Raw genomic sequence first — 72,089 nt, forward strand, 5'->3', positions numbered from 1 at the left:
AAATCCACCCTTTCCATCCCCCCTTTTATTTTCGAGTAGCCGCGTGACCCTGCCTCGGGTCCGGAGACCCCTCGAGCCACTGCGGATCCGGATCCGAGCAGCCCGTCGGCTGTCACGGGGGCGGCACACCCTCGAAAAACTTGGCGTCATGAACAGGATGCGAGCAGGACCCACTAACCTGGGTGACGTGCGCCTTGAAAAGTGAAGTCCGGGAGTCCAAAACCTTTTTCCCGCGACGTCCGCCATTTTTCTGCTGTTTTTGCGCCAAAAACGCCATCTTCCTCGGAAAGCGCGTGAAGCCGAAGCCCCGTCCTTCGTCCTCAGCCTGAAACAGGAACCGGAAGTTCACAGAGGGCCAAAGCACGCGAGAGAGTGCTGGGAGAAAACCAAGGGGGCACGTGAAGATGTCGGTGTAACGGGGGCAGGGGGCGCCTCAGGGGGTGTAGTCGCGGTCTCTCGCCCAGGGGGCGGCAGGCTGACCCCCGGCCCGGCCGTCACTGTTAAAACGGAGGTGTTGTTTGTGGGGCAGAGTGTAGGTGGCAGGGACGCTTCCATGTGGGCAATTTGCTTCTCGGTAACACCTTTTTCTCTCGGCTCACAGGCCTCTTCACCACTCCCAGTAAAGAGCCACAGACAGGAAGTTGATGAACTAAGAAACATTTTATTGATCACAACTTCCGCTCTTCTTTACACCCTTCAGCATCAAGTCACTTCGGATTACAGCTTACACTTCTTACTGACGGTTTCCTCTTTCCCCGGTAACTTTCCCTAGCCTGCAGGGGACATGCGTTAACCCCCTAGTAGCTGCACACTGAACCCGGATTTACTATAGGGCAGATCTAGCACAGACTACCGGCTCCGGATAAGTTCTCACCTCTCCACTTCTTTGCGGGGGAACTACTTCACTTGTTTTCTACGGGCATTTCCATTTACCTTCACGTCTTTGTCAGGGCACTACCCTTCGCCTGCAGGGGCCACTTGTTATCCCCCTGATAGCTGCACTGCACTGTAGTACACACCACCGGCTTTGGGACTAGTCTTGACTCTTCCACTTCTTCTGCCACTGCAGCACCACTTCCACACTCTGCCCCGTCACCTCAGACTTTCTCCAGTCACATCTCACTGCACACTGGACTCTGCATTCAGAACCCTTCCTTCCCCACCTAGGCTGCCCTGCCCCTTCATTCCCTGCCACTGTTACCAGGGGAACCACTGCTCTACACTGGCACCTAGTGGGGAAACAGTTTATGACAGGTAACATTTTACCATTAACATTTACAATTTGCCACCATACTACTGTGGCGTCTTCAGGGGGGGGAAAACAGCTCCTTCACTACCAGGGGTCCGACTACCCCTTACATTGGCTCCAGACAACGGGAGTGTGGCGACGCTGCTTCCACCCGACCTGGGTAATGCCGGTGTGGCGGACACCGCTCCGGTCGCAAGAGCGGCGGCGCCGGCACCTGACGCCGTTGTGCCCATAATGCCCATAACTCTACCCTATGTGCCGGGCGCTGCCGGGCTTCCTCAATATGACGGCCGGCCAGATACGCTGCAGGGATTCAGGAGAAAGATTTGCAATGTGCTAGACATGTATGCCCTGAATGGACGGCAGCGGGCGTCGGTGGTGCTCGGGCAGCTGACCGGCGCGGCTGAACTAGAGGTAGAGATGTGGACTGAGGCGGATCATACCTCGGTAGTCGCCATTTTCCAGAGACCAGGAGCTGCATTTGAGACCCGCACTGAAGCAGAGTTACGGATGAGGTTTTACAGCTGTAAGCAACGTCCCAAAGACTGCATTAGGGACTACGCTTTAAAGCTACAGGCAGCGCTGCGGACCCTGAGACTGACCAATGATATCGGAGAACCGGAAGGAAATAGAATGCTAATTGAGCAATTCTTGCAGGGCCTTGAGTCAGTGGAGGACCGCAAGCAGCCACGACTGTGGGCCCTAGAGCACCCTGCTTTAGACTTTGCTACTTTGAAAGAACAGACGATTAAGGCCCTGCAGCCCCCAGAGACTCCTGACTCCCCACTCCCAGCTCGGCAGGCAGATGCATCCCCGTTACAAGTGAGGACCCCTGCATTAACCCTACCTGAACAAGCCCTTTCAACAACGTCCGGGGCCGGAACCAGCAAGTTGTCTACCCAAGTACAGCAGCTGACTAGAGATGTCGCCCGGATCCTGGAAGCCATGCAGCTAAAGTCCAAGGCCACTTCGTCAAATGAGATCCAATTGGCTGACTGGCCAGAGGACGTACCCTGGATGCGGAAGCGGACCTCAGCATATAAAGGACGGAGCGGTGACCGGTATAGCCCACCTGTCTGTTACAAGTGCAGCAAGACCAGCCACTACACAAAAAGCTGTCCTTTAAACGGGCAACCCCTGGGGCCAAGGGCCAATCCCCAGGAATAAATTGCCAAGGCCCAGCAGACTGGAGAGAGCGGTATGTAGGTAGACGGCCCATTGTTTCTATCACCCTGGATGGGATCCCAACCTCTGCAATCCTCGACACCGGCTCCCAGGTAACAACTATTCCCTATGTACTATATAAGAAGTTCTGGCTGGATGACGACTTGACCCCACCAGACGACGGCCTGACTATGCTGTCACCGGGCTACCTGTGACTCAAATTGGGTTCAAGGAGGTGACCATTAAAGTAGGCCGTGTAGAGCTGTCCCGGCAAGGCCTTATTGTAGTCCAAAATGATCCTAGTGATCGGAACCCGAAGATCATTCTAGGAACAAATGTGATAGAGAATTGCATGAGTGAGGTGTTGTTTTTGCTTCAACAGCTATCTGAAACTGCAGGAGCAGGGCGTCAGAGAGTCCTGCAACGTGAGATCCAAGCACTCCTGCAGCGGCAACAGGTAAATCTCTCTGGAGGTGAGATAGGTGGTGTACGGGAAATGGATGTAGCTCCTCTAGTGGTACCCCCAAGGAGTGAAATGTTGATTTGGTGCAGGGCAGCTGTAGGCTTCCGGGGACAGGATTACCAGGCAGTGGTGGAGCCCCTGCCCTCAGAGCACTGGCCTACCGTGTTTATGGCCAGAGGGGTAGTCTATGTCCAGAAGGGGAGGGTGCCCATACGAGTACTCAACTGTGGGGAGGAGGAAGTGATACTACCCAGGTATGCCACCATAGCCAAGCTGTTTACAGTACATTCAAACGACATCCATGCAACCAGCTCTCCAGACATACCCTGTCAGACCCACAGGGCTAATTCTCAGGAACCAGAAGAGAAGTGGTGTCAGGAATTACATGTCGGCACTGATTCTACACCAGCACATCACAAACAAGGGGTCTACAGGGTTGTCAGGGAGTACGAGCAGGTTTTTAGCAAACACCCATTGGACTTTGGGCGGATTAAAGGGGTACAACATCATATACCCACAGGCAGTCATCCATTCATTAAGGAAAGGTATAGGCCCATACCTCCTGCCCACTACCAATGTGCTAAAGACATGCTCAGAAGTATGAAGGAAGCAGGAGTAATCCGGGATAGCTGCAGTCCCTGGGCCGCCCCATTGGTCCTTGTAAGAAAGAAAGATGGGACCATGCGGATGTGTGTGGATTACCGCCAGATTAACAAAATCACCCATAAGGATGTGTACCCTCTACCCCGAATCGAAGAATCATTAGCCGCCTTAAAATCTGCTACTTATTTTTCCACTCTTGATCTTACCAGCGGGTACTGGCATGTGGCAGTCGCCGAAGAGGACCGGGAGAAGACTGCGTTTGTGACCCCGATGGGCCTGTGTGAGTTTAACAGCACTCCATTCGGGCTGTGCAACGCGTCTGGGACGTTCCAGAGGTTGATGGTGTGCTGTTTGGGCCACTGTAACTTCGAGACTGTCTTGCTGTATCTGGACGACGTCATCGTCTACTCCAAGACATACGAGGCCCACCTGGAACATCTGGTGGAGGTATTTGATGCCTTGTCTAAATACGGGATGAAGCTCAAGCCGTCCAAGTGCCATCTACTCAAACCGAAGGTACAGTACCTGGGGCACGTGGTGAGTGCTGAAAGTGTGGTACCCGACCCCGAGAAAATCACAGCCATCCAGGGCTGGCTGCGGCCTACCACCGTCAGAGAAGTGCAGCATTTCCTGGGCCTTATAGGGTATTACCGAAGATTCATCAAGGGGTATACCCAGATGTCAACCCCCTTGCAAGACCTCCTGGTGGGCCATACCACACATGGAAAGCCCTCAGGGCCCCCATTCCAATGGGGTCCGGAACAAGAAAAATCTTTTGAACGGATGAAGTCTGTCCTGACTGGGGATGAAATCCTGGCCTACCCTGATTATGGCCTCCCGTTCATGCTGTACACAGATACCAGTAATGTGGGACTGGGAGCCGTCCTGTCCCAGGTACAGAAGGGTAAGGAAAAAGTAATCGTCTATGCCAGCCAAAAATTGAGGCCTACTGAGAGGAACCCGGAGACTTATAGCTCCTTCAAGTTGGAGTTCCTGGCGCTCATCTGGGCTGTGACAGAGAGGTTCAAGCACTACCTTGCAGCTACTACCGTGTTTTTACAAAAATAAGACACTGTCTTATATTTTTTTTTGCCCCCCCAAAAAAGCACTAGGGCTTATTTTTGGAGGAGGTCTTATTCTTAGAGAAACACGGTTGGGGGTAAGATTACCCCCCCCAAAAAAACCAGACCCCCCCCCCCACTTCCCAGGAGACTCATACTCACCAGACCAGGACTTTTGCGTGGCTCCCAGGTCCTCCCTGTGATCTCCGGTCGGTGCTGCACGCCGTCCTACCCTGCTTCTAGCTGACATACTGACACACACAGCAGATCACACACACACAGCAGATCACACACACACAGCAGATCACACACACACAGCAGATCACACACACACAGCAGATCACACACACAGCAGATCACACACACAGCAGATCACACACACACACAGCAGATCGCAGGCATGCACAGCCGATCACACACACACAGCAGATCGCAGGCACACACAGCCGTACGCAGACTTACACAGCCGAACGCAGACTTACACAGCCGAACGCAGACTTACACAGCCGAACGCAGACTTACACAGCCGAACGCAGACTTACGCACAGCCGAACGCAAACTTGCGCACAGCCGAACGCAGACTTGCGCTTAGCCGAACGCAGACTTGCGCACAGCCGAACGCAGACGATCACTTGGACCGGGGGATGTTGTTACTCACAGTTCGCTTTGCAAGAAAATTCACACAGTCAGGAATTAACCAGAAATTGCCGGAGTCCGCAGCCTTCAGTATGGAGGGTGTTTAAGTCCCACACACGGTGCAGCAGCCCCTGTTCTTTCCCTGCAGCCAGGTGCCTCTTTCTCCACTCTTTCTCTTTCTTTCCTCCTCAGCCGGGAACGGGGAGTCCACTCCCCTGCAGTGATCCGGGATCTCTTTCGATACCGGCGGGCCACTACCCTTCCCCGGGGATTAGGTAAGGGAGATTGTCCGTGACGCCACCCGTGGTGTGCGGTGAGGTAACGGAGCACAGCGTAACTGCATGAATTACGCACACGTGCGCACATAGCCTTACACTGGGGGGGGGGGGTGTCTGTCCTGCTGCACTGGTGTGGGATCAGGTTACCAAGGAGGAGAATGACCTGCTCTTTGCTGGATTTCTGCAGGCTCTGTGACACCCTGGTTTTGCCAGGGCGTCACAACAGCTAATTTTTTTTTCTATAGGTTTTGCTGGGGAATGTCTGCCGAAAGGTTACAACCATTTTCTCAAGAAATTTGTGCAGCAAAAATGCACAAAAAACGCAGGTAAAAATGCAATGTGCGCACAGGGCCTTACAATAAAGATGAATAGGAACACTCAAACGTTTTTGAAGTAGACCTACTGCAAAAGACTCCTCAAAATATTCTTTTAACCCATAGAGTAAATCATCATCAAATTAACATTTTTATCCGTCCCATTGCCAAAGTTGTATAAAATCCAGCTCTTTGCAAGACCGTCTGCCTTACAAACATTTTTGACAGAATAAATAGCTCAATGAGATCAGCGTGGCCATGTAATCGGATGTCACCGGTGTATCAAGTCAGTTCATCATTATGAAGTGGAGGCCACGTAATGTTACAGAGCGGAGAAAAGTCACCAACAATCTGTTGACTCCACAACTGTAGAGTCCAAATCTCCTCTGGTATTAACATCAGCACAAACACTACGAGCCAGGAGATTCATGGCTTGGGTTTTATACTGCTGAGTAGCTGCTTGCAAGTACTAAAGAGGTTATCCACTACTTTTACATTGATGGTATCCTTAGGATAGGTCATCAATGTCTGATTGGCCAGGGTCCGACATCTTGCACCCCCTGCCGGTCAGCTGTTCTCGGTCTGGGCAGCCAGAAATGCTCAGTTCCAGAGCTGCTCCATCTTCTGATAGTGGCCAAGGCTGGGTACTGCACATCCACCTCCTATTCAGATCAATAGGAGACACATGTGCAGTACCCAGCCGCGTCCGCTATCAGAAGACGGAGCAGTTACAGATCTGAGCATTTCTGGCTGCTTGCTGTCGCCACCGTGACCTAGAACAGCTGATCAGCGGGGGTGCCGGGTGTTGGACTCCAGCCGATCAAACACTGATAACCTATCCTAAGGATACCATCAATGGAAAAGTAGTGGACAACCTCTTTAAATGAACAAGCACAATGCTAAGAGTCAGATGGAGTGGTGTGAAGCTTCCACCTTTGAATTTTTGAGCATAGGAAACTTGACAAATCTCATTTCTCTATTTTACAGTCTGATGGACGATTGTTAGTTTGACACCAGGCCCAATGTTGCTGCAGCTTGTCCGGACTTGTCTCCCATCAAGCACATAGGGACCATCATTGGCTGGCAATTGCAAAGGCAGCTGCCAGCAGAGGATCTTGGAGACTTGCCCAAGTGTATTCAGCTTGGCAGAACATTATTATTATTATTTATTATTATAGCGCCATTTATTCCATGGCGCTTTACAAGTGAAAGAGGATATACGTACAACAATCATTACCAGTACAAAACAGACTGGTATAGGAGGAAAGAGGACCCTGCCCGCGAGGGCTCACAGTCTACAGGGAATGGGTGATGGTACAATGGGTGAGGACAGAGCTGGTTGCGCAGTGGTCTACTGGACTGAGGGCTATTGTAGGTTGTAGGCTTGTTGGAAGAGGTGGGTCCTCAATAGACTCATTGAGAGTAGGCCACTTGTGTAAGTGCGGTATTCCTTATACTCAATATTGAATAAATTGAGATTTTTTGAAAAATTAGTTTCCATTTTTTCATCATGAGCAAATCATTAACATCTCTATCCATCCTGTTCTTTCTATTCATCAACTATTCTTTTTTGGACAAATGAAGGAGTGAAGGAACGGCATCTTCCAAGGAGCGATGGAGTTGCAATTTCAATGTTGAGGAGTGTATTTCATATGTAAATATTGTGCCAGTATCTGACCATCGACTATTAGATTCTCGTATATTTCTATTAGTAGTGAACATAACATGAAGCAATGCAAAATGACAGCACGAAATACCACTCAAAAATACTATAATAAAACAATGATCTGATCAAACAGTTACCAAACTGGGCAAAAAAAGCCTGAAGATCAGCACAGAATTTCACTGTAAAGTATAACCCTTTCCATACCAGACATTTGTGCAGAGTAAAGGTACAAGTGACCTTTAGTTGATACCTCCTCAGTTCCACTGTTAAAGGTCAGTACCAGCTGTCACTGTTGGGCGAGACTATTTTAAGCTTCTTCCACCCTTTCCACTTCTCTCATTGGACACCTGTTGCTTCTGAGTGATTGGACACCATGAGAACTAACACTAGGTATATAAGTCCCAGTGACCTGCGTTTGGCTGGGGGGACATCTCAGGGACCAGGATATCCATCTGACTACTTCACGGCTTTGTTTCCCCACTTACAAGCCACAGTGAACATTCAGAGGTCGTCTCAGTCCAAGACATACAAGTCACATCTCTAGTTACTACACGCGTTTTGATAGTCACCATGCCTCACCGTCTGGTAATTGTCCGTCATGGTGAAAGCTCGTGGAACCAGGAAAATCGGTTCTGTGGCTGGTTCGATGCTGACCTCAGCGAGAAGGGTAGAGAGGAGGCCAAAAGAGGGGCTCAAGCCATCAAAGATGCAAAAATGGAGTTTGACATCTGCTACACATCTGTTCTGAAAAGGGCAGTGCAAACACTGTGGTATATACTGGAGGGCACAGACCAGATGTGGCTGCCAGTGCACAGGTCATGGAGGCTGAATGAGCGTCATTATGGGGGCTTAACTGGATTGAACAAGGCAGAAACAGCTGAGAAGCATGGAGAGGAGCAAGTGAAAATCTGGAGGAGGTCATATGACATCCCTCCCCCACCCATGGGAGAAGATCATACATACTACAAGCTCATCAGCAAGGTAAGAAACCATAACATCTTCCAGTGATGTCTATTCATGAAACAGATGATTTATGTCTATATGGCACTAAGACGTTCTATTTTTATGGATGACAGAGGCAAGATTAGGCCTCGGTTCCACTTGCGCGTTGCACGGACGAGTGCAATCCGATAAAACATCAGATTTCACTCGTACCAGTGCAAAACTATGGGTCAGTGTCCATCTGCGATTGATTTCTCATGCCGTATCGGCATGAGAAAAGAATGTGGCCAAGGGTTCAGTCCACCGATCAGCCCTCTCAATTGCAATTCTCCGAAACTTCCCTTATGTTGGTTGACAGTATTTGCTTTGGAACGCTGCCGGACGTGAATACCCGGCCCTACGTACACTGACACTGCAGGAGCCGAGTGCACACACAGTGTCAGTGTAGTCTTGTTCTGATCCCTGTCTCCTGTCTGCTGCGGCCACTCGCGGCACACATGATCACACAGTAGTGGGCAGCCGATGCTGACAGAAGAGAGGGATGAGAATGCGCTCTGATGCTGTGTGGTCGCGCTGTCATCCACCGCAGCGTCACCCACTACTGTGTGATCCTGGACTAGTCACTTCCACAAGTTGAGGGCCTGACTGGGATTTTTGGTTTCTCTCTCTGTGCTCTTGTCCTCATGGTGGATATTTTCAGGAATTGCTTCTAATTACAAGCACTATTCTTGGCCGTAAAGATGGATGAGAATTGGCTAACATTGGTCAGAGGGCTGTACAGTGATGTCCTCATGCACCCAGACAGCAGCACTCTGACCAAAAACAGTTGGCCTTGGCATATCCAGACATGGCAGATTTGTTGTGGAAATGTCCATATTAGTCATCTGTACCGGGTTTGCAGGAAGCTAGATGCTCACCCTTTGAGATGTATGAAACGGATTGTTCAGTTGCTGAAATTTCTGCATCAAATCTGTGACATATGAATATACCCTAATGAGAAATGTGTGCATGCTCAGTAGGGCTAAGTCATCAATCAGTTTTCATCAGAATTATAGTGTAAAACTGTTTGAAATGCTGCAACATTTTTGTGCCGATCCCCGATAGCTCTACCAACATTTTGAAAAGATGGCAAAGCTTCGAAGGGAGGGAACGTAGTCAAGATTACAAATTTATCATGATGTAAATTATGACAGAAATGTAGTCCACAACGGCGTAACTAGAGTTCGATGGGCTCTATGCAAATTGGGACCTGGGCCCCCGCATCCCCGCATGTTGGTCACAAGTATGTATATGTATGTATACATTTAGCCTTCTAAATCTTATAAAGACATACGAGTTGCCCTCCCCCCATTATGTAGTAAAGTTCCTTATCCTGTTCTAATGTAATGCATCCTGGGCTCACTGCTGGTAAATATGTCCTCTATCCCGGTATATATGCCCTCATCCTGGTATGGCTCCCGTCCTAGTAAATATGTCCCCTATACTAGTATATATGTCCCCCATCCTGGTATATACTGTTCCCCTCCTGGGCCTCTCTGGTATATACTGTCCCTCTTTTGGAATACACTGTCTCCCTCCTGGTATATACTGTCCCTCTCCTGGTATATACTGTCCCCCTCCTAGTATGTATGTATGCTCCTCTCCTGGTATATACTGTCCCCCTCCTGGTATGTATGCTCCTCTCCTGGGCCCCTCCTGTGTATACTGTCCTCCTAATGGTATATAATGTACTCACTCTCCCCGGCTCCCACTTCTACAGTGGCAGTCTGTTTTCATCAGCGTCTGTGCTATGGCAACTCATAACGTCATTTTTATGCGCCACCTCAGTCATGGGGACGCAGCTGATAGCTGCCGGCTTCTGTTAGGCCAGCAGCGTGTATCGCAGCACAGGGACCCAACAGGTCTCTACACCGTGATGCATTTCAGCTGCATGTGCGCCCTCGGAGGCACATCCAGATGAAGCAGGGGCTGGGGTCGGTGGGCCCCCAGCACCCTTAGGCCCGGTCCCAATCCCTGCAACTGCAATTGTTCCGCCTCTGATACTACAGACAACCGGGTGAAATGACCATGTGCTGTCTGATTATTTTTCCCCCAAACAGAACATGAAAACTTAAGAGTTTCATGGATTCACATGTACATCCATGAAAATCATGGATCTGAGTGTGAGATCTGTGAGATTCAGAGAAAATCCTATTCTAATACGTTGGCCATACAAGTCGATAGAGATTTGTGCCTCATGGATCTTTTGCTTAATAATCAAATTGAATATGATTTGAATAAAAATAAAACTTCCAGAAGGCTTTTTATTGTCATGGAAACAAATACATCTATTTCATATACAGTGAAAAAAATAAAAATAATTGTGAAATAAACAATGTCCCACACATGCAACTACGAAGATACCTGAGGAAAAAAATGGTCGGATAGTAAAATTCTTATGGATGTGTGAATGTAACGTGAGACTGGTTTCACACCTACGCGTTTCGCGTTCCATGCTCGGACAAAGATGGACAAAGATGCACAAACTAGCACTGGGCCCATGACCCGATCTTGGCAACCTGATAGGTACAGTATCAATACGGCTGCTATCTGAATTTGAAAGTGGCCTAAGACTATGTTGCTATATGAGGTAAAGGCAGTGCCATACAGGCAGTAAGATGCTGAATCCAGGCATACCTGATATAGAAAGATCCATTGCTTGGTTGATGAAATATCTTCAATCAAAGTTGCAGAAATGCCCTGCACTTTGACTGATGTGTGCAGTGGTGCGGGCCTTTGTGGGTTGGGTCCTGGCTGTAAATTCCTCCTCCTGCATCTTTCTTTGTATGCCCCCTTTCCTTTATTTAAATATTGCACCGCCCCTGCTATTTTTAGCGGCGAGTACTCATTGCCACAGTAATTTTGTCTTCATCAAAATGACGCCATAGACCACACTTGCGCGTACCATGATATCTGTTGCCATTTTATTGAAGACACTGTGGTAAAGACTATGACCGGCATTGGCGCATGCGCAGATGTAAAAAAAATAAATCTGTGCAGATGTTGATGCTTCTCATAGTCCTTTCCACAGTGTCTTACAAAATCACCCTGGAGATTGCGTTTCGCACATGCGCCAACTCTGGCGCCATTTTAATGAAGACACAATTACTGTGCAATGTGCATGCGCCACCAACAACAGCAATGGCGGCGCGATTTTAAAGGGGTATGCAATACAAGACATAGGAGAAATATATGCTGAGTACCCAACCCTCAAAGGCCCGCCCCCAATGCACATATCAATCAAAGTGAGGTGCATTTCTGCAACTTTGATTAAGGATATTTCAGCAACCAAACATCCCAACTGTCAACAAAAGGTATGCCTGGATACAGCCTTCTAGTGCCAATATAGCACTGCCCCTACTTTATATAGCAAGATCTTGCTGGTTGGTTCCCTTTAAGAATATTATATATTATATACATGCATATAATAGATTATATATAATAGATTATATATATATATATATATATATATATATATACAGTTAGGTCCAGAAATATTTGGACAGTGACACAATTTTCGCGAGTTGGGCTCTGCATGCCACCACATTGGATTTGAAATGAAACCTCTACAACAGAATTCAAGTGCAGATTGTAACGTTTAATTTGAAGGTTTGAACAAAAATATCTGATAGAAATTGTAGGAATTGTAAACATTTCTTTACAAACACTCCACATTTTAGGAGGTCAAAAGTAATTGGACAAATAAACCAAACCCAAACAAAATATTTTTATTTTCAATATTTTGTTGCGAATCCTTTGGAGGCAATCACTGCCTTAAGTCTGGAACCCATGGACATCACCAAACGCTGGGTTTCCTCCTTCTTAATGCTTTGCCAGGCCTTTACAGCCGCAGCCTTCAGGTCTTGCTTGTTTGTGGGTCTTTCCGTCTTAAGTCTGGATTTGAGCAAGTGAAATGCATGCTCAATTGGGTTAAGATCTGGTGATTGACTTGGCCATTGCAGAAAGTTCCACTTTTTTGCACTCATGAACTCCTGGGTAGCTTTGGCTGTATGCTTGGGGCCATTGTCCATCTGTACTATGAAGCGCCGTCCGATCAACTTTGCGGCATTTGGCTGAATCTGGGCTGAAAGTATATCCCGGTACACTTCAGAATTCATCCGGCTACTCTTGTCTGCTGTTATGTCATCAATAAACACAAGTGACCCAGTGCCATTGAAAGCCATGCATGCCCATGCCATCACGTTGCCTCCACCATGTTTTACAGAGGATGTGGTGTGCCTTGGATCATGTGCCGTTCCCTTTCTTCTCCAAACTTTTCTCTTCCCATCATTCTGGTACAGGTTGATCTTTGTCTCATCTGTCCATAGAATACTTTTCCAGAACTGAGCTGGCTTCATGAGGTGTTTTTCAGCAAATTTAACTCTGGCCTGTCTATTTTTGGAATTGATGAATGGTTTGCATCTAGATGTGAACCCTTTGTATTTACTTTCATGGAGTCTTCTCTTTACTGTTGACTTAGAGACAGATACACCTACTTCACTGAGAGTATTCTGGACTTCAGTTGATGTTGTGAACGGGTTCTTCTTCACCAAAGAAAGTATGCGGCAATCATCCACCACTGTTGTCATCCGTGGACGCCCAGGCCTTTTTGAGTTCCCAAGCTCACCAGTCAATTCCTTTTTTCTCAGAATGTACCCGACTGTTGATTTTGCTACTCCAAGCATGTCTGCTATCTATCTGATGGATTTTTTCTTTTTTTTCAGCCTCAGGATGTTCTGCTTCACCTCAATTGAGAGTTCCTTAGACCGCATGTTGTCTGGTCACAGCAACAGCTTCCATATGCAAAACCACACACCTGTAATCAACCCCAGACCTTTTAACTACTTCATTGATTACAGGTTAACGAGGGAGACGCCTTCAGAGTTAATTGCAGCCCTTAGAGTCCCTTGTCCAATTACTTTTGGTCCTTGAAAAAGAGGAGACTATGCATTACAGAGCTATGATTCCTAAAGCCTTTCTCCGATTTGGATGTGAAAACTCTCATATTGCAGCTGGGAGTGTGCACTTTCAGCCCATATTATATATATAATTGTATTTCTGAACATGTTTTTGTAAACAGCTAAAATAACAAAACTTGTGTCACTGTCCAAATATTTCTGGACCTAACTGTATATATATATATATATATATATATATATATATATATATATATACTGTGAGGTAGCGCGGTCGGCTGCGCAGCAGAAGACACGGGATCCAGGCATCAAGGTTCACAGCACACGGTGTTTAATGTCCAAACAAAAATCCACAGCAATATACATGTCTCTCCAGCAGAGACTCAGGGAGTTGTGATCACTCCCTCACACCCGGCACACCTGCCCTCGTTCCTGATTCTATTTAACCCTTCCTTCAGTCTGTAGGGAAACAGCATTAACCCTATAGTGGATTCACTTTCTATCATGGAGTGAGCACAACCTGGGCGAGACATACCGGCCGTCATAGATAACCCCGGTCACAGTCTCACATACCCCCCCCCTCAGTTCAAGCGTGTGGGGTTGAACTCCAGCCATCAAACACGGGCCGCGGGACAAGGCATCGGCGTTGCCCTGCAACCTACCGGCCCGGTGTTCAACCGTAAACCGGAAGTTCTGCAGAGAAAGGAACCACCGGGTAACCCGGGCATTCCGTTCCTTGGCGGACCTCATCCAGACCAGTGGAGAGTGATCCGTCACCAAGCGAAACTGCCGTCCCAGCAGGTAATAGCGCAGGGACTCCAAGGCCCACTTGATCGCCAGGCACTCCTTCTCCACTACGCTATAATTCCGCTCGGGAGGGGTGAGCTTCCTACTTAAGAAGGTGACGGGGTGTTCCTCCCCCTGAACCACCTGAGACAGCACTGCCCCCAGGCCGACCTCCGAGGCGTCAGTCTGTACTATGAACTCCTTCCGGAAATCAGGGTTGACAAGAACGGGCCGTCCGCACAGGACCCCCTTCAGGGCCCGGAAGGAGTCCTCGGCCTGCGGAGTCCAGCGCACCATGACGGACTTCTTGCCTTTGAGAAGGTCAGTCAAGGGGGCTGATAGTCCCGCAAAATCCTTTACAAACCTCCTGTAGTACCCCACGATACCCAGGAAGGCCCTAACCTGCTTCGTGGTCAGGGGTCTAGGCCACTTCTGGATCGCCTCAACCTTGTTAATTTGGGGCTTAATCACTCCTTGGCCTATCACGTAGCCCAAGTAGCGGGCTTCCGTGAGTCCCAATGCACATTTCTTGGGATTGGCTGTCAATCCGGCTGTTCGAAGCGCGTCCACCACCGCTTGTACCTGTTCCAAGTGGGTCTGCCAATCGGAGCTGTAAATAATGATGTCATCCAGGTACGCTGATGCATACGCCTGGTGGGGTTCCAGCACTAAGTCCATCAACCTCTGGAACGTGGCCGGAGCGCCATGTAACCCAAAAGGCAAGACAACATAGTGGAAGAGACCCTCCGGCGTAACAAAAGCTGTTTTCTCCTTGGCGGACTCCGTTAGTGGCACCTGCCAGTACCCTTTGGTCAGGTCGAGCGTGGTAAAATATCGCGCCTGTCCCAGCCTATCAATCAGCTCATCCACCCGGGGCATGGGGTAGAGATCGAACTTGGATATTTCGTTCAATCTCCTAAAGTCATTGCAGAACCTTAAGGAGCCATCGGGTTTTGGTATTAGGACAATCGGACTAGCCCATTCACTCCGGGATTTTTCGATGACCCCCAGGCGTAACATTGTCTTTACTTCCTCCGATATGGCTTGTCGTCGAGCCTCCGGCACCCGGTATGACTTCAGGCGTACCTTCAGGTGGGGCTCGGTGACAATATCATGTCGTATCAGACTGGTCCTACCGGGCAGCTCGGAGAAGACATCGGGGTTCTGCTGAACCAACCGTCTGGCCTCTCGCCTCTGTTGCTTGGTGAGGGCTTCTCCAATCCTTACTTCCGGTTCGTCCTCTCCGGAGGTCGCTGGAGCCGGATGTGAACGACCCGAAGAGGAGGGAGGTGGGGAAAAAACAGCCATCAGGCTTTCCCGTTCCTGCCAAGGTTTTAATAGGTTGACATGGTATATTTGTTCAGGTTTCCGCCTACCGGGCTGCAATACTTTATAGTTAACCACCCCTACTCTTTCCTTTATCTCGTAGGGGCCTTGCCACTGAGCCAGGAATTTGCTCTCCGCCGTGGGGATCAATACCAACACCCGATCCCCGGGTTTAAAGGTCCGCACGGTGGCTTGTCTATTATAGCGGCCGCTTTGCGCGGCCTGAGCCTCCTGTAAATGCTCCTTCACAATTGGCATGACCGCGCTTATGCGGTTCTGCATTCCTAAAATGTGTTCGATCACACTTTTATGGGGGGTGGGCTCTTGTTCCCATGTTTCCTTTGCCAGGTCCAACAATCCCCGGGGATGTCGCCCGTATAACAACTCAAAAGGCGAAAACCCCGTGGATGCCTGTGGCACCTCACGGATGGCAAACATCAAATAGGGAAGCATCATATCCCAGTCTTTCCCGTCTTTTGAAATCACCCTTCTTAGCATGGTTTTCAGGGTTTTATTGAAACGCTCGACTAAACCGTCCGTTTGAGGATGATACACAGACGTACGCAACTGCTTGATCTGGAGTAGCCGGCATAGCTCTTTGGTCACTTTAGACATGAATGGGGTCCCCTGATCCGTAAGGATCTCCTTGGGCAACCCCACCCGGCAGAACACAGCAAACAACTCCCGAGCTATAAGCTTTGCTGCAGTATGTCTGAGAGGTATCGCCTCGGGATACCGGGTGGCATAGTCAACGATCACTAGGATGTGTTGGTGCCCTCGAGCGGACTTTACGAGGGGCCCCACCAGATCCATCCCTATCCGTTCAAAAGGGACTTCTATAATGGGTAACGGTACCAACGGACTGCGAAAATGGGTCAGGGGTGCAGTAAGCTGACACTCCGGGCAGGTTTCGCAGAACCGTTTTACCTCCCCAAAGACCCCGGGCCAATAGAACCTTTGCAATATTCGCTCCTGCGTTTTCTTGACCCCTAGGTGGCCACTCATCAGGTGTTTATGAGCCAAGTCGAGGACCCGCCGGCGATGCGGCTGGGGCACCACCAACTGTTCTACCCCTACGCCCCGTATTTCATCTACCCGGTAGAGTAAATCCTGCTTAAGAGCGAAATGGGGGTACCTTACCTGGGCACCGGGCAGCTGTGCCACCCCGTCAACTACTGTCACCCGACTCCGGGCATGTATTAACGTAGGGTCCTGGAGTTGGGCTGTCCCAAACGTATCCGGGGACGCCTCCAACTCCGGGATGGGCTCGACCGTCTCAGCCTCTCCTGCCAATACCTCTAGGGGCGACCTATCGGGTTCACACTCTGTCCCTATCATGGTGACCCCTACGGCAGGTGTCCCGGATTCAGGATTGTAGGGCTCAGGTCCCGGACCGACCAATATCTGAGGGGACTTAGGGGGTCCCCTCCATAAAGTCCAAAAATAGGGCAGATCCCTTCCTAGGATCACGTCATAAGGAAGAGTGTTAAGAAGTCCCACCTCATGTTGCACCTGACCGCAAGGTGCTGTGATGGTGACAATCCCCGTGGGATAGTCGCGGCGGTCCCCATGTATGCAAACCACCCCCACGGTGCGTCCTGTGGCCTTTACTTTAGCTCTCAAGGTGGATCGCACAAGGGTCACTAAGCTTCCGGAATCCAACAATCCTGTAACCGGACATCCATTCACCTGTATTTGGCACAAGTGGGGCTCTGTCTCTGGGGAGACCAGGTCAGCGGTACACACCACCTGAGCATACATTGAACCCCGCCGGGTAACCCCACAATCCATGGGCTCCGTGGTCAGGGGACACTGGGCTTCCATATGTCCCACCCGCTGGCACCGCCAACATCTAATAGGGAAGGAAACCCCCTTGACAAGTTGTCGTTTAGGGTACATGGCCTTCCGGACCTCAGGAACGGCGGGCGCGGCCTCAGCCAGGATGGTAGCGGACTCCTGTACCGGTGTCGGCGGTGGGTCCTTGGCCCTAGGCTTGGAGGGGCCGGACCGACGGGCGGTACGCAAAGTCTCAGTGTCCCGTATCAAGTCCTGCGTAGCCACATGCCGCTCTACCAGGGACACTAATTGGTCCAGGGTACTCGGGTCACCCTGTCCTACCCACCGTTGAACGGTGACGGGTAAAGTGCGCACAAAACGATCCACTACTACCCTTTCCACCATTTGCGCCGGGCTCAGAGTGTCAGGCTGCAACCACTTTTTTACAAGATGTAATAAGTCATAGGCCTGGGAGCGTACGGGTTTGGCTTCCTCATAGAACCACTGATTTACCCGCTGAGCCCGTACATAGGTATTCACCCCCAACCGAGCCAGTATTTCGGCTTTCAGGGTCACATAGTCAATGGCGTCCTCGGTACCGAGGTCCAGGTACGCTTTTTGGGGTTCCCCCGTCAGATAAGGTGACAATACCTCAGCCCACTGCGGGGTCGGCAGCTTTTCCCGCTCGGCCACCCGCTCAAACACCGCCAGGAACGCTTCCACATCATCACCCGGGGTCATCTTTTGCAACGCTTGTCTCACCGCTTTCCGGACGCTGCCGTCGTCACCCGGTCCCGGGGTTGTTGCTGCCGGTCCGGCACGGATCGACTTGGCCAGGAGAACCATCTGTTCTTGGTGCCTTTTTTCCTGCAATTGTAAGGCTTGCTGCTGACGTGCATTGGCCTGCTCCATCTGTTCTTGGTGCCTTTTGTCCTGCACTTGCAAGGATTGCTGCTGACGTGCATTGGCCTGCTCCATCTGTTCTTGGTGCATTTTGACCTGCACTTGCAAGGATTGCTGCTGACGTGCATTGGCCTGATCCAACTGTTCTTGGAGTTTTTTTTCCTGCACTTGCAAGGATTGGAGCAGGTGTGCATTGGTCTGTTGTTGCTGTGCATTGGTCTGTTGCTGCTGTGCATTAGCCTGAGCCAAATGCTTTAGTATGTCCTCCATGGCGTCGCCGGGTTTGGGCTGTAGTATAGCCGCTCGAATCCAGGACATGCGCAGCTGGGTCACCAGGGATGGATGCTACACCTCACCGGCTGTCATGCCCGCCGATTCTCCACCATATGTGAGGTAGCGCGGTCGGCTGCGCAGCAGAAGACACGGGATCCAGGCATCAAGGTTCACAGCACACGGTGTTTAATGTCCAAACAAAAATCCACAGCAATATACATGTCTCTCCAGCAGAGACTCAGGGAGTTGTGATCACTCCCTCACACCCGGCACACCTGCCCTCGTTCCTGATTCTATTTAACCCTTCCTTCAGTCTGTAGGGAAACAGCATTAACCCTATAGTGGATTCACTTTCTATCATGGAGTGAGCACAACCTGGGCGAGACATACCGGCCGTCATAGATAACCCCGGTCACAGTCTCACAATACACACACACATACATACACTACCGTTCAAAGGTTTGGGGTCACCCACAGACAATTTTGTCTTTTCCATGAAAAATCATACTTTTATTTATCAAATAAGTTGCATAATGAATAGAAAATATAGTCCAGACATTAACTAGGTTAGAAATAATGATTTTTACATGAAATAATAATTTTCTCCTTCAGACTTTGCTTTCGGCACAGAATGCTCCTTTGCAGCAATTCCAGCTTTGCAGACCTTTGGCATTCTAGCTGTTAGTTTGCGGAGGTAATCTGAAGATATTTCACCCCATGCTCCCCCCCCCACAAGTTGGATTGGCTTGATGGGCACTTTTTGGTACCATACGGTCAAGCTGCTCCCAGAACAGCCCAATAGGGTTGAGATCTGGTGACTGGGCTGGCCACACCATTATAGATAGAATACCAGCTGCCTCATTCTTCCCTAAATAGTTCATGCATAAATTGGAGGTGTGCTTTGGCCTCCCACTTCTCTTTCTACTCTGGTTAGAGCCTGTTTGTGCTCTCCTCTGAAGGGAGTAGTACACACCATTGTAGAAAATCTTCAGTTTCTTAGCAATTTCTCCCATGGAATATCCTTCATTTCTAAGAGCAAGAATAGACTGTCGAGTTTCACATGAAAGTTCTCTTTTTCTGGCCATTTTGAAAGTTTAATTGAACCAACAAATGTAATGCTCCAGATTCTCAGCTAGCTCAAAGGAAGGTCAGTTTTATAGCTTCTCTAATCAGCAAAACTGTTTTCAGCTGTGCTAACATACTTGCACAAGGGTTTTCAAAGGATTTCTAAACATCCATTAGCCTTCTAACATAGTTAGCAAACACAATGTACCATTAGAACACTGGAGTGGTGGTTGTTGGAAATGGGCTTCTATACACCTATTAGTAGATATTGCATTAAAAAACAGACGTTTGCAGCTAGAATAGTCATTTACCGCATTAACAATGTATAGAGTGTATTTCTGGTTAATTTAATGTTAGCTTCATTGAAAAAAAATGTGCTTTCCTTTCAAAAATAAGGAAATATCTAAGTGACCCCAAACTTTTTAACGGTAGTGTATATAAAAAAGGATTTTAGCACAACTCTTAAAAAGGCCTAGTAGGTTGGATTTTATCAAACCTGATGGGTGCTCATCCAGCCATTGTGACACAGCACACAGCAATAGAACAAGAAAGCCGAAAAATTACAGCACATCTATCCAGGTGGTGAACACATTTTTTTATAAAATATTTTTTATTTAGGTTTAAAAGAGGAAACAAACAGATCCATGGAAAAATGAAAATAGAATGAAAAATTGCTCCCAAAGGGAACCAATCACCAGGATATTCATATACAACCTAAAGCCAGTGCTATACTGGCACCATCAGGCTGATTCTATACGTACCTGTAGTGGTCGGCTCGGATGTATAGGTTTTGAAATTCAAGAAAGTAAAGTTTAAAAAATGAGCAGCTTCTTGAGTGACAGCAGCTGAGGATCAGATAATATCTGGGGGGTATTCATAGTTGTCCCCTCCCCCTGTTAGAATTAGCATAAGTATTATACCATCAATTTACTTTTTTATTAGCAGGATCTGTGTGAGGTCATACCCATGTGATCAGAAGGGGCGGGGCCTCAGCCAACAAAGCTGATACCATGAAGCAACATTTTTCTGTTGGCTGAAGCCCCGCCCCTTCTGGTCACATGGGTATGACCTCACACAGGTCCTGCTAGTGAAAAAGTAAATCGATGGTATAATACTTATGCTAATTCTAACAGGGGGAGGGGATAACTATGAACACCCCCCAGATATTATCTGATCCTCAGCTGCTGTCACTCAAGAAGCTGCCGATTTTATAAACTTTACTTTCTTGGATTTCAAAACCTAAACATCCGAGCTGACCACTGCAGGTATGTATAGAATCAGCCTGATAGTGCCAGTATAGCACTGGCTTTAGGTTATATACAAAAATCCTGATGATTGGTGCGCTTTAATCACAGCATAGTCTGACAGTTAATGCTATGATGAAGTGTAGTTTTGCTCAGAACACATAATGCTATTTTCATTTTTCCATGGATCTGTTTGTTTTACTCTTTTAATGGATGTTAAAATAAAAAATATTTTTTTAAAAAAGGAAAAAAAATATTTATTCGTCACCTGGATGAATGTGCTGTCATTTTTCATCTTTCTTCGAATATGTATTTAATTATTGTCAATTTCTAAGCAGTTATCGAGTCGCGTATCATTATTTTTAATTTGTAAGCAAGAATGTTTAGATTCACAGAAAGTAAAGAGAAGTCTTGTAAAATGGAGAGAAATTACAACAAAATTGCATATAATGACCAAATCATTAGATGTCCTGCAGCGGCGCGCAGAGCGGAGTCACATCGATTTCCTCCGCTGTTCACATCTCATTTCCTTCTCTCATGGATGGAGGAAACCAATTAACCTCATCAGGAAAACATCATTATTTGTGTATAAAAAATGGATGGAGTAGAAGAAACCTGCCCCAAAAAGGTGAGGAAGCGGTACCCTCCTCGCAGATGTTGCTCCTCATGGTGGGGGATATGGATGTAGTTCTCAATCCTATGTGCCGGTGTTTTCCCAGGACGCTGTACACACATGACAGTATGGATGAAATCACTTATCGTCATTGTTTATCCTCTTTTCGCAGGATCGGCGCTATGCATCCCTAGCTGCATCTGAGCTGCCCTCATGTGAGAGTCTGAAGGACACCATCGCCCGGGCACTGCCACATTGGAATGACGTCATCGCCCCACAGATCCTGGCGGGCAAGAGGGTGTTAATTGCTGCCCATGGGAACAGCTTAAGGGGTATCGTCAAACATCTGGAAGGTAAGGAGCAAGTGCCAGCATGCTCAAAGCAGAACCCGTCATTATGTTTTGGCTACCCCATCTGAGAGCAGCATGATGTAGGGGCAGAGACCCTGATTCCAGCGATGTGTCACTTACTTTACTCGGTGCTGCAGTATTGATTAATCACTATTTTATCTATTTTATCTCCTACAGATCTAGCAGTTCTCTGAATGCTGAGCTCTATATAACGCAACTTTCTATGTGCACTGTGCATAGGCAGAAATCTGCCAATCAATGCTGGGGGCGGGGTTCTACAAAGCTCAAGAACATGGAAGACCACTTAGCAGCAGGTTTACTAGTAAAGATAATCTCCTGCTGATAAAGTCTAGTAAGTGACCCATCACTGGAATCAGGGTCTCTTCCCCTATTTAACTGCTCTTGGGTTAGGTACCAAAAATCTGATGAAAAATTCCCTTTAAAGGGGTATTTTAAAGTTTGGGAGCTATCCCCTATCCGTTGTATAAAGGATAATTTCCCAACCACTGGGATCCACACAATTTGTGTAAAAAAAAAAACCAAAAAACAACTTTTACACATACCTTGGCTCCTAGTTATTGTGTGGCGGTGACTTAGTAGGGGGAAATATCTGTGGTTTCACCTGAAAGTTGTGGCTTTAAAGGCATCACCATGTACCAACATTTGTCCATTATTTTCTGGTGCACAACCAATTAGCAGGCGGTGTCTGGTGTCTGCTTTTATGTCTGTCTGGTGTCTGAATTTATACCATTTAAAGGGAACCAACCACCAGGATTTTCCTATATAACCTAAAGCCAGTGCTATACTGGCACTATCAGGCTGATTCTCTTCATACCTTTAGGCTGGGGCACACGAGAACTACTGCGAGTGCATCGCATGACACTCGGCTCCTGTTCTACTGGAGTGTAATGTCATGCCACTGTGATGCGATCCTGCGATCAGATCACAGGTGCGGAGGAGAGGGAGGGATTAATCTCCCTATCTCCTCCATTGTCAGCTTGTGTGTATATCGCACTGCACTCCGGTGTAATGCGTGTGCAGTGCGATGTTTCTCTCGCACCCATAGACTTGTATGGGTGCGAATGAAAATGGATTGCATTCCACCCACAGAATGCTGCGACTGTTTTCTCGGTTCGATTAGGGCTGAGAGGAAAATCGCTCATGGGTACGGCCCCATAGAGTAATATTGGTCTGAGTGGAATGCGATTTTTTTATCGCAGGCCACTCGCTCAGTTTTACTCGCTGTGTGTCCTTAGCCTTAGGTACATACCTTTAGGTGTCAGATTGGATGTATAGCTTTTAAAATACAGTAAAGTTACAGCTTTTTGATTGGCAGTAGCTGCTGAATAGCTAATAGGTGCGTGGGGTTTTGCTATCTATTCCCACCCCTGTCTGCTGCCTGGCGTCTGTAGATGTTAGGCTCCATTTTTAACATGCCCCTATCATATGACAGAAATGACTCATACCTGGATGTAACCCATACAGTCTAACATCTACAGAGGCCAGGCAGGCAGGGGTAGGAATAGATAGCAAAACGCCACCCTCATATTAGCTATTCAGCAGCTGCTGCCAATCAAAAAGCTGTACATTTCTCTAACTTTACTTGCCTGTATTTCAAAAACTATACATCCAATCCGACAACTAAAGGTATGTATAGACTCAGCCTGATAGCACCAGTATAGCACTGGCTTTAGGTTATATAGGAAAATCCTAATATTTGTTAAGAGGTCCAATTCAATAAAAGTATGTCCACATTTGGTCACCCCTTCAACATATCTCTCAGACTATTTCTTAGGCTAATTTCACACATCACGCCGCTTTAGCCAATTATGACGGATCCGGCAAAAGCCGGATGCAACGCAAAGCCATCAGGCACAATCCGGCACTAATACAAATCAATGGGGATAAAACGGATCCGGCGCCGGATCCGTTTTCCCCGTTTTTTTCCAGATTGTGCCTGATGGAAAAAAACTGATGTGTGAAATTAGCCTTAGGCAATTTAGACTATTTGTTATGTCCCCACTTAGAGGCGATTGAAGGCAGGTAGTTGGGTGGAGGTGTGAGGAGCTGTACCTTCGTTTCCACTAGGTGAGGCAGACATGACCAGAGCGCTCCAGGGTGGATGGATTCAAATGCACACACACTGAGGTGAAGCAACGGTGGTTTAATTTTTCCTCCATGAACGAAAACGTGCAGCAATACAGTGATCAAGTGGCTGTAACTGTGGTAGTCTTGTGATGATTGTCCTAGAGCTGCTACTATGGTCAAAATCTTTGCTTTTCTGAAGCCCAAAGGACAGAGATGTGCTCCTCACGATGCACCGACTGAAAGTGAAAGTAATTTGGAGTCAGGATGTGAGGTCACATGTAGGGCTGAAAACACTCCCACAGGCTGGACTAAAAGAACCAGGGGAACAGAATGGTCTGACCAGTAGATGGCAGCAAAGGACAAGCATGAACGTATATACATTGAATAACATTAATTAAATAACAATAGAGATGTCATTAAAGGTTTTAAAGAAAACAGGTAGGAACAGCACGCTATTTACAAAGCTGTCCACTTTTGCTATTCCTCTGTTATTCTTTCTGTAAGTGCACAGATAAACTGACATCCTGATCTCAGTGCCATCAGAGCCTTCATTGGCAGACCATAAGGCTCATCCTATACGCAGCTGTGATGTTCTTTCTGTCAAAACAATAGATACGGCCACAGAACCTAACATACAGTGGTGAAAAAAAGTATTTAGTCACCCACCAATTGTGCAAGTTTTCCCACTTAAAAAGATGACAGAGGCCTGTAATTGACAGCATAGGTAGACCACAACTATCAGAGACAAAATGAGAAAACAAATCCAGAAAATCACCTTGTCTGATTTGGCAAGATTATTTTTGCAAATTATGGTGGAAAATGAGTATTTAGTCACCTAAAAACATGCAAGATTTCTGGCTCTTACAGACCTGTAACTTCTTCTTTAAGAAGCTCCTCTGTCCTCCACTCATTACCTGTAGTAATGGCACCTGTTTGAACTTGTTATCAGTATAAAAGACACCTGTCCACAACCTCAAACAGTCACACTCCAAACTCCACTATGGTGAAGAACAAAGAGCTGTCGAAGGACACCAGAAACAAAATTGTAGCCCTGCACCAGGTTGGGAAGACTGAATCTGCAAAAGGCAAGCAGCTTGGTGTGATGAAATCAACTGTGCGAGCAATAATAAGAAAATGGAAGACATACAAGACCACTGATAATCTCCCTTGATCTAGGGCTTCACGCGAGATCTCACCCCGTGGGGTCAAAATGATCACAAGAACTTTGAGCAAAAATCAAAGAACCACACGGGGAGACCTAGTGAATGACCTGCATAGAGCTGGGACCACCATACCAAAGGCTACCAGCAGTAATACACTACGCCGCCAAGGACTCAGATCCTGCAGTGCCAGACATGTTCCCCTGCTTAAGCCAGTACATATTTGCTTACATTTGCTAGAGAGTATTTGGATTATCCAAAAGAGTATTGGGAGAACGTCATATGGTCTGATGAAACCAAAGTCGAACTGTTTGGTAGAAACACAACTTGTCGTGTTTGGAGGAGACAGAGTGTATAGTTGCATTCAAAGAACACCATACCTACTGTGAAGCATGGGATGGCAACATCATGCTTTGGGGCTGTTTCTCTGCAAAGAGACCAGGACGACTGATCCATGTAAATGAAAGAATGAATTGGGTCATGTATTCTGAGATTTTGAGTGCAAACCTCTTTCCATCAGCAAGGGCATTGAAGATGAAACGTGGCTGAGTCTTTCAGCATGATAATGATTTCAAGCACACCGCCAGGGCAAGGAAGGAGTGGGTTTGTAAGAAGCATATGAAGGTCCTGGAGTGGCCTAGCCAGTCTCCAGATCTCAACCCCATTGAAAACCTTTAGAGGAAGTTGAAAGTCCGTGTTGCCCAGCGACAAGCCCAAAACATCACTGCTCTAGAGGAGATCTGCATGAAGGAATGGACCAACATACCACCAAAAGTGTGTGCCAACCTTCTGAAGACTTACAGAAAACGTTTGACCTCTGTCATTGCCAACAAAGGATATATAACAAAATATATAACAAAATATTGAAATGAACTTTTGTTATTGACCAAATTCTTATTTTCCACCATAATTTGCAAATAAAATCTTGCCAAATCAGACAAGGTGATTTTCTGGATTTGTTTTCTCATGTTATCTCTCATAGTTGTGGTCTACCTATGATGTCAATTACAGGCAAATCTCATCTTTTTAAGTGTAAGAACTTGCACAATTGGTGGCTGACTAAATACTTTTTGTCCCCACTGTAGATCACTTATAAACAGGAATCGTAACGCAAGTGTGAACATGGCTTTCTCCATAGATATCTAGGAGGAATAACAGAGGACAGTTAGTAACCAGCATAGTGCATGGTATGGCAGGCAGAAAATATGCCTGTCTGTAATGCGGAGGACACACAAAGCTGCACAATGGTGCAGATATGACTGGTTTGAATATTACTGTACTCGGCTTTATACTACAGCATGAGAACACTTTTCATAAGGGAACTGTATTTTTAACAGACTTTGCATTAATCAATAGTACAGCAATAGTACAGGTGATTTTAAGAATCATTCAAATATGTCTTACCAAAGAAATCTGCTGCTTTCCCCACTTATGAGCCATATCTTCCACCATCTCCTGAACTCACCATCTACTAAAAAAAAAACAGCTCAACTCTGTATTGCACTAATAAGAACGATTGTCAGCAACATGTGATACAGCCCATTATACTCTATAGAGAGGGGAGGAGGGAGGAGCAGAGCGAGGAAACAAGCAGAGGGAAAGAGAGACGGAATGTCCAGAGCTTTCTAACAAGTCTTTTAGATCACCCCAGAGCTGGATTCACATCCACATAGAACTGTACTGCTATATCATTTGCTTCATGTTGTGTGAGGTAAAAAAAGGAATGATGAACAGGAATTCCTCTCTGTGTGCTGTTTTGTATAGGAGACATTACAGCATCTAGTCTTATCCCACTACTCAGAGTCAATTGCAAATTAAGAAATAGAGTCTGAAGTGGGGAAAACTGGTTAAAATGCAGGATACAAGTCATAGAATGGACAGGAATACTGCTACAGTGCCTTGCAAAAGTATTCAGCCCCCTTGAATTTTTCAACCTTTTCCCACATTTCAGGCTTCAAACATAAAGATAACAATTTTAATGTTATGGTGAAGAATCGACAACAAGTGGGACACAATTGTGAAGTTGAACGAAATTTATTGCTTATTTTAAGCTTTTTTAAAAAATAAATAACTGAAAATTGGGGCGTGCAATATTATTCATCCCCTTTTACTTTCAGTGCAGCAAACTCACTCCAGAAGTTCATTGAGGATCTCTGAATGATCCAATGTTGTCCTAAATGACTGATGATGATAAATATAAGCCCCTGTGTGTAATCAAGTCTCCGTATAAATGCACCTGCTCTGTGATCGTCTGTGTTCTGTTTAACGCGCAGATAGCATCATGAAGACCAAGGAACACAACAGGCAGGTCCGTGATACTGTTGTGAAGAGGTTTAAAGCCGGATTTGGTTACAAAAAGATTTCCAAAACTTTAAACATCCCAAGGAGCACTGTGCAAGCGATCATATTAAAATGGAAGGAGTATCATACCATTGCAAATCTACCAAGACCCGGCCGTCCTTCCAAACTTTAATCTCAAACAAGCAGAAGACTGATCAGAGATGCAGCCAAGAGGCCCATGATCACTCTGGATGACCTGCAGAGATCTACAGCTAAGGTGGGAGAGTCTGTCCATAGGACAACAATCATTCGTACACTGCACAAATCTGGCCTTTATGGAAGAGTGGCAAGGAGAAAGACATTTCTCAAAGATATCCATAAAAAGTATCGTTTAAAGTTTGCTACAAGCCACCTGGGAGACACCAAACGTGGAAGAAGATGCTCTGGTCAGATGAAACCAAAATCGAACTATTTGGGCACAATGCCAAACAATATGTGTGGCGTAACAGCAACACAGCTCATCACCCTGAACACACCATCCCCACTGTCAAACATGGTGGTGGCAGCATCATGATTTGGGCCTGTGTTGCTTCAGCAGGGACAGGGAAGATGGTTAAAATTGATGGGAAGATGGATGGAGCCAAATACAGGACCATTCTTGAAGAAAACTTGTTGCAGTCTGCAAAAGACCTGAGACTGGGACGGAGATTTGTCTTCCAACAAGACAATGATCCCAAACATAACGCAAAATCTATAATGGAATGGTTCAAAAATAAACGTATCCAGGTGTTAGAATGGCCAAGTCACAGTCCAGACCTGAACCCAATCGAGAATCTGTGGAAAGAGCTGAAAACTGCTGTTCACAGACGCTCTCCATCCAATCTCACTCAGCTCCAGCTGTTTACAAAGGAAAAATGGGCGAGAATTTCAGTCTCTCGATGTGCAAAACTGATAGACACATACCCCAAGCGACTGCAGCTGTAATCGCAGCAAAAGGTGGCGCTACAAAGTAATAACTTAAAGGGGCCGAATAATATTGCACGCTCTAATTTTCAGTTATTTATTTTTAAAAATTTAAAATAAGCAATAAATTTCGTTCACCTTCACAATTGTGTCCCACTTGTCGACTCTTCACCATAACATTAAAAATTTTATCTTTATGTTTGAAGCCTGAAATGTGGGAAAAGGTTGAAAAATTCAAGGGGCCGAATTCTTTCGCAAGGCACTGTATATCTCACGTACACATAGGAAGGCTTATGCTGAAAGTATGGACACCCTTTAAATGTCACTTACAGTATTTGGCCTGGCTGCGTCCTTGCACCTGTCCCATCTCATCGCCTGGCTGGTTCAGTTACCCTGACCTTTTTCAACTGACCTTATAGTGACATTTCCTAAAATGACCTTACACCTTTACTGCCGCAGAGGTTAGCAGGACATCCAACTTTCTACTGGAAAGTATCACTATTTATGTGTAAAGTCAATGTCAATATAACAGGCAGCCATATAGTACCACATTTCCTTATAGCTATTTCTTTGCGCCTGACCTCCATATAACCCTTCCTCTTCTCCCTCTCATTCCTATTCTCCCAGTTATGGCACCAGTTCCAGAAGCCATATATAAATATCCGCAGCTGCTCCAGCTCATTCTAGTCTCTCATACTGTCACCTTGTGGTGCACGCTGGTAACACACCTGCAATACGCCAATATCTGAGCTGTAAATTGTCTGTGTATAAAATCCGATATAAGGCTCAGAATATTGCAATGACACCACATGCGTGATAAAATCTAAGGAGCTACCATTAGATGGACTTCTTTTTAATTCATTTTTCACTTACATGGTGCTGATCTAGGATGATATGACCTTGTTACCCATTAAAAGAACATTTTAAAGATTATTATTTTTACCAGGCTATTTAAGATTGGATTCAGATTACGTGATAATTTTCAATTCAGAGGGGACTTTAAAAAAATTGCTTGTTATGTAAGGTCCAGCCATCAATATAATATATAAGGATATTTAAAAAATGCTGAATGAACTGGTCACCATCTAGAATCTGTATAAGTACAGGCACAAAGATAAATTGAGAGCATGGAATAGAGAACACGGAACAGTTATATTAGTGAGATAAGGTGATAGGCCACTCTAAAGAAATGTGTTTTTAGGGGACTCCTAAAACTGTGGATACTCGGAATTAACTGGATTGTCTGGGGTAGTGCATTCCAGAAAACTAGGGCACCACAAGAGAAGTCCTGAAGATGTATGTGGGTGCCTCAGATTATAGAGGATGTTACCCTTAGGTCATTAGCAGAACGTAGAGGACGGGTAGGGTGAGGACAGATGAGGGAGGAGATGAAGGGAGGTGCAGAACTGTGGAGAGCTTTGTGAGTGAGAGTGAGAGTTTATATTCGACTCTGTAGTGGATGGACAACCAGTACAATTACTGGCACAGGGTGGAGGCATTGTTGTAGTGGCTGGACAGAAATCTGATCCAAGCTTCTGCACCCATACACAATAGCTAGCTGTCAGCTATATTTCCTGACTTCTCCATACACAGGAGCTCCTGCCGAGAATTTCTATGTTTTCTATGCGAGTGCCAGTTACCAGACTCATCCTGGGTTATCTTGCATAAAACAAAGAGATCTGCAATCCGACATCAGATGTGTCAGCTCCTTGTCTCACTCGACATCAACTTAAGCAGGCGTCCATACTCATTAGACTGATGGCCAAGCCTACTGATATCAGCGGGTTCGGTTGATGTCAGTCTTATGTGTATGGTATCCTTAAGGCTATGTGCCCACGGGAGCTCGTACCTGTGGATATATCCGCAGGTATGTCCGCAGGTTTCCCGCAGCTGATCCCTGAAGTCTGCGGCTATACATAGCTGCGGGATTCCAGCGAAATAGCTGCGGTAAACCTGCGGACATTCGTGCGACTTACCTGCGGAAGTCCTGGCCTCTTTCTCCATAGTGGAGAGGCGGGGTTTTTCGCAGGTAATTCCGCAGGAATAATTGACATGCAGTTATGTGCGGCTGTGGGACATCCGCAGCATATTCCGCAGCCGCACATACCGCAACATGGACACAGCACTCCCCATGTCCCATAGGATAACATGGGGAGTGTCTGTACTTGCTAAAATCTGCGGATTTATGTAGAAAATACAGATAAATCCGCAGGTTTTCCGCAGCAAAATCCGCCGGTACAGAGTCCCGTGGGCACATAGCCTTAGGGTATGTGCACATGATCAGCACGTGCTGCATCCTGGAAATGGCGGGTCCTGACCTGTGGGGCTTCAAGTCTCCTCCACAAGTGACCCCAGCTGCTCATGCCCATGATCCAGGCTTTGGCAGTTGCGGTCTTTCGCTGTTTTTTCTCTGCGGAGAACACTCGCGTCCACACAGCAAAGAATTGACATGCTGCGGTGTGGCGCCCCTGACCTGGTCAGGCACCACTGAGTACTGCACCCATGCTGGGGACAGTACAATACAGGTAATCCAGAAGGCTGACAGGGGTGTGGTACACAGGCGCATAGTAATCAGCTCTCACACATGTACCCATGAGAGGACCCCTGGGGATCCCAGGAGGGGGAAAAGCCTTGACCTTCACTGGAATAGTGGAGGGGGCCAAAAGCCTCCATCTCCTCTCAAGGGGTGTGGTAAGAGAATCTGGTTGCTAGGTGGCGTAGGCAAGAACAGGAGAGGAGGGGCAGTGAGTCAGTTAGAGCAGAACTCCATAGGGCTCAGTGAGGAGCAGACCTGTGGGGCTGTTGCTGTCTAACAGCGCCCGCGCAGTGGCTACTGACGGGGGAGAACGGTCAACTAGGAGTGCTACCCGAAACCCATCTCAGCTAGAGAGAAGAGCACGGAGTGGGAAGTAAGGAGACTGCTAGGGAGAACCAGGCCCAAACGGGCGGCAGATCCCGAAGCGGAGATAGATTCAGCTTTCTTTTGCTAAACCTGCCGGTGTGGGGCTCTCAAAGCCCACGCCACAACACCACAAAAAGCCGCAGCCACGTAGCCACAGTTAGGGCCCATAGCTCACAGGAGGCAAGAAGCTGGAGTGATCTGGCCCAGGCAACAAGCACACGGCAAACGAAGGGGAGTGAGGCTTCAGCAACTTCCCTGGGTGACCCCCATAGGGACTCAAAGTCGGGGTCACCCCAAACCACCAAGGGCTAAGGAAAGCGAGTTAGTAGTCACCCTCACAAGTCAGCCTGAAGGACACCTGGTTCCCGCCTGGTTCATCCCAGCTACGCCCGGGTTACTCACCCTGCCACCTGAAGTGAGTAAAAACCCTGAAAGACATTCTGCCTGTGTGGAGTTATTCTGCGCCTTGTGGTACTACGCACCTACATCGGGCCCTGGGGCTTGCCTCACTCTCAGGAGGCTATTCCAACTAACTGCACATACCATCAGCCCCAGGCGACCCTCAACCTGCAGTGGCGGTCCCTACTGGCCGCAATACTGAGAGTGGCGTCACGACAAGAAGAAGATCTCCTACCTGTGACCAGACAGATCCAGCCGAGTGGAGTCCCTGAAGGTAATGCACCGACACTACACCTGTGGGGCTTCACATCGGCTCGGAGAATTGCACCCCAGGTCAGTTTTCACTGCGGGAAAAACAAGCACAGTGGGAGTTTCTCTGTTGACGGAAAACACATGCATGCTAGTACGAGCCGGTGCTCGTGTGTACAGGGGAGTCCGGAGAGGTAACAGGTGACAGTTTTCTCATACATTTGGCCAGATTTAGGACAGCAATTGCATGTTCTAGTCTTGATAGAGCAAATCTCTTTACTAAAATGTGAAGCCCCACAAGTGCTGTGTCGGTGCATTACCTTAAGGGACTCCACTCGGCTGGATCCTGTCACAGGTAGGAAATCTTCTATTTGTCGTGACGCCACTCTCAGAATTGCGGTCAGTGGGGACCGCCACTGCAGGTTGAGGGTCGCCTGGGGCTGATGGTGTGTGCAGTCAGTTGGGATAGCCTCCTGAGAGTAAGGCAAGCCCCAGGGCCCGGTGTAGGTGTGTAGAACCACAAGGCGCAGAATAACTCCACACAAGCAGGATGTCTTTCAGGGGTTTTACTCACTTCAGATGGCAGGGTGAGTAGCCCGGGCGTAGCTGGGATGAACCAGGCTGGAACCAGGTATCCTTCAGGCTGACTTATGATGGTGACTACCGACTCGCCTTCCTTAGCCCTTAGTGGTTTGGGGTAACCCCGACTTTTAGTCCCTATGGGGGTCACCCAGGGAAGTTGCTGAAGCCTCTCTCCCCTTCGTTTGCCGTTTGCTTGTCGCCTGGACCAGATCACTCCAGCTGCTTGCCTCCTGTGAACTATGGGCCCTAACTGTGGCTACGTGGCTGCGGCTTTTGTGGTGTGGGCTTTGAGGGCCCCACACCGGCAGGTTTAGCAAGGAAAGGTGGATCTATCCCCGCTCCGGGATCTGCCGCCCGTTTGGGCCTGGTACTCCCTAGCAGTCTCCTTACTTCCCACGCCGTGCTCTCTCTTTAGCTGGAGATGGGTTTCGGGTAGCACTCCTAGGTGACCGTTCTCCCCCGTCGGTAGCCACTGCGCGGGCGCTGTCAGACTGCAACAGCCCCAGGGGTAGGGGTCTGCTCCTCTCGGAGCTCCCTGGACTCTGCACTGAACCGGCTCACTGCTCCTCCTCTCCTGTTCTTGCCTACGCCACCTAGCAACCAGGCTCTCTTACCACACCCCTTGAGTGGAGATGGAGGCTTTTGGCCCCCTCCACTATTCCAGTGGAGGTGAAGGCTTTTCCCCCTCCTGGGATCCCCAGGGGTCCTCCCAAAGGTACATGTGTGAGACCTGATCACTATGCGCCTGTGTACCACACCTCGGTCAGCCTTCTGGATTACCTGTATTGTACTGTCCCCAGCATGGGTGCAGTACTCAGTGGTGCCTGACCAGGTCAGGGGCGCCACAAAAACAGCCCCTTATATTATGCTGCTAGCCCTGAGTCTAATTGATGAAGCCCCTATAATCCCTTAATGGGCACTATTGTTTCAACAAGCTTTGCTAAATCAATAGTACAAGTAAATAACTAGCAAAATAGCTTAGTAGAGAATTCTGCATCTTTTTCTGCTTATGAGAGACACTTTGTTCCCTTCTCCTCTGCTTCTTGGATTCTTCATTGTTTGTTGCCCGGTGCGTTAAGGTTATTATACCTGGAGCACGAGCGGGTAATGCTTGCCAGACGACTTGCCCACTACCAAAGGCTACTGATGTCGGTCTGATACCACTAGGAAAGCCAAACCAACTAAGATAGAAAATTGATGAAACTGATGTTTTTGGATATGATGAAATCCTTGGTTCTTCCCCTGATGAACCCCTAAGACACAAATAGGGGGGAAACGCGTCGGGATTGGGATTTGCTATCAGTGATCCTAGCAGATAAGTTCCCTGCTGGGATTATATGTTATTATTAAACATCACCGGTATATTATTACCAAATATCATCTGTATAAGTGTGCAGGAATATACATATGTACAGTTGTAATTGGCTATCATATTTATGAGGACCAAACTTTAGAAAAAACTGTGTATGGATTTCCAAATCTGATGCAAATACATTAATAAGCATCTTTTTTTTTTTTTCTCTCCTTTTTATTATAAAGGATAAGTTGCATCAGGGTTGCCAATTTATTTAGGTAACCATATTATGATAACGACCTGATGACTATTGTGCACTTTCCATTCTTGGTGGTGGTTTTTCTTGCGACTTGCGGGTCGAAGGGACAGAATAGGGAAAGCCGATGAGGAATGGGGGGGTACCCAATACTTCATGGTGCACCTCCGCTGGTAGGTAGATAAAAGGGAGGGATAGACTATCCCCTTCTATATATCCCCTAGAACAATAGGTTATTTGATTTGAAAAAATGAAAATGATTGGAGTCATGCTACCTAGAGCTCTACTTTGAGTGTTGAGACAATCAGCGCTCCTTTTTTCACTAGTTTCATAGTTTTTAAGGTTGAAGGGAGACTCTAAGTCCATCTAGTTCAACCCGTAGCCTAACATGTTGATCCAGAGGAAGGCAAAAAAACCCCAATGTGTCAAATAAGCTCCAATGGGGAAAAAAATTCCTTCCTGACTCCACATACGGCAATCAGACTAGTTCCCTGGATCAATACCCTGTCATAAAATCCAATATACATAACTGGTAATATTATATTTTTCAATTAATGCGATCAGGCTCTGCTTAAATTTTACTTGTGAATCCCTCAATACAACATCATACGGCAGAGAGCTCCATAGTCTCACTGCTCGTACAGTAAAGAATCCTCATCTGTGATTATGATTAAACATTCTTTCCTCAAGACGTAGCGGATGCCCCCGTGTTCCAGTCGCAGGCCTAGGTGTAAAGGGATCTTTGGAAAGGTCTCTGTACTGTCCCCTCATATATTTATACATTGTGATTAGATCCCCCTAAGCCTTTGTTTTTCCAAACTAACTAACCCCAAGTTTAATAACCTGTCTTGGTATTGCAGCCCACCCATTCCTCTAATAATCTTGGTCGCTCTTCTATCTACCTGTAAGATTATGCTATTTATAACCTTCTATACTTTTGCTAACAAGAAATGCATCCATTCCTGTCTTAAATTCATTCAGTGAGTTGGCCATCACCACTTCCTCAGGAAGAGAGTTCCAGAGCCTCACTGCTCTTACCGTGAAGAACCCTCTTCTATGCTGATGTAGGAATTTTCTTTCCTCCAATCGAAAAGAATGCCCCCTTGTTGGCTTTTACCTCTTTTGTCCTCCCACTCACCTCACGTGACCAGTTTACTACTTTGATAATATAAGAGTTATTACGCTCTGTATTCTAGAGCATTTTTAATACTATATAATAATAAATATTGTTTTTAGGAGTTTTGTTTTTTGTTTTTTGGTCTTTTGCACTAATACTCCTAGTCTCTCACTTGTCTTGGTTAAAAATTGGATTCTTCATTTACTCAGAATTACTTATTAAACCCATCTTGAGTAAATGGGGTTGTCCACAACTCGGACAACTCCTCATCATTCTCCATGTTTGCCTCCTATGAAAATAAAAAGAACTCATACTCACCTCCGGTGCTGGTGTCGTACCAGCAGTTCCAACGCTCGCTCTCCTGGGGCTCACAGGAGGTTGTTACGTCATACAATCCCTGCTTTCTTCTCTCTCCCCGCCTTCAGACATAGGAATAATCAATAGGGAGTGAGAGCTTCAGCTGCCACTCATCTTCTGTTAACTTCTTATACGTCCGAAGATGGGGAGAGAAAAGAAGAGGCACGGGGTTTGTGTGTGTGATGCAACAACTTCCTGTGAGCCCCAGGAGAGCGAGCACTAGAGCTGCTGTAACGACAGCGGCACCGGAGGTGAGTATAGGCTTTTTTATTTTAATAGGCGCAAACATGGGGAATTTGACGGGCTTGTCCTAGTACAGTAGTGGGTAGTGGACAACTCCTTTAAAGGGGTTGTCCACTAGTTGGACAACCCCTTCTCATTCCCCTTGTTTACCCCCAGAAAAATAAATAAGCATATACTCATCTCTGGTGTGGCCGCGGTTCCAGTGATGTCCAAAGCCACGTTCCCAGGGCTCATGTGGCGCTGATTGGTCATGGGGCCCACGTGTCACAACAATGTTATGTGGGTGCCAGGATCACAGCTTCAGACATCACTGGAATCGTGGCCGCACCGGAGGTGGCTATAGGCTTATTTATTTTTATGGGAGCGAACAAGGGGAATAGGAAGGGTTTGGCCTTTAAAAAACTGATGAATCAGATTACAGCTGCCTATTGAAAACTATATAGAGGGGAGAAGTATGGAGGGACAGACAGAGAAAACAGACACAGGAAGATACTTCCAGACCAGTCTACTGCCTTTTAACAAGTTTTTATTTCATCTCAGTGCTGAATTCTCAGATACACAAATATGCTAAATACTATTATACAGTGTGTCCACTCATATCCTTTCCACCGCCATTACCTTGAGAACGGCGGCAGCTATAGGCATAGAAGTGGTGTCTAGGCATAGTAAAGTAGCCATGCGCTACACAATGAAACCACCTATAGCGCCACCTGGTGGAAAACAACGGAGTTAGCATTTTTATCTCGAAAACGGAACGAGATAGAGAAAAAAAGTGAATTACAAAGTTGCAGGGCATCATCAATTCAATACGAATAGACTCCTTGCATACAGAAATGCTATGATATGAAACCCATGACCCCCCAAAAACATTGAATGCTGGTCACGCATATGGCGCTCATTTAACTTTGATGCTCAAAGTGGCCACCGTCAGCTGCAATGCACATCTGGACTCTGGACAGCATACTGTATCTTGCTGCACATTGTACAATATGGTAGGTAACATGTTTGCACAAGCATCTGTGATACGTCGTCGTAGGTCCTGCAATGTTGGTGGAGGGGTCGCATACACCTGCTGTTTGATGTGACCTCACAGAAAGAAGTCCAATGGGGTCAGGTCAGGTGAGCGTGGAGGCCACTCCACACAACCACCATACCCAATGACTTGTAGGAAGGTCTCCATGAGGTATCGCTTCACGTCCTTGTGAGTTTTACACGTTCTAATCATAGCATTTCTGTATGCAAGGTGTCGATTCGTATTGAATTGATGATGCCCTACAACTTTGTAATTCACTTTTTTCTGTATCTCGTTCTGTTTTTGAAATAAAAATGCTAACTCTGTTGTTTTCCACCAGGTGGCGCTATAGGTGGTTTCATTGCGTAGTGCATGGCTACTTTACTATACCTAGACACCATTTCTATGCCTATAGCTGCCGCAAATCTCGAGTCAATGGCGGTGGACAGGATATGGGTGGACACACTGTATAATGTCCTCCACGCAGCTATTTTTTGAACATGTGCTGTATAGACACATCATAATAGGAATCCCTCATGTCTGTGTGTGCGAGACATCATAGCAGATAGTCTCTACCCACAAGCTTAGAGACAACTGAAAATTAGAGAGCGTCCCTAGATGGGAAAACTGGTGAAAAATGCAGAATTAAAGTCATATAACAGTGATTTTCCTAATGTACAAACACATGACAGCTTATTCTGAAAAGTACAACAGGTAAGTTGTAACATCAGAGGAGGCTGCCAACATTTCAATGCACAATGTAGTATCAACCAACTGATGTCTCTGGGGCTTGTACAGTCTTTTTCTTTGCAGGGTAATCTCACTCCGTACAGTATTTACTGTAACTCTTAATATATTTGCATTTCATCTTCCCATTGCAGGAATGTCAGATGCAGCCATAATGGAGCTGAACCTTCCCACCGGCATCCCTATAGTGTATGAGCTGGATGACAACTTAAAGCCATTGAAGCCTATGTCCTTCCTGGGAGACGAGGAGACTGTGAAGAAGGCGATGGAAGCAGTGGCTGCTCAGGGCAAAGTCAAGAAATAATTGGGGAAAAAAGGCACTTAGAGAAAGAAAAGTGGACTATTAGAATAAATCCTTCTCTCATGGTCCTAATGCCATTTTCTCATTATTATACAAATCATGTCATTTTTATTCTACTGTCATCGTGTCCTTAATTAGTCCGTTTTATGTTGACCTTCTCCAGTCTTAATCTGATATTATAAAGTGGAGATGAGATAAAGATCTGCATAACGGGGATATGTAACATAGGGTGCCTCACCGACAGCAATGGGACCCAAAAAGTTAGACCTTTCCCCCTTCTTTTTGTCAATGTGAACCCATGATGGTAGCAAAGAATTACCGATTAGGAAGGGGAAGAAATGGCCCTACTTTTATTACATCCTGCAAGGAATGAGATAGTGGATGAGTTCACTGAGCGCTGAATTCTTCTCGTCTATGCAGTTATTAACTCTCGGAAATGGCCCATCTAGTCCATAAGCTGAATACATCACACAATACAGTGTATACCTAGTGGTGATTTCAGAAATATAATGTTATCATTTATTCTCCCTTCATCCCATTAAAGGCAATCTGTCACCAGATTTTTGCTACAAAAGAGATCCTGAATCCAACGATGTATCACTTAGATTACTGGATGCAGCCGTTCTGACACAATCAGAATTCTTAGATTTAGACATGTAGCAGAGCCGAGAGAGCTAACTCCGCCCACAACAGACTCTCTATAGAGATTGTACATTGAAAGTGATGTGTCACTCACAGGAGGAGGGGTGTTGGACTGCCCTGAGTGTGACAATGTTGTCCAAGCAATGAGAAGTCCTGTTGCTTAAACAAATATAACAAATAAGCAACAGATCGGACTGTGACAAGACAGGCATCCCTGAATTCTCTGTGTTAACCCCTGCAGCATGCTGTCTTGCACTTACATAGCAAAAACCTGTTGACATATTCCATTTAATAGGCCTATAACCTGCTGCTGAAATATCTCTATCCTGTGTACAATATTACTAGAAATGTATAGTCACACAGACACCATTCTCAGTGTTGATTTTCACATCGCTGGTCCAGGAGTATTCATGATACTGTATGCCATTTTACAAAGTATCTTGACATCCTTGAAAATACGGTAGGTGTGTTCTTATATGTGAATAAATGAACAACAATTCAAGTGCTGATCACGTAATTTGACAAGTTATTGGTGGTGTAATTCCTAAGACCATGGTTGGATGTCATCACCTCCTGTCTTTGCACTAGGACAAGCATGTGCTGGTGCCACCGGTATAGGAGTAATTGAGTATACAACATTTTATTTTTCCCATTCATTGCTTATGTAATTTTTGTTGAAGAGAAACTTTCATGAGGTTTTTGCTTTGTTATCATGATGTAGGGATAGAGACCCTGATTCCAGTGATGTGTCAGTTACAGGGATGCTTTCTACAGTTTTAATAAAATCACTGTTTTATCTACACAGATATAACAGTTCTCTGAATGCTCACACCACTGATTGGCTGCTTTCTGTTCATAGGCAGAAATCTGTCAATTAGTGGAAGGGTCAGGTTTATTCTGAGCTCCTGAATATGACAGCAGGTTTACAAGTCTTCTAAAGATAATTTCATACCGATAAAACTATGATTTTATCAAAACTACAGTGAGCATCTCTGTACGTGACACATCCCAGGAATCTGAGTCTCTGGCTCCATAGTGTGCTCCTCCAATTAGGTTGCAAAAATCTTGTGACAGATTCCCTTTAAGTCAGACTATGGGGTCTCCATAGATCAGGAGGGCAAAGGGCGCTCAGAGGGGCCCACCCGGACCTACAGCTACCCTTAACTATATCGGTGTGTGAAGATATAGATAGTTAAGCTATGCGGTAAAGCATATAGACATGATGTCCCTGCACCATTGCTGTTGGCCATGGCAGGACGATGTAGTGACCGAGGTGCCGGCGCACACACAGGACTTCAGAGTCCCGGAGTGCGTTCTCCTGTGCATGCGCCGGCGTGGTGGCATCAAGCGTTGGTGCTCTTGGTGGAATCATCAGAATCCTGGGTTAGGTGAGTATATGATGTTTTTATTTTACTTACCTTTTTTGTATGACTGTGGGGACATCATCCAGTGCGGGAGGCCCTCATACCATGGGGTGGTGGTCTCTCATACATTGTAGGGTCTACTGTGAGGGGTCCTCAAAATGTGGGGGGCATAATACATCATGGGAGATAATGTGGTGACCATTATATAGTTTGTGGACTACTGTGGGGGCCCTCATACAGTATGGGGGCTAATGTGGGGGCCCTCATATAGTATAGGACTAATGCGAGGGACCTCATATTTGGGGACAATTCTGTGGGCCCTCATAAAGTAGGGGAGCTAATGTGGGGTCCTTTGTACTGTATAGGAGCTAATGTGGGGGCCCTTAACTCCTTATTGACATATGACATACATACATGTCATATCACAGCTTTTTAATTTGATGCGGGCTCGCACGCCAATCTGCATCTTTCTAGATGGATGATGGCTCTGTTTTTCATTCATCATCCACCTCTAACAGGCACGGGTAGAGTAGTTGTCTGACAGCAGCATTTAACATGCAACACCTGTGACATGATCGGCGGGCCCCGATGGGTTGCTCTGACAGCCGCAGGTCTGCTGAAGACCCCTGAGCCTGTTATTATGAAAGTCCTGTGAAAGCTAGTGCTTTGCTAGTGATCGTGATTTTCACTATACAAATATCACGGGGTGTGAAACGGTAACTTGGAATAGGGGGCGCCTAGATTGGCTCTCAGGCTAGGGATGCTAAGTTGTCCCTTATTCCAGAGGTACTTCAGATGGTGAAGAGGTCTGGACCGCCAGCATAGCCCTGAATCCTGATTAGCCCTGGTCTAATACCCCCTCTCCCTGGGGAGGGCCAGGTCAGGAGTGATAAATCCCACAAAAACAGACATGTGAAAACCGAAGCACAAACTTACTGCAAGCACACACAGAGGTATAGACAATACGTGCTCAGGGAGAAATAAAGTACAGGGAGGAAATAATCAACGAGGATATTTCCACAGCACACCAAATAGCACTCAGCAATTTACCAATAGCTGGATCACAACGCACAAAGACCGGTATCGCTAGAGCTATAATCGCCATGGAGGAAGAGGTTCCATCATCTTTTAAAGGACGGAGGCGGATGTGACAGGTCTTCAGTAACCTATTACCGTATCAGCAATTCTCCTGCTAGATTATTGATCACCAGTGGGCACAAAACTAGTCGATGTCCGGCTCTGACTGAGCAACTCAAAAGCACCAGGTGACGTATCAGACTGTGCAGTGTGAACAAGTTCAGAAGTCGCCATGAGACCTGATGAGTATATAGCAGTGGTGTAGCACTATTATGTACAGTGTATTCCCGTAGCAAAAGTGAGTACACCCTTCACATTTTTTAAAATATTTTATTATAACTTTTCATGGGACAACACTGACGATATGACACTTTGATACAATGTACAGTAGTCAGTGTGCAGCAGTGTGTATAATAGTGTAAATTTGGTGTCCTCTAAATAACTCAACACACAGCCATGGGATCGCAGACGCCATAGACACCACTTATACAGCTAAATATATCTTAACAATAAAAATGCAGAAAACATGTCTTGGTGAATAAAGGCCGTGGTGTTTATTAATGGGTTCCATAATAATTTAACCATTAAATAATAATTTAACTATTAAATAATTAAACTAATAAATAACCTCTTGCATAAATAATTAATATTACAATATCTCAGAAAAAACACTGTCCCTCCAGGCTTAGCTGGGCGACTACCCAACTAATAAAACCGTGACTTAAACCTAAGGATAGGGCAGGCGGGGAGCTGCTTGGATCTGCGTCCTGTCAGCAATGACACCTGACAACCAGATGACAGTCTATGTAAGGCCTAAGCCACACGGCGAGAAAAACGGTGCGAATGGAGTGTGATAAAACATCGCATTCTACTCGGACTAATTCTAGCCTGTGTGTCCATGCACATGAGCGATTCTTTTCTCAGCCCTAATCGGATCGAGAAAACAGTCGCAGCATGCTGCGATTGTAATGCGAGACTCTTTCTCTCGCACCCATTCAAGTTTATGAGAGAAAAATCGCACTGCACTCGCAGTACACCACACCGGTGCAGAGCGAGAATCGCAATTTCCGGCAACGGAGGAGAGAGGGAGATAAATCCCTCTCTCCCCTCCGCAGTGCTGGCCCTCCCCTCTTTAGAGCCGGTCCGCCCCCCGCAGCTGAGGTCCGCTCGTACAGTCGGACCTCAGTCGCAGGGACACTCGCATGACACTCGGCTCCTGCTGTGCTGCCAGCGTGAGCCGAGTGTTATGCGAGGATCGCACTAGTGCCCCGTGTGGCCCTGGCCTATAACTTACTCTTCCCGCCAAAAACTATCAGCCAATCCTGGATCTGTTGCAAAAATCTGCCCAGTCAGCTGACTAGCTAAAGAAAAACCTAGAAGGTAAGTACCATAAATCATAACAAAAACAATTAATGGCCAAAATAAAAGGAATACAAAACCATTAAAAGCAAGAAATAGTGTGTCAGGCGACGCAAACCCATGAGTCCCCTCACGCTAAACGCTCTTTTTGATTAATATCTAAAACACTGGCAACAAAAGGTGAGTACACCCCTAAGTGAAAATGTTCAAATTGTGCCCAGTGTCAATAGTTTGCGTGGTCACCATTATTTTTAACCTCTGCCTTAACTCTCTTGGCCATGGAGTTCACTAGAGCTTCACAGGAGCCACTAGATCCTCTTCCATCCTCCATGATGACATCACGGAGCTGGTGGATGTTAGAGACCTTGCTCTCCTCCACCTTCCATTTGAGGATGAGCAATAGGGTTTAGATCTGGAGACATGCTTGACCAGTCCAGGACCTTCACCCCCAGTTTCTTTAGCAAGGCATTGGACATCTTGAAGGTGTCTTTGGAGTCATATTGCTTCAGTATGTCACAGTACATGTTGGCATTAAAGGGTTATTGAATGAACTGTTGCTCCCCACAGTCAGCAGCACTCATGCAGCCCCAAACCATGACACTCCCACCACCATGCCTGACTGTAGGGAAGACACACTTGTCTTTGTCCTCTTCACCTGGTTGCCGTTACACAAGCTTGACCCTATCTGAATGAAATAAGATTATCTTGGTCTCATTATTATTATTATTTATTATTATAGCGCCATTTATTCCATGGCGCTTTACAAGTGAAAGAGGGTATACGTACAATAATCATTAACAGTACAAAACAGACTGGTATAGGATAGAGGACCCTGCCCGCGAGGGCTCACAGTCTACAGGGAATGGGTGATGGTACAATAGGTGAGGACAGAGCTGGTTGCGCAGTGGTCTACTGGACTGAGGGCTATTGTAGGTTGTAGGCTTGGTGGAAGAGGTGGGTCTTGAGGTTCCTCTTGAAGCTTTCCACGGTAGGTGAGAGTCTGATGTGCTGAGGTAGAGAGTTCCAGAGTATGGGGGATGCACGGGAGAAATCTTGTACGCGATTGTGGGAAGAGGAGATAAGAGAGGAGCAGAGAAGGAGATCTTGTGAGGATCTGAGGTTGCGTGCAGGTAGGTACCGGGAGACTAGTTCACAGATGTAGGGGGGAGACAGGTTGTGCATGGCTTTGTATGTCATTGTTAATGTTTTGAACTGGAGTTGTTGGGTGATGGGAAGCCAGTGAAGGGATTGGCAGAGTGGCGAGGCTGGGGAGTAGCGAGGGGAGAGGTGGATTAGGCGAGCCGCAGAGTTTAGGATAGATTGGAGGGGTGCAAGAGTGTTGGAAGGGAGGCCAGAGAGCAGGAGGTTGCAGTAGTCGAGGCGGGAGATGATGAGGGCATGCACTAATGTTTTTGCTGATTCTTGGTTAAGGAAAGCACGGATTCAGGAGATATTTTTGAGTTGTAATCGGCATGAGTTGAAGAGGGCTTGGATGTGTGGCTTGAAGGATAGAGCAGAGTCGAGGGTTACTCCAAGGCAACGTGCTTGTGAGACTGGGGAGAGTGAGCAACCATCAAGTTTGATGGAAAGGCTTGTTGGAGGAGATGAGTGAGGAGGGGGAAAGACAATGAACTCTGTTTTGTCCATGTTAAGTTTTAGGAATCGCGCAGAGAAGAAGGATGAAATAGCAGACAGACATTGTGGGATTTTGGTTAGTAGAGAGGTAATGTCAGGTCCAGAGAGGTAGAGCTGTGTGTCATCGGCATAGAGATGATATTGGAAGCCGTGGGACTCTATGAGCTGTCCCAGGCAGAAGGTGTAAATGGAGAACAGCAGGGGTCCAAGAACTGAGCCTTGGGGGACACCGACAGATAGGGGGCGAGATGAGGAAGTGGTGTGAGAATGGGAGACGCTGAAAGTACGGTCGGTTAGGTATGAGGAGATCCAAGATAGGGCCAAGTCTGTGATGTCCAGAGATGAGAGAATCTGTAGTAGGAGTGAATGGTCTACTGTGTCGAAGGCAGAGGACAGGTCCAGTAGGAGGAGGATAGAGTAGTGTCGCTTGGCTTTGGTGGTTAGTAGGTCATTAGTGACTTTAGTTAGGGCAGTTTCAGTGGAATGATGCGGTCGGAAGCCAGATTGTAGCTGGTCAAAGAGGGAGCAGGATGAGAGGTATGAGGACAGTTCAAGATGGACATGCTGTTCTAGTAGCTTTGAGGCATAGGGGAGAAGGGATATGGGGCGATAGTTTGACACAGAGGATGGGTCAAGGGAGGGCTTTTTGAGGATGGGTGTAATAGAGGCATGTTTAAAGCATGAAGGGAATACACCAGTTGTTAGTGATAGGTTGAAGAGATGGGTTAGGGATGGGATGAGGACTGCGGTGATGTTGGGGATGAGGTGGGATGGGAGCGGGTCCAGTGCACAGGTTGTTAGATGTGATCTTGAGAGTAGAGTGGAAAGATTGTTTTCTGTCATGGCGGAGAATCTGGATTTGGAGGAAGAAGGCTGAGTAGTTGTGAGAAGTGGCTGTAGTGATTGTGGGCCAAAGCTTGATCTGATGTTGTCAATTTTGTGCTTGAAGAAAGAGGCAAAGTCTTCAGCTGAGAGGAGAGGAGAGGGAGGTGGTGCTGGAGGACGGAGGAGAGAATTGAAAGTGTTGAATAGCTGTTTAGGGTTGTGAGAGAGAGAGGATATGAGGGATGAGAAGTAGGTTTGTTTTGCAGCAGTGAGTGTGGACTTGAAAGTGGTCAGGGACTCTTTATATGCAATGAAGTGCTCAGTGGAATGAGACCTTTTCCATCTGCGCTCAGCAATTCTGGAAGCCCGTCTTAGTTCTTTAGTCTGCCTCGTGTGCCAGGGTTGCCTGTTGATTGTGCGGGTTTTGGTGTGTGTGAGGTGGCAGCTGATTCGAGAGCTGCAGAGATTGTAGTTTTGTATAAAGTTGCAGCAGCATCTGCATCATGTAGAAATTCAATGTCTGTGAGAGGGAGAAGGGACTGAGAAAGTGCGTGTAAATCAATGTGTTTGATATTTCTGCGAGGGTGTGAAAGTTTGTGGAGGGGGGGTTGCGTGCTTGGAGAAGAGAGGGAAGAGAATGTGAGTAGGTTGTGGTCAGACAGGGGGAGAGGCGAGTTAGAGAGGATAGATAGGGAACAGAGGCGAGTGAAGATGAGGTCCAGCGTGTGGCCATCTTTGTGAGTAGCTGCAGAAAGACCATTGGGTGAGGCCGAAGGAGGAAGCGAGTGTTAGAAGTTTAGAGACTGATGAGTGGGAAGTGTCAATGGGGATATTGAAATCACCCATAATGATGGAGGGGATGTCGGTGGAAAGGAAGTGTAGTAGCCAGGTGATGAAATGGTCAAAAAAGGCAGTGGCTGGCCCTGGAGGGCGGTAAATGACAGCCAGTTGAAGGTTGGAGGGGGCGTAGATGCGTACGGAGTGCACCTCAAAAGAGGGAAGAGTAACAGAGGGTGGTAGTGGAATTGGTGTAAAGTAGCATTGGTCGGACAGGAGCAAACCAACTCCTCCACCATGCTTGTTGCTGGGGCGGGGGGTGTGAGAGAGTTGGAGACCGCCATAAGAAAGTGCAGCAGGAGAGGCTGTGTCGCGGGCGGGGAGGAGGGTGTCAACACTGCGCTCACCCCACTGCTCGGGTCCGGCTGCTGCTGCTCTGTGGTGGCTCGAGCGGTGGGCCGGATCCCGGGGGTCTCGAGTGGCACTCCTCGCCCGTGAGTGAAAGGGGGTTTTGATTTGTTGGTGGGGGATTGGATTAAAGTCCGTGACGCCACCCACGGTTGTGGTGATTGTGTGGGCACCACCGCTGCTCTGTCTGGGGATCCCGGGAGTGGTGGTATGGAGCAGCTAGTTGTTGATTTGCCCCTCCGTGGGTAGGGGGTTTGGTGGTCCCGGGGCCCGGTGATGGGGTTGGGATGGTGGACAGGTGGGTTATGGGGCCTGTGGAGGTGCAGGGACGGAGGGGCAGCGCTGTGCCGCACGGCACTGAGGTACTCACTCAGCCCAAGGATGATGACACAGTTCACGGTAAACAAACGGCTGGTTACACGGTTCCCTCGGACGGCTGCGGTGCTGATGTTCCCTGCAGTTAACGGTGACAGTCTCTTCCCTGCACCCAAGTTCAATGTTGGTAGCGATGGATTCCCACCGGTAACCCGCTCCCCGACCTGGATATGGGCCGGAGGAGCCCCACTCTTGCCCGCAGGCGCTGGCCCTGGGAAACTGGTGCCTTGGCGGTGGCGGTGTCTCCCCTTCGCGGTTGGACGGTTGCCTTCACTCTGGACTTTGCTGCTGGGAGACCCGGAGGTCCCCTTCACTGACGGATTTGGCAAATTCGGCAACTCCTAGCCCCTGCCACTGGTGCTGACTGTTCTTTGTATACCGCTCCGGTACCGCCGGGTCACCACCTGTCCACGGTCCTTTCGGCAACCTCCGAGCAGTCTCTCCTGCAGACGGTCACCGCCGTCTGTCAACTTTGCTGTCTCAGTCCGGGGCACACACCCGGACCAACTTCAGGCTACTTGCTGTCACTTTTCTCTTTCTCTACTTTCCCTCCTTCTACTTCACTGTTTACTCCTTCACTTCCCTAGCTTATCTGCCTGGTTTCCCTGCCTCCAGGACTGTGTACTCCTTGGTGGGTGGAGACCAACCGCCTGGCTCCACCCCCTGGTGTGATCATCAGCCCCTGGAGGAAGGCAACAAGGGTTTCTGGTCTGACCTTGGTGTTCCTGCAGGGATGTGGGGTGTGTGTGGTGTTATGACCTGTGACCCCTGGCTTGCCCAGGGCGTCACATTCCCCCTTAGCAAAATGCAGAACGTCCTCGGGCTGCCCGTCCAACACCGGTTTTATTTTCCTTTTTTTTTTCTGAAAAAGATAAAACATATACAAGTAGAAAAATATCATCCCACAACGGGAGGCACTTTTCTTAAACGTTACGGTAACAAACGGTTGCTGCTGCCGCTCTCTCCCACCCAAGTAACCTGGCCCTGATGCAGCCCCTAAGAAACAGGCAGCACCCCTTGATTGACCCCAGTCCTGAACCAAGTCACCCGAGCGGGATCTGTCCTTCCCCTCCAGAGGGTAGCCACCGGTTCCTGTGGTGGCTGGGCCCCAGCCTGCTCTACTGCGGGCCCTCCCTCCAATCTGCCTCTCCGGAGGCGGTAACGGTTAGCTGCAACAAAACATACTATTTACAAGCCACTTAACGTTTGTGGTTGCCCTGCAAGTTTACGGGCTTGTCCATAGGAGTTCCTATGCTATACAATTTTCAAACGGTCCCCACGGGGACAACGGTGCCGGCAACGGCCGGTTTTCCAAATCACGGTAGACAATCAGCTGAGGCTTCGGTTGATTACTTTCATTTTATCTCTTAACTTTTCAAAACTTTCAAACTTTTAAACACACTTTTTCAAACACATGGTCCCAACGGGGACTGTGCAACGGTGTCCCGCTGCCATCACTCGGACTCCTCAGCATCACCTGAGGGAGGAGGCGCGGCGCTCACACGGGCCTCCTGGCTGCCGCTTAACTTAGCATCCAGCGCGAACCACCCCCTCTCCCCACAGTGCCGGGTGTACTGAACTATGTCGCCCGACATCAGGTTACGACCGGGATGCTCCTCTGGCAGGTGAGCATTCACATCCCACCGGGCTATAAACACTTCGGCCTCCAGGACCGGGTCATAAATAAACCCATAGCCCCGGCGGACATCAAACCGCCTCACCTGCCCTTCATACAGCGGGCCCCGGACCCGGAAGGTAGCTTGTCTCAGGCTCTCTTTCTCCCAGATCGTACGGGCCACCATCTCTGCCTTCTTTCTTTCTCTCTCACCGATTTCCAGGCCCAGCGGTACCGGCTCCCTGTCCCAATACGGCGCTGCTGCGAGCTCCGGCGCACGGGTCGGGCCCCGCGGGACACTTTGGACGCTGCCCACTGTTAGGGATCTGGGCGGCAGGTCCCGCGGTGTCTTGGCCTTGGGCGCCGCCTTGCAGCGGCAACCCGGCGCAACCTCAGCCGAGGTGTGGGGGATGGGCACAGGGGCTTTCCGCTGCTGGGCCTTCGGCACGGAACGGGCTTTCGGCTCCGGCTCGGGGGACCTCTCAGGGAACTTCTCGGGGGACGCCTCCGGTTCGGGCTTCGAGACTTTCCACGGCAGCACCTCTGGGCGGCTACCGGCTCCGGCTGCAGGTCGGCCCACTGGGGCGGGCATGCTGGGTATCGCTACCGGTTGCAGTGGCAGCGGGCCTAGTGGCGGGGTCACAGCTTCCGGGACGGGTGGCGAGGGAGGCAGCAGGGGGAGAGGGTCTGGACCGGGTCCCGCAGCCGCGATGACCGGTCCTTCAAGGGCATCGGGGCGTGGGTCACTCACCCTCCCTTCCTCAGCTTCCTCCTCGCGTCTCCGCACGGCCGCTATGACATCCGCCATGTCGGTCTCCCACTCCTCCATGAGGAGCTGCATCTTGACCTGCAGCCTCTGGTAGAGCTGCGCGGTCCGGATCTCCACCCACGCCGCGGTCCCTGGCGCGGGGGCTACGGTGCTTCTGGACGGCATCCACATGTCGCTGGCGGCCTCTCCCAGGAACAAGATGGTTGCAGGGTCCTGGCGTCCCTGCTTTTATAGCTGCGTTCACATGCAGCCAGCCGCCATTTCATCCCCCTTAGCCTTTTTCCGGCTCCTCCTCTATCTGGGCGGGGTTTTGGCCTTCGCGCCTCCATTACTCGAGAAGACGCTCGAGCGGGGACTTTTCGTGCCAAAGATGGCGGCTTCTGAAATTTTCCGGCCGGACACCTCCGGCTGTCACACAAGGCGCACTTCCACCAATCGGTAGAACGGTAGGATCCTGTTCGTGACGCCAAGTTGTCGCGGGCGGGGAGGAGGGTGTCAACACTGCACTCACCCCACTGCTCGGGTCCGGCTGCTGCTGCTCTGTGGTGGCTCGAGCGGTGGGCCGGATCCCGGGGGTCTCGAGCGGCGCTCCTCGCCCGTGAGTGAAAGGGGGTTTTGATTTGTTGGTGGGGGATTGGATTAAAGTCCGGGACGCCACCCACGGTTGTGGTGATTGTGTGGGCACCACCGCTGCTCTGTCTGGGGATCCCGAGAGTGGTGGTATGGAGCAGTTAGTTGTTGATTTGTCCCTCCGTGGGTAGGGGGTTTGATGGTCCCGGGGCCCGGTGATGGGGTTGGGATGGTGGACAAACGGGTTATGGGGCCTGTGGAGGTGCAGGGACGCAGGGGCAGCGCTGTGCCGCACGGCACTGAGGTACTCACTCAGCCCAAGGATGATGACACAGTTCACGGTAAACAAACGGCTGGTTGGACGGTTCCCTCGGACGGCTGCGGTGCTGATGTTCCCTTCAGTTAACGGTGACAGTCTCTTCCCTGCACCTAAGTTCAATGTTGGTAGCGATGGATTCCCACCGGTAACCCGCTCCCCGACCTGGATATGGGCCGGAGGAGCCCCACTCTTGCCCGCAGGCGCTGGCCCTGGGAAACTGGTGCCTTGGCGGTGGCGGTGTCTCCCCTTCACGGTTGGACGGTTGCCTTCACTCGGGACTTTGCTGCTGGGAGACCCGGAGGTCCCCTTCACTGACGGATTTGGCAAATTGGGCGACTCCTAGCCTTGCCGGGATCCGAAAGGCCCCTGCCACTGGTGCTGACTGTTCTTTGTATACCGCTCCGGTACCGCCGGGTCACCACCCGTCCACGGTCCTTTCGGCAACCTCCGAGCAGTCTCTCCTGCAGACGGTCACCGCCGTCTGTCAACCTTGCTGTCTCAGTCCGGGGCACACACCCGGACCAACTTCAGGCTTCTTGCTGTCACTTTTCTCTTTCTCTACTTTCCCTCCTTCTACTTCACTGTTTACTCCTTCACTTCCCTAGCTTATCTGCCTGGTTTCCCTGCCTCCAGGACTGTGTACTCCTTGGTGGGTGGAGACCAACCGCCTGGCTCCACCCCCTGGTGTGATCATCAGCCCCTGGAGGAAGGCAACAAGGGTTTCTGGTCTGACCTTGGTGTTCCTGCAGGGATGTGGGGTGTGTGTGGTGTTATGACCTGTGACCCCTGGCTTGCCCAGGGCGTCACATTCCCCCTTAGCAAAATGCAGAACGTCCTCGGGCTGCCCGTCCAACACCGGTTTTATTTTCCTTTTTTTTTTCTGAAAAAGATAAAACATATACAAGTAGAAAAATATCATCCCACAACGGGAGGCACTTTTCTTAAACGTTACGGTAACAAACGGTTGCTGCTGCCGCTCTCTCCCACCCAAGTAACCTGGCCCTGATGCAGCCCCTAAGAAACAGGCAGCACCCCTTGATTGACCCCAGTCCTGAACCAAGTCACCCGAGCGGGATCTGTCCTTCCCCTCCAGAGGGTAGCCACCGGTTCCTGTGGTGGCTGGGCCCCAGCCTGCTCTACTGCGGGCCCTCCCTCCAATCTGCCTCTCCGGAGGCGGTAACGGTTAGCTGCAACAAAACATACTATTTACAAGCCACTTAACGTTTGTGGTTGCCCTGCAAGTTTACGGGCTTGTCCATAGGAGTTCCTATGCTATACAATTTTCAAACGGTCCCCACGGGGACAACGGTGCCGGCAACGGCCGGTTTTCCAAATCACGGTAGACAATCAGCTGAGGCTTCGGTTGATTACTTTCATTTTATCTCTTAACTTTTCAAAACTTTCAAACTTTTAAACACACTTTTTCAAACACATGGTCCCAACGGGGACTGTGCAACGGTGTCCCTCTGCCATCACTCGGACTCCTCAGCATCACCTGAGGGAGGAGGCGCGGCGCTCACACGGGCCTCCTGGCTGCCGCTTAACTTAGCATCCAGCGCGAACCACCCCCTCTCCCCACAGTGCCGGGTGTACTGAACTATGTCGCCCGACATCAGGTTACGACCGGGATGCTCCTCTGGCAGGTGAGCATTCACATCCCACCGGGCTATAAACACTTCGGCCTCCAGGCCCGGTTCATAAATAAACCCATAGCCCCGGCGGACATCAAACCGCCTCACCTGCCCTTCAAAAAGCGGGCCCCGGACCCGGAAGGTAGCTTGTCTCAGGCTCTCTTTCTCCCAGATCGTACGGGCCACCATCTCTGCCTTCTTTCTTTCTCTCTCACCGATTTCCAGGCCCAGCGGTACCGGCTCCCTGTCCCAATACGGCGCTGCTGCGAGCTCCGGCGCAAGGGTCGGGCCCCGCGGGACACTTTGGACGCTGCCCACTGTTAGGGATCTGGGCGGCAGGTCCCGCGATGTCTTGGCCTTGGGCGCCGCCTTGCAGCGGCAACCCGGCGCAACCTCAGCCGAGGTGTGGGGGATGGGCACAGGGGCTTTCCGCTGCTGGGCCTTCGGCACGGAACGGGCTTTCGGCTCCGGCTCGGGGGACCTCTCAGGGAACTTCTCGGGGGACGCCTCCGGTTCGGGCTTCGAGACTTTCCACGGCAGCACCTCTGGGCGGCTACCGGCTCCGGCTGCAGGTCGGCCCACTGGGGCGGGCATGCTGGGTATCGCTACCGGTTGCAGTGGCAGCGGGCCTAGTGGCGGGGTCACAGCTTCCGGGACGGGTGGCGAGGGAGGCAGCAGGGGGAGAGGGTCTGGACCGGGTCCCGCAGCCGCGATGACCGGTCCTTCAAGGGCATCGGGGCGTGGGTCACTCACCCTCCCTTCCTCAGCTTCCTCCTCGCGTCTCCGCACGGCCGCTATGACATCCGCCATGTCGGTCTCCCACTCCTCCATGAGGAGCTGCATCTTGACCTGCAGCCTCTGGTAGAGCTGCGCGGTCCGGATCTCCACCCACGCCGCGGTCCCTGGCGCGGGGGCTACGGTGCTTCTGGACGGCATCCACATGTCGCTGGCGGCCTCTCCCAGGAACAAGATGGTTGCAGGGTCCTGGCGTCCCTGCTTTTATAGCTGCGTTCACATGCAGCCAGCCGCCATTTCATCCCCCTTAGCCTTTTTCCGGCTCCTCCTCTATCTGGGCGGGGTTTTGGCCTTCGCGCCTCCATTACTCGAGAAGACGCTCGAGCGGGGACTTTTCGTGCCAAAGATGGCGGCTTCTGAAATTTTCCGGCCGGACACCTCCGGCTGTCACACAAGGCGCACTTCCACCAATCGGTAGAACGGTAGGATCCTGTTCGTGACGCCAAGTTGTCGCGGGCGGGGAGGAGGGTGTCAACACTGCACTCACCCCACTGCTCGGGTCCGGCTGCTGCTGCTCTGTGGTGGCTCGAGCGGTGGGCCGGATCCCGGGGGTCTCGAGCGGCGCTCCTCGCCCGTGAGTGAAAGGGGGTTTTGATTTGTTGGTGGGGGATTGGATTAAAGTCCGGGACGCCACCCACGGTTGTGGTGATTGTGTGGGCACCACCGCTGCTCTGTCTGGGGATCCCGAGAGTGGTGGTATGGAGCAGTTAGTTGTTGATTTGTCCCTCCGTGGGTAGGGGGTTTGATGGTCCCGGGGCCCGGTGATGGGGTTGGGATGGTGGACAAACGGGTTATGGGGCCTGTGGAGGTGCAGGGACGCAGGGGCAGCGCTGTGCCGCACGGCACTGAGGTACTCACTCAGCCCAAGGATGATGACACAGTTCACGGTAAACAAACGGCTGGTTGGACGGTTCCCTCGGACGGCTGCGGTGCTGATGTTCCCTTCAGTTAACGGTGACAGTCTCTTCCCTGCACCTAAGTTCAATGTTGGTAGCGATGGATTCCCACCGGTAACCCGCTCCCCGACCTGGATATGGGCCGGAGGAGCCCCACTCTTGCCCGCAGGCGCTGGCCCTGGGAAACTGGTGCCTTGGCGGTGGCGGTGTCTCCCCTTCACGGTTGGACGGTTGCCTTCACTCGGGACTTTGCTGCTGGGAGACCCGGAGGTCCCCTTCACTGACAGATTTGGCAAATTGGGCAACTCCTAGCCTTGCCGGGATCCGAAAGGCCCCTGCCACTGGTGCTGACTGTTCTTTGTATACCGCTCCGGTACCGCCGGGTCACCACCCGTCCACGGTCCTTTCGGCAACCTCCGAGCAGTCTCTCCTGCAGACGGTCACCGCCGTCTGTCAACCTTGCTGTCTCAGTCCGGGGCACACACCCGGACCAACTTCAGGCTTCTTGCTGTCACTTTTCTCTTTCTCTACTTTCCCTCCTTCTACTTCACTGTTTACTCCTTCACTTCCCTAGCTTATCTGCCTGGTTTCCCTGCCTCCAGGACTGTGTACTCCTTGGTGGGTGGAGACCAACCGTCTGGCTCCACCCCCTGGTGTGATCATCAGCCCCTGGAGGAAGGCAACAAGGGTTTCTGGTCTGACCTTGGTGTTCCTGCAGGGATGTGGGGTGTGTGTGGTGTTATGACCTGTGACCCCTGGCTTGCCCAGGGCGTCACAGCTGTGTCAGAGGGGGTGAGCCAGGTTTCAGTGATGGCGAGGAAGGAGAGTTTATTAGTGATGAAAAGATCATGAATGTAGGATAGTTTGTTGCAGACAGAGCGAGCGTTCCATAGAGCTCCTGTTAGTGGGACTGGGGGGGCGGGGGCTGGGTGAATGGGTATGAGGTTTGCGAGGGTGCGGAAATTTGTGTTAGATTGTGGATGAGGGTTTGAAGTGACAATAGGGATGTGGTGAGGAGGACCAGGATTTGGAGAGATATCTCCAGCAGTGAGGAGAAGCATTGAGAGTGTTAGTAGGTGGGAGCAGGAGAGGCCATGAGGTGGCCATGTGTGTCTGGAGACACTGGGTGAAATGTGGAAGAAAATATGTGAGGGGAAGGTGAGATGGGTGGGAGGATGGAGGGAGAGATGAAAAATTCTTTATTGGGTTTAGGGATCAGAGGGTGCAGTAGAAAGTGAGGTATTATAGAGGTGAAAGTGAAGACAAACACAAACATTGTTTACAGTGACTATGTATCCAGTTACCTTCCGGTCACTTCCGGCTTAATTCTGGCCTAATTCAATGCATCATACTTATATGGTGCATACTTGTATTGGTGCAGACGAAAAGTCTCATCAGACCACAGGACATGGTTACAGTAATTAATATTCTTAATCTGCTTGTCTTCAGCAAACTTTTTCTTAAGCATCATCTTTATTAAAAGCTGAGGACAAAGAGCGCAAATAGGGTCTTACCAGATATTAAAATAGCGGTGTGTATCAGTATACATGTGACGCCCTGGACTATCGGGTCGTCACAGGGTATTGTGCAATCTGCCCTTCTGTGCAATATCCACCTCCTCCTTGGTTATGGGTCTCCAACTACATGGTGTTGCCTACATCAGCCAATAAAATCCTAGGTACACTCTGCACCACACCCACCAGGCACACCAGTGAACGGCCTGAGTGGAATAGGGTCGCCCACTTGGGGGGTTGGTTATGGGCAGGTCAGGAGTGTCAGTCAGTCAGTAGGTAGAAGTAGGAGTTGGGAGTTTGGAGGGTAGAGAGGGTGAAGTGTAGGAAGTGAAGGAGAGAGGAGGTCAGGAGCCGGGCTCCTTGGAAGCAACTAGGTAGCAGACGGTGGTCTGGGCCTAGTAGGAGCTGGACCCCCGGTCGCAGGGGATCGTGACAAGGGGCACGGAACTGTCGAGGACAGCCAGCGGCCTTGTACCATCACTGGGCTGGGACCAGGGCACGACGGGGTACGTGGACTCTAGGTCAGGGAGTAGCTTCAGGCAACCTGACAATTTACCCGACGAGAACAGAGCCTTCAAGATCCGCTCTCCGCATGCTTCAAAATCAGGGGAACTAGCGCAATGAGGGGGATATGACTTTCCACTAAAACGGTTCAGGAAATACCAGGCGTGAACCCTGAGAACAAGCTCCCACAGTTAACCACACTGGGAAGCAGGACCCGACTAGTTTTATGCTACCGGGACCAACAAAGAAGAGAACTAAGTGCCAGGAGGAAGGTCACAGATCACCAGGCAACACCATCGGGGACGGGACTCAAACTAGCTCCCCTCAGCGGCAGCGGTGTTCAGAACTTTGGTTTACCCAGTTGTCGGTGTCAGTTACTGGACTGTGTGAGTATGAAAGTGTCCCTCTTTGCTCCCCACGGCACTCCCCAGCTCCCACCACCAAGTCCCGGGGCATTCCTCCTAGCAGTGGAGGGTTCTAACATCCGGCTGCCCCACTCCATCGCCCCCGGGTACTCCCAACTGCAGCGGTGGTACTCCACATTACCACACACCACGGGTGGCGTCACGAACTCTAGATATAATCCCCTGTAAATACCCCCCTTCATTTGAGTGGCCGCACGACCCCCGGGTCCGGACGCCCCTCGAGACACCACAGATCCGGATCCGAACATCCCGGCTGCTGAGACTGGGGCGGCACATACACTCACCTTATAAGGTTGTGAGGGTCACAATCACCAAGGAAGCATAAAGACAATGGTGGCTGCCGCAGCCCCACGTGGAGGAATCTTCAGTGCTGGAGAGGAGAAGTGGGAGTTAATGCCGCACTGTCGACAAGAAGAAGGAAAAAAATTGTTGATTTGATAATAAAAATGTTTTATTCCATAGGTCAACGCGTTTCACGCTCAAGTCCCCTTCTTCAGGACCAAAACAGAAGAAAAATCAACAACGTATTATAATCCTTTTCTCTTGTTGTTATTTGCTGTTGTTCTCAGCAGCGCAAGCCATGTCTACACAGTACGATGTGCTGCCGAGAAAATCATGTTCTAAGATGAATGGGCGTTTTGCTCCTTCATCGGCTGATCGGCAGCCTGTTTACACTGCAAGATTATCGTGTAATGAGCGTACCTAGTATCACTCAATCTCGTTCACCACAATCTTGCAGTGTAAATGCACCTTAAGGAAATCTCGCTTTATCAGCATAGACAAGTTATAGCCCCCAGTAATGACTTGTTTCAGTGTGTGAAGGAAAACATAAACATACCACCTGCTGTACAAATACAATAGAGAAATACAACACCGCTGCTCTAATGTTCCTCAATTACTTATAAAGGCCGGGTACGTAATTATGTCAGCTAGATGTAAAGGCACAAAATGACTGCACATCTGATAGATGCACAGTGAAGAACCAGCAATATATTCCATATGTGCCATATGTGAATCTATGAGGTCGGAAATGAAGTGATCGCACACATGTCTCCGGGTATTAATGTACCTTATGCCTGCTTTATACTATGATTATGTGTTATTGACAGCGGGTTGTATAGGCAGCAAATAATAGAAAGGTTTCTATTACCCACAAATAAACAAACAAATACAATACAAATCTGACAGAATGCCAATATTCACTATAACAGAGAGTAGAGCCACCCACTGGAGACATGCCACCCACACACAACACTGGAGACATGCCACCGACACAACCTCACTGGAGACATGCCACCCACACACCTCACTGGAGACATGCCACCCACACGCCCCTCTGGAGACATGACACCCACACACCTCACTGGAGACATGACACCCACATGCCTCACTGGAGACATGCTATCAACACACCCCACAGGATACATGCCACCCACACACCTCACTGGAGACATGCCACCGACACAACCTCACTGGAGACATGACACCCACACACCTCACTGGAGACATGCCACCCACATGCCTCACTGGAGACATGCTACCGACACAACCTCACTGGAGACTTGCCACCGACACAACCTCACTGGAGACATGCCACCCACACACCTCACTGGAGACATACTGTTACGGGGGGCTGTCTGATAATAACCGAAAGGAGTATCAGACAGTCAGGGTCCACCGTGCAAAGACTTTGCTGCAGACTATGGCAGAGTGCAATACCTCTGTTAACTCACAGAAGGATATAATAAGTAAGTAAAGCAATTCCTCCCTTACTTGGAGGGTGTGTGGAATGATCTCTGTTAATAATCACAGAGACAAAGGCAATGTGTGCGAAATGGCACATACCTAGGTCCGCTCTTCTAGTGGAGCAAAAGAGACGAACAGCAGCGTAAGCCGCACAAAGCTCCTACCTGCGTTCGCTCCACTAGTGTGCGAGGACACGAACCACTAGATATGGCACCTGCCTAGGTCCGCTCTTCTAGTGGTGCAAAAGAGACGAACAGCAGCGTAAGCCGCACAAAGCTCCTACCTCTGTTCGCTCCCCTAGTGTGCGAGGATACGAACAACTGCCAGACGCAGTATAAGGAACGTTACCCTAGCGGCAACGTCCACCTACGAGTAGAATCACAAGGCCCAGCCAGACCATGTGCCTCAGGCACCTGCCTATGTCCGCTCCCCTAAGAGGTAAGGATACGGACAGCAGCCGAAGCTGTAAGGTATAAGAACGCTACCCTGCCGGTAGCGCTCACCTAGCATAGACAGAGGAATGCCTAGAGGAACGCGCACAGAGCGTCTACTCATATGCATGAACCAAGAGGACTGAGCACCATGCGACGTGTGTCAGGGTCTTATATAGACTCTGTGCCTCATCCAAGATGGAGGACACCAGAGCCAATCCGCTGCCAGAACGACAGGAGTGACGTCATGCTGGCCTATCACCGAGCAAGACGTCACAAGCACATGACCAGCGACCAATCGGCATAGAAGGTGTCAGAGACATGTGACCTCGTGTCAGCGATGATGTCACCCGCACATGTGCAATGGCTCCAAGATTGGACTTAGTCTCCGGCGCTCGCACATGTGCAGGAGCCAGAAATCTGGACTTAGTCTCCAGCGCTCGCACATGTGCAGTAGCAAGAAATCTGGACTTAGTCTCCAGCGCTCGCACATGTGCAGTAGCAAGAAATCTGGACTTAGTCTCCAGCGCTCGCACATGTGCAGTAGCAAGAAATCTGGACATAGTCTCCAGTGCTCGCAGCAACCGTAACAGTACCTCCCCCTCAAGGGCCCCCCTTCCGGCGACGCAGGTAATCGGCAACTAAGTCGGGAGCATGGACAGCCTCCTCAGGCTCCCAAGAGCGATGTTCCGGGCCATAGCCCTCCCAATCTATCAAGAAGAACCTGCGCCCTCTAACCATCTTAGAACCAACTATGGCTCGTACCTCATAGCTAGAGCGAGAGGAATCAGAGGCAGGAGAGTGCACTTCACGAGCGTGAGGTAAAATAGCCGGCTTTAGCAGTGAGACATGGAATTTGTCATGAATCCTAAGATGGACAGGTAACTTCAATTGATAGACTACAGGATTTACCTGTCGAAGAACCTCATAAGGACCCAGGAAGCGAGGAGCAAATTTGACAGAGCTCACTCTAAGTCTCACGTGTTTTGCAGAGAGCCACACAAAGTCCCTGGAGAAAAGACAGGAGCCGGGCGACGAAACCGATCGGACACCGTCTTCATACGGTCCTTAGCTGCTTGGATCGACTCTTGAGTCCGATCCCAAACCTCTCTGGCATTAGTTGCCCAGTCGGCCACAAGAGGAGGAGGTGCAGCAGCGGGAAACGGTACCGGTACCCTAGGGTGTTGCCCATTATTGAGTACGAACGGTGTCTGCCCAGTGGCCTCAGCCAGCGAATTGTTAAGGGCAAATTCTGCCCAGGGTAGGAGGGAGGACCAGTTATCGTGGTTCTCAGCAACAAAGTGTCGAAGGTATATAATCATAGATTGATTGGTACGTTCAACCAAACCATTAGTCTCCGGATGGTATGCCGAAGAGAGATTCAACTCAATTTGCAGAAGGCTACAAAGATCTCGCCAGAAACGGGAAGTAAATTGCGGGCCTCTATCACAAATGATACGATCTGGCATCCCGTGAAGCCTAAAGACATGCTTGAGGAATTGTTTGGCTAGCACCCTGGAAGATGGGATTCTCGATAACGGTACGAGATGAACCATCCGGGAGAAATGGTCCGTAATGACCCACACAAATCTATGTCCCTGTGAACATGGAAGATCACCCACAAAGTCCATGCCTACCACCTCCCATGGTCTATCTGGCACTGGTAAAGGATGCAAGAGCCCAGCCGGTCTCTGCCGTAATGGACGGTTGCGAGCACACGAGTAGCAGGAACCGACATATCTCTTGACGTGGCTGGCTAAGTGTGGCCACCAATACCACCTCTCCAGTAACTCTCGTGTCCGCCTAATACCAAAATGCCCACCCACCTTTGAGGTGTGGGCCCATGACAGTATATCATTCTGTCGATCAGGCGGAACAAAGGTCTTGCCCGGTGGGATTTGGTCTAACGTCACAGGAGAGAGCGTATGAAAAACCCTGGAGGGAAGGATAAGACGAGGTTCGTCAATCTCTTCCTGGGTAGAAAGCATAGAGCGAGACAGGGCGTCTGCCTTGTTATTCTTACTCCCAGACAGATAGTTGATGGAGAAGTGAAAGCGGGAGAAAAACAAGGACCAGCGGGCTTGGCGAGGATTCAGACGCTGAGCGGTTTGTAAGTACGTCAGATTCTTATGGTCTGTATAGACCTGGAAAGGATGTTTCGCTCCTTCCAGCAAGTGACGCCACTCCTCCAAGGCTAATCTCAAGGCGAGCAGTTCCCTATCCCCAATGGTATAGTTTCTCTCTGCCGGTGAAAAGGTTTTAGCAAAGAAGAAACACGGCCTTTTTCTACCTGCACCGTTCTTTTGATACAAGACCGCACCAGCACCCACTGAAGAGGCATCAACCTCTAAGAGGAAGGGCTTATTCTTATCGGGTCTTTGAAGAACGGGAGCAGTTGAAAAGTGTCTTTTTACTGCCTCAAAAGCCTGAGATGTCTCAGTAGACCAGGCTTTGGGATTAGCACCTTTCTTAGTCAAGGCCACCAAAGGGGCCACCAAAGTAGAAAAATGGCGTATGAACTGCCTGTAATAATTTATGAATCCTAAGAAGCGTTGCACCGCCTTCAAGGAATGAGGTTCGGACCATTGCAGGACAGCAAAGAGCTTCGCAGGATCCATAGCCAGACCCTCTTGTGAGATAATGTAACCCAAAAAAGGCAATGAGGACTGCTCGAATACACATTTCTCGAGTTTAGCAAACAATGAGTGCTCCCTTAAACGGGAAAGGACACGAACGACATCCTGACGATGAGTCTCCAGATCAGGAGAAAAAATCAGGATGTCGTCCAGATACACCACTACTGAGGATAACAGTAAATCCCTGAACACATCGTTTACGAAGTCCTGAAATACTGCGGGTGCATTACATAACCCAAAAGGCATGACGAGGTATTCATAGTGACCGTCTCGGGTGTTAAAAGCGGTCTTCCATTCGTCACCCTTTCGAATTCGTACCAAGTTATACGCACCCCGCAGATCCAACTTCGTAAAAACTTGAGCTCCTCTCAGTCTGTCAAAGAGCTCCGAAATTAAAGGTAATGGGTATTTGTTCTTTATTGTGATTGCGTTGAGACCCCTGTAATCTATGCAGGGACGCAAATCACCCTCTTTCTTCCGAACAAAGAAAAACCCAGCTCCCGCGGGAGAGACAGACTTACGAATGAACCCCTTCTCTAAACTCTCTCTTATATAGGTCGACATGGCCTCCGACTCAGGTATCGACAGGGGGTAAACCCTGCCTTTAGGTGGAACCGAACCTGGGATAAGGTCTATGGCACAGTCATACGGCCTATGGGGTGGAAGAACCTCAGCACCCTGTTTGGAGAACACGTCAGCGAAATCCAAATAGGGTGTAGGTATGGGAGAGAGATCAGTTGATGCAACCGCAATGACCTTAGGTGGTAAGGGAAGACATCGGGACTGACATTTCGAACCCCAACTAATAATGCTGTCAGACTCCCAGTCAATGTGCGGAGCATGAGTCCGAAGCCATGGAAGACCCAGAAGAACGTCGTCTATACCCTCAGGCAAAACAAGAAAAGAAATCTCCTCTATGTGACCCTGAGACAGGGAAAGGCGCAAGGGAACTGTCCTCAATGTAATTGAGTCAGACAACATAGTTCCATTAACAACACGGACAAGAATAGGCGCCTCTAACATGATAGAGGGAATATTGTGTCCCTTTACAAATCCTGAGGACACAAAAATCCCGTCAGCTCCGGAATCCACAAAAGCCATAATAGGCCATGTATTCTCAGATAACGAGAGCTGACCTGGGATACAACACTTAGAGGGTGCAGAAGACGTCTCTAGTAACCCCCCTCTAATGGTTACTAGGCCAGGGAGTTTCCCTGACGACTAGAACACTTGTTGGCATAGTGCCCAGCCTGACGACATACGTAACATATAGGAGGACCAGACTTGCGTAGTCTGGAGAACGTATGACCTAACTCCATAGGAGTGGGAGATGTTTCAGATGCTGAGGAAGATGGTAGTGGACCCTCAACAACTGGAATAGCCCGATGCTTAGGGCGTGAGGAAGAGACCTCGAGTCTACGTTCCTTATGGCGTACATCGATCCTCGTTGCTACTGTGATCAAGTCCTCCAGAGAAGCAGGGACCTCACGAGAAGCAAGGGCATCCTTGACATAGCCTGCCAACCCTCTCCAGAACATAGGAATCAACACCTTCTCTGGCCAATCTAGTTCTGCCACCAGAGTTCTAAAAGCAATGGCATAAGAACTAGTGGATAACGAACCCTGAGATAGATCTAACAGTCTCAGGGCCGCATCATGGGTAACCTGCGGACCCATGAATACCGCCTTAAGAGCATCAAGAAAGTCTTGATGTCTCAGAGTAACCACATCAGAGCGCTCCCATAGGGGAGTCGCCCATTCTAAGGCTTTGTCCTGAAGTAAGGAGATGATAAAGCCTACTCTGGACCTCTCCGTAGAGAAGCGAGAAGAGTTGACCTCTAGGTGTATCTGACACTGACTAATGAAACCACGACATGATCTGTCATCGCCAGAATATCTGTTTGGCAGAGCAAGTCGAGGATCATGTGCAGATGTCACCATGGTCTGAGGTTTATCCTCTATACTCTTGAGCCGTGACTCAAGTACTTGTATGTAACGGTGTAACTGCTGATATTCTGCCATAACTGCCAGACCCTTGGCTCAGTCCTAATGTTACGGGGGGCTGTCTGATAATAACCGAAAGGAGTATCAGACAGTCAGGGTCCACCGTGCAAAGACTTTGCTGCAGACTATGGCAGAGTGCAATACCTCTGTTAACTCACAGAAGGATATAATAAGTAAGTAAAGCAATTCCTCCCTTACTTGGAGGGTGTGTGGAATGATCTCTGTTAATAATCACTGAGACAAAGGCAATGTGTGCGAAATGGCACCTACCTAGGTCCGCTCTTCTAGTGGAGCAAAAGAGACGAACAGCAGCGTAAGCCGCACAAAGCTCCTACCTGCGTTCGCTCCACTAGTGTGCGAGGACACGAACCACTAGATATGGCACCTGCCTAGGTCCGCTCTTCTAGTGGTGCAAAAGAGACGAACAGCAGCGTAAGCCGCACAAAGCTCCTACCTCTGTTCGCTCCCCTAGTGTGCGAGGATACGAACAACTGCCAGACGCAGTATAAGGAACGTTACCCTAGCGGCAACGTCCACCTACGAGTAGAATCACAAGGCCCAGCCAGACCATGTGCCTCAGGCACCTGCCTATGTCCGCTCCCCTAAGAGGTAAGGATACGGACAGCAGCCGAAGCTGTAAGGTATAAGAACGCTACCCTGCCGGTAGCGCTCACCTAGCATAGACAGAGGAATGCCTAGAGGAACGTGCACAGAGCGTCTACTCATATGCATGAACCAAGAGGACTGAGCACCATGCGGCGTGTGTCAGGGTCTTATATAGACTCTGTGCCTCATCCAAGATGGAGGACACCAGAGCCAATCCGCTGGCAGAACGACAGGAGTGACGTCATGCTGGCCTATCACCGAGCAAGACGTCACAAGCACATGACCAGCGACCAATCGGCATAGAAGGTGTCAGAGACATGTGACCTCGTGTCAGCGATGATGTCACCCGCACATGTGCAATGGCTCCAAGATTGGACTTAGTCTCCGGCGCTCGCACATGTGCAGGAGCCAGAAATCTGGACTTAGTCTCCAGCGCTCGCACATGTGCAGTAGCAAGAAATCTGGACTTAGTCTCCAGCGCTCGCACATGTGCAGTAGCAAGAAATCTGGACTTAGTCTCCAGCGCTCGCACATGTGCAGTAGCAAGAAATCTGGACATAGTCTCCAGTGCTCGCAGCAACCGTAACACATACCACCCACACGCCCCACTGGAGACATGACACCCACACACCTCACTGGAGACATGCCACCGACACGCCCCACTGGAGACATGCCACCGACACAACCTCACTGGAAACATGACACCCACACACCCCACTGGAGACATGCCACCCACACGCCCCACTGGAGATATACCACCCACACACCTCACTGGAGACATGACACCCACACACCTCACTGGAGACATGCCACCCACACGCTCCACTGGAGATATACCACCCACACACCTCAATGGAGACATGCCACCCACATGTGGCACCCTGGACAAGCCAGGGGCCACAGAGCACAACACCTACTCACCCCACACTCCCGGTCAGGCACACCGAAGTCAGACACAAAACCCTTGTTGCCTTCCTCCAGGGGCTGATGATCACACCAGGGGGTGGGCCAAGCGGTTGGTCCCGCCCACCGAGGAGTTCACAGTCCTGGAGGCGGGAAAAGCAGACAGATTAGTTTGGACAGTGAAAGTGGAAGGAGGAAAGTGTGGTAAAGGAGCAACTAACTGACAGCGTTCGGGTGTGTGGCCCGGGCGGGACAGCAAGGTTGGCAGACGGTGGTGACCGTCTGCAGGAGTGGCCTATCGGAGTTACCGCAAGGACCGTGGACGGGCGGTGGCCCGGCGGTACCGGACTGGTACGCGAAGAGAAGCCAGCACCATCTGGCAGGGGCTTACGGACCCCGGCAAGGCGTGAATTTACCGAATCCGTTAGTGAAGGGGACCTCCTGGGTCTCCAAACAGCCAAGTCCCGACAGAAGGCAACAGTCCAACTAGAAGAGGGAGACACCGCCACCGCCAAGGCAACCGTTTCTCAGGGCCAGAACCTGCGGGCAAAAAGGGGGCTCCTCCAGCCCATATCCAAGCTGGGGAGCGGGTTACCGGTGGGAACCCATCGGTACCATCAACCGTACATAGGTGCAGGGAAAGGCAGTCACCATCAACCTGCCGGGAGAAACAACACCGCAGCCGTCTGTGGGACCTGTCCATCCAGCCGAGTGTTTTACCGAGAACTGTGTCTTCATCATTGGGCTGAGTGAGTACCACCGTGCCGTGCGGCACAGCGCTGCCCCCGCGACCCTGCACCTCACCAGGCCCCGTAACCCGCCTGCCATCCATCCCTACCCCATCACCGGGCCCCGGGACAACCAACCCCCTACCCATGGAGGGGAGGACTAACAACAAAGCTGCTCCCTGTCACCGCTCCCGGGATCCCCGTCTAGTGTCACTATTATCACCACAACCGTGGGTGGCGTCACGGACAATAAATACCCAGTATCAATCCCCTTTTCACTCACGGGCGAGGAACGCCGCTAGAGTCCCCGGGATCCGGCCCACCGCTCGAGCCACCACCGAGCAGCCGCAGCAGCAGCAGCGGCCGGACCAGAGCAGTGGGAGAGCGCAGCGTCCCCTCCTCCGCCCGCGACAACTTGGCGTCACGAACAGGATCCTACCGCTCTGCCGTTGGGTAGAGGTGCGCCTTGTTATTGCCGGAAGTGTCCGGCTGAAAATTTGCCGAAGCCGCCATCTTTGGCGCGAAGAATTCCCGCTCGAGCATCTCCTCGAGTAGTGGAGGTGCGAAGGCCAAAACCCCGCCCCTAGAGAGGAGGAGCCAGAAAGAGACTAAGGGCGACGAAATGGCGTCTGGCCGCATGTAGCTCGCGGCTATACAAGTAGGGACGCCGGGACCCCACGATTTGTTGACCCCTGCAAAGAATGTCTGCTCCACCTAGCTATGCGGAGGCTACCGAGCCGGTGCCCGGGACAGCGGCATGGCTGAGGGCCCAAACGGCAGGGATCTGCCGACATTACCGGAGCCAGATCTGTAGGCTGATGGAGCAGTGGACCGCGGAGGTGGAGGAGGTAGCTGCAGTCGCACAGGTGTATGGAATGGAGGCCATGATGGAGGAGCTGGTGAGTGACCCATGCCCCTGTGTCCCCGAGGGACCGGCCGTTGCGGCTGAGGGACCCGGTCTACCCCTGGCCCCCATGCTGCCTCCGTCCTCCTTGCCCGTGCACCGCGCTGCACCTAGCCCGTCGGGCGTACACCCCTTCGTAACAGTGGCCGAGAGAGTGGTGAGCCTGGAAGCTGCGGCAGCTGGCGGCAACCCGCCTGGCGCAGGGACGGACGATAGTGATTCCGGGCCTGACACCGAGCCCGTTTCAGAAGAAGATGAAGGAGTCGTCGCTCTGCATGACATGGAGGCCACTTACATCCCCCGGAGTGGAAATAACGGGTATCGGGCGGCCCTTCCTCGCCGCGCCTGCTATGCGCTGGAGGGGCTGGTGCCCGTGTTCTTCCACCCGGAACCGGGTGAGGAGGACGAAAGTGCACCCTAAGGGCAGAGGAGTACCGTTGCAGTTGTCCCCGTTGGGACCACCAGTGTGTTAAGAAAGTACTGTTTAAAGTTGAAGATAAGAATGATAAGTAAATGACACTGTGAAGATTCACCTGATTTACTGCTGATTTAAACAGGTTGTTGCCGGCACCGTTGTCCCCGTGGGGACCTTTTGAAAAGTTGTGCATAAAGAACTCTTTATGAACAGGCCCGAGAACTTGCAGGGCAACCACAAACTTAGTGGCTTGTAAATAATGTTGTTTCATGGCTTCCACCGTTACCGCCTCCGGAGAGGCAGATTGGAGGAAGGGCCCGCAGTGGAGGAGGCTGGGGCCCAGCCACCACCGGAACCGGTGGCGATCCTCTGGGGGTTTCAGGGGTTCCCCATGGACGTGGGTCCCCTGAAAAGGACAGAACCCGCTCGGGCAACTTGTGCAGGACTGGGGTCAAGGGGTGCTGCCTATTTGCTTAGGGGCAGCATCAGGGCCAGGTTGCTTGGGTGGGAGAGAGCGGAAGCCGTAGCCGTAACGTTTAAGTAAGAGTACCTCCCGATGTGGGAAGATGTTATTATACTTGTAAATATGTCTACCGTTTAACCGTTTTAATATTTTTCAGTTGTGAAAATAAAACCGGTGATGGACGGGCAGCCCGCGGACGGTCTGCATTTAACTAAGGGGGAATGTGGCGCCCTGGACAAGCCAGGGGCCACAGAGCACAACACCTACACACCCCACACTCCCGGTCAGGCACACCGAAGTCAGACTCAAAACCCTTGTTGCCTTCCTCCAGGGGCTGATGATCACACCAGGGGGTGGGCCAAGCGGTTGGTCCCGCCCACCGAGGAGTTCACAGTCCTGGAGGCGGGAAAAGCAGACAGATTAGTTTGGACAGTGAAAGTGGAAGGAGGAAAGTGTGGTAAAGGAGCAACTAACTGACAGCGTTCGGGTGTGTGGCCCGGGCGGGACAGCAAGGTTGGCAGACGGTGGTGACCGTCTGCAGGAGTGGCCTATCGGAGTTACCGTAAGGACCGTGGACGGGCGGTGGCCCGGCGGTACCGGACCGGTACGCGAAGAGAAGCCAGCACCATCTGGCAGGGGCTTACGGACCCTGGCAAGGCTAGGAGTCGCCGTGAATTTGCCAAATCCGTTAGTGAAGGGGACCTCCTGGGTTTCCAAACAGCCAAGTCCCGACAGAAGGCAACAGTCCAACCAGAAGAGGGAGACACCGCCCCTGCCAAGGCAACCGTTTCTCAGGGCCAGAGCCTGCGGGCAAAAAGGGGGCTCCTCCAGCCCATATCCAAGCTGGGGAGCGGGTTACCGGTGGGAACCCATCGGAACCATCAACCGTACATAGGTGCAGGGAAAGGCAGTCACCATCAACCTGCCGGGAGAAACAACACCGCAGCCGTCTGTGGGACCCGTCCATCCAGCCGAGTGTTTTACCGAGAACTGTGTCTTCATCATTGGGCTGAGTGAGTACCACCGTGCCGTGCGGCACAGCGCTGCCCCCGCGACCCTGCACCTCACCAGGCCCCGTAACCCGCCTGCCATCCATCCCTACCCCATCACCGGGCCCCGGGACAACCAACCCCCTACCCACGGAGGGGAGGACTAACAACAAAGCTGCTCCCTGTCACCGCTCCCGGGATCCCCGTCCAGAGCAGCGGTGGTGTCACTATTATCACCACAACCGTGGGTGGCGTCACGGACAATAAATCCCCACAATCAATCCCCTTTTCACTCACGGGCGAGGAACGCCGCTCGAGTCCCCGGGATCCGGCCCACCGCTTGAGCCACCACCGAGCAGCGGCAGCCGCAGCAGCAGCAGCGGCCGGACCCGAGCAGTGGGAGAGCGCAGCGTCCCCTCCTCCGCCCGCGACACACTGGAGACATACCACCCACACGCCATGCTACACACATGCCCCACTAGAGACATGCCAACTACACACCTCACTGGAGACATGCTACCCACACGCCCCACTGGAGACATGCCACCCATACACGTAGGATACACCTGTGACAAAACGTACTGCTCCAACAGACGGTATGTAGTTATCTATAATATCAGTATAACATCCTGCGTCCTCAGTAGTAAACCGGCATAATTTTTCTCAAATACTTAGAAAAACTGTTGGGGTCTAAACTCCGGGACCCCCCTGAGCTGTTCTTCTTCATAGAAATGAAAATTAAAGATAGAAACATGAGAATTAGGCAGTCCCAGTAATCTCCGGGCATGCCTGTTTCCTAGCCAGAATGGAAATTTAGTGCCTGGTAATGCTGGGGTCCACGTGTCACACTCCCACTCAGCTAACTGTTAGAACCCCTCTAAGGCAACATGGCCACATACGTTTTTTGAGGAGGTTTTGGAGCAGAAATTGGTTATGCACATGTCGCGGGCGGAGGGGCCGCGCTCGCTACGCTCGGGTCCAGGGCTGCTGCTGCTGCTCGGTGGCTCGAGCGGTGGGTCGGACCCGGGGACTCGAGCAGCGCTCCTCGCCCGTGAGTGAAAAGGGGTGGTTTGTTTGTTAGGCGATAGTTCGTGACGCCACCCACGGGTCGTGGTGATAATGGACACCACCGCTGCTAGTGACGGGGATCCCGGGAGCGATGGCGGGGAGCAGCTAGTATGTCAATTCCCCCTCCGTTGGTAGGGGTTGGTGATCCCGGGGCCCGATTGTGATACGGGGAGCTGGATGGCCGGGGGGTGCAGGGTTGCAGGAGCAGCGCGGCGCGGTGCCAGATGGCGCCGTTATACTCATTCAGATACGAATGCACAAATTCCTCGGTAAACCAAACGGCTGGATGGACGGGTCCCGCAGCCGGCTGCTGCGTCTGTGCTCTCCCCGGACAGGTGGTGGCGGCTGTCTTTCCCTGCACCCTGAAACTGGCTTGACTATGATGGTTTTCTATATAGCACAGTGCAGACCCAGATAGCATTAGGCATCTGCATATAGTATACAGCCCCTATATAGCACAATGCAGACCCAGATAGCATTAGGCACCTTCATGTAGTATACAGCCCGTATATAGCACATTACAGACCCAGATAGCATTAGGCACGTTCATGTAGTATACAGCCCCATATAGCACAGTATAGACCCAGATAGCATTAGGCACCTTCATGTAGTACACAGCCCCTATATAGCACAGTGCAGACCCAGATAGCATTAGGCACCTTCATGTAGTATACAGCCCCATATAGCACAGTACAGACCCAGATAGCATTAGGCCCCCTCATGTAGTGCACAGCCCCTATATAACACAGTGCAGACCCAGATAGCATTAGACACCTTCATGTAGTATACAGCCCCATATAGCACAGTACAGACCCAGATAGTATTAGGCACCTTCATGTAGTATACAGTCCCATATAGCACAGTGTAGACCAAGATAGCATTAAGCACCCTCATGTAGTGCACAGCCTTTATATAGCACAGTGCAGACCCAGATAGCATTAAGCACCTTCATGTAATATACAGCCCCATATAGCACAGTACAGACACAGATAGTATTAGGCACCTTCATATAGTATAAAGCCCGTATATAGCACAGTACAGACCCAGATAGCATTAGGCACCTTCATGTAGTATACAGCCCCATATAGCACAGTACAGACTCAGATAGCATTAGTCACCCTCATGTAGTACACAGCCCCTATATAGCACAGTGCAGACCCAGATAGCATTAGGCACCTTCATGTAGTATACAGCCCCATATAGCACAGTACAGACCCAGATAGCATTAGGCACCTTCATGTAGTATACAGCCCCCATGGTCGTCTGGCCACAGTGATGGAATACATACTCACTTTTCCTCGTTCCCTTGCTGCTCCGGTCTCCTCGGCGCATCCACTGCTGTCACTCAGACCTCACTGCAGGCGCACAGTGTTGATGTTACCGCGCTCGGCTGCAGAGCTGTCAGAGCGCCGACAGTCACAACGGGGAGAATGATGAGAGAGGCAGCGCGCTGCTCCCTCTCTCATCATTGCTTTCAATTGTATCGGCAACTGCGATGCCGATACAGTTGAAAGCGCGATCATCGGCGGGGGGAGGCCGGTGATAGCGCGGGCACCGGGCCCCCCTGAGTAGCCACTGCGAGTGGGCCCCCCCGGCACCCCAGGGCCTCGGCATATGACCGGGTTTGCCGGGTGCTGAAGCCGACCCTGATGGTAGTGCCCGCTCATCACTAGTTACGAGTACCGAGCACCCGAGCATGGTAGTTCCCGCTCATCACTAGTTACGAGTACAGAGCACCTGAGCATGGTAGTGCCCACTCATCACTAATCAGTACCACACAGATGGTAAATGAAGTCTTGTGGTTGAAGCCTTGTAGTGAAGAGCCAGCTCAGAATAAAATTGCCTACTTGTCAAAAAATGTAAAATTTGGCACTTCTGTTATTTCTTCATTGCTTCCTCTGCAGTTTTTGCTACTTAGTTCTCTATTAAAAAAAATCTAAAGCCTAATCATAATTGTATGCAAATTAGTTATTCTCTAGAAAGCAAGAAAACCGTTTTTCTGGCCCCATCTATTGGCGGTGATTACTATATTAGTCAGTGTCTGGCCTTCCAATGACCCTTGTAAGGATAGTATCCAAACCAGAGTATTCTCCAAATGGTAGGCTATTTTTTTGAGGTGGCTGAATAATAGTTTTCCTGGGAAAAATTGTTCAGGAAACGCTCCTTCTTTGGGAAGTTTTTGGAGAAGTTTTTCTTTAAAGGGAATTTGTCAGCATGTATTTGCTATTCAATTTGAGAGTAACATAATGTAGGGGTGTGACGCCCTGGGCAAGCCAGGGGTCACAGGTCATAACACCACCACACCCTACACCCCAGTTAGGAACACCAAGGCTACCAAACTCCTTGTTGCCTTCCTCCAGGAGCTGATGTTCACACTAGGGGGTGGGCCAGGCGGTTGGCTCCGCCCACCGAGGAGTTCACAGCCCTGGAGGCGGGAAGAACCAGCAGTTGAAGCCAGACTAGAGTCTGAGGAAGGAGTTGGAGTTTGGAGGGAGAAGTGGAAAGAACAGAGATTAGCTCAGGGGGAGCTTGAGTGAGGAGCTAAGTGAAGAGAGTGAGTTTAGGTAGAAGGAAGTGGTAGAGGAGCTTGAGAAAAGGAGTAAAGAGTGACAGTAGTAAAGCCTGAAGTTGGTCCGGGTGTGTGCCCGGACGGTGACAGCAAGGTCAGCAGACGGCGGTGATAGTCTGGAGGGGGACTGCTCGGAGGTTGCTGGAAGGACCGCGGACGGGTAGTGGCCCGGCGGTCTGGAGCAGTATACGAAGAACAGTCAGCACCAGGGCAGGGGCCTTTCGGATCCCGGCAAGGCTAGGAGTCGCCATAATTTGCCAAATCCGTCAGTGAAGGGGACGTCTGTCTCCCAACAACCAAGTCCCGATTGAAGGCAACAGTCCAACCGCAACGGAGAGACACCGCCACCGCCAGGGCACCAGTTTCTCAGGGCCAGCGCCTGCGGGCAAAGTAGGGCTCCTCCGGCCCATATCCAAGCCGGGGAGCGGGTTACCGGTGGGAAACCATCGCAACCATTATCATCATAGGTGCAGGACAGAGGGACCGTCACCGTCACCTACTGGGGAAAGCAAGTGCAGCCGTCCGTGGGAACCATCTTTCCAGCCGTGTGTTTTACCGAGAACTGTGTCATCGTCTCAGGCTGAGTGAGTACCACAGTGCCGCAAGGCACAGCGCTGCCCCCGCGTCCCTGCGCCCACCAAGCCCTGCACCTCCCACCTCATCACTGGGCCCCGGGATCACCAACCCCTACCCACGGAGGGGCAATACAACAACTGGCTGCTCCATACCATGCCTCCCGGGATCCCCATACAGAGCAGCGGTGGTGTCCACAAATCACCACAACCGTGGGTGGCGTTGTGGCGCCCCAGGACCTGGTCGCCACAACAGCATTGCCTTCCAAAGGGTTAATGCTGAGCCTGGAGGTAATTGGGAGATCTATTGGCCAGTAAGTGTAACACCCAACGCAGTTCTCCCTCCGGCCAGCAGGGGGAGCTCTGAACCTGGAGCTTCAGGGAGCATTCCTTAAGTCTGGCTGGAGGGAGGAAGTAGTGGTTAGTCTGGAGACAGGAGTGAAAGAGGACAGACGGAGAGTAGTGCTGCCTTGTGAAACTGGGGCCTAGAGCTGGGATAGCTTGGCCCAGTGAAGCAAGGGGAGCAGAGAGGCACAGCCGAGACTCGGACATCGGAGTCTGTAGTTGCCAGGGCATAAAATCCATCCCTGGTAGCTGAATCCGGAGGGCAGGAGAGCTGCAAACCCCCTGGCCCAGAAGCAAACTGAGGGTACAGCTGCATCCCAAGGGCCCGGTGTGGACTCCAGCAGAGAAGCACCAGAGAGGGCCTGCGCAGTCTACCCCACAGAAAAAGGGACGAACCACCGGTCCCAGCAGCAGGAGGGCCATTGCTAACCCAAAGTGCAGTGTCCTAAAACAGCAAAGGAAGATTAAGGAGTAGGCCTCATACTCAACTGGCCAAAGATCACCCCAGGCACTTCCAGGCCGGCCGGATCATCTTTACCATCTGTGACGGTCTCCCTGGACTAAACTTCTGCCGAGTAAAAGAGGAGAAGGTAA

At 49.9% G+C, this 72,089-nt stretch overlaps 1 protein-coding gene across 1 annotated transcript; it reads left to right on the forward strand.

The window, feature by feature from the left end:
* The first annotated feature begins 7,833 nt into the window (after positions 1–7,833).
* Positions 7,834–38,766, forward strand: PGAM2 (phosphoglycerate mutase 2). Its single transcript, XM_075346274.1, has 3 exons — positions 7,834–8,415; positions 21,490–21,670; positions 37,451–38,766. Exons 1-3 carry the CDS (start codon positions 8,005–8,007, stop codon positions 37,618–37,620), a joined length of 762 nt encoding a protein of 253 aa, XP_075202389.1. The 5' UTR covers positions 7,834–8,004; the 3' UTR covers positions 37,621–38,766.
* The last annotated feature ends 33,323 nt before the right edge of the window (positions 38,767–72,089 follow it).

This window comes from Anomaloglossus baeobatrachus, chromosome 4, assembly GCF_048569485.1.
Source record: "Anomaloglossus baeobatrachus isolate aAnoBae1 chromosome 4, aAnoBae1.hap1, whole genome shotgun sequence".
In the NCBI taxonomy this organism is placed as follows: Eukaryota; Metazoa; Chordata; class Amphibia; order Anura; family Aromobatidae; genus Anomaloglossus; species Anomaloglossus baeobatrachus.

Bases quoted from the DNA above. Each gene is read 5' to 3' on its own strand.
- PGAM2 (XM_075346274.1), top strand. From the start codon at position 8,005: ATGCCTCACCGTCTGGTAATTGTCCGTCATGGTGAAAGCTCGTGGAAC. The intron at 8,416-21,489 runs GTAAGAAACCAT...CTCTTTTCGCAG, and splicing joins ACTACAAGCTCATCAGCAAG to GATCGGCGCTATGCATCCCT. The intron at 21,671-37,450 runs GTAAGGAGCAAG...TTCCCATTGCAG, and splicing joins TATCGTCAAACATCTGGAAG to GAATGTCAGATGCAGCCATA.